The sequence below is a fragment of the Nicotiana tabacum genome, chromosome 12, assembly GCF_000715075.1.
Source record: "Nicotiana tabacum cultivar K326 chromosome 12, ASM71507v2, whole genome shotgun sequence".
Taxonomy (NCBI): Eukaryota; Viridiplantae; Streptophyta; class Magnoliopsida; order Solanales; family Solanaceae; genus Nicotiana; species Nicotiana tabacum.
The window spans coordinates 16,834,117-16,906,205 of NC_134091.1; the positions used below are offsets into that span (position 1 = coordinate 16,834,117).

The window sequence follows — 72,089 nt, forward strand, 5'->3', positions numbered from 1 at the left end:
TGGCCCTTTGCCGTTTGTAAAAACATTGACTGTAATGACACTTTTTTTCATACAGTAGTATTATTTTCGTATTTTCTTATTTTAGATTTTTGTTACTATATGTTATTTCTTTTGCTTCGGTCATCTTATTATTTTATTTTACTATTGTTACTGTTTATTTTTCTTCTGTCTTTGAGTTGAATGTCTATCGAAAATAACATCTATATCTTTACAAATATAGGCAGAGGCGAATCCAGGATTTCAAAAGAACAAGTGCACTATTGTGAAAAGGTGAATCTAGAATTTACATTTGACGGGCTTAACTTTAGTCTCTTACCCCGAACCCACTACATTTTTAAAATTGTAGGTTTAAAATTATATTCTTTTTTAAAATTTTACTTATTTTCACACACACACACACACACACACACACACACACACACACACACACACACACATATATATACACACGCACACATATACTACAGTAGACATTAAAATTTTAACGGATCAAGCCAAATCCTAAATTCAAGACGACTCTTGAAATATTAAGAGTCTATTAGGGTTACTTGGTGGCTACTCCACCCAAACCCTAATTCATGCTTATAAATAAGGCTACATATGTCCTTCAAAGATGATCTCAGCAATCCCATAATGCACAAAGAGATCAAATATACGATCTTGAAATTACATAAAAAATCATAGAATATTCATTAGAGATCAAAAACATGTCAAATATGTCTTGTTCAAAGTTCTAGCAACATTCAAGATCCAAATGGAGTGTTGTTATATGCTTCTTGATCATCAAATACACCAAGGAGATGCATATCATCCTACGTTCGAGAAATACGTCGCTAAGCCCCTCGAATTACGGATAACAAATCGAAGGGAAGAATCAAGGGATAAATAGAGTTGTAACCTGCAATGTTTATCAATAAAATCATTTTTTTTCTTTATAGTTATTTGTGATTGCAGTTTTATTTTGAACAATCAATTTCACTTGTACAGGTGCACCCAGTAATTATTGCACCATAGGAGTCCTTGAGAATGGGTGCACACACATATATTTAAGTAAATTTGAAGAAATATAACATTATTATACGTGGTTTAGGAAGAGGAGTATGAGTTCACGTGAACCCATGGTCTAAGACCTAGATACGCCTCTGAATATAGTAACAAGATTTGCGTATACACCACTTTTTTCTAACCCTATTTATGAGATTATAATGAGTTTGTTGTTGTTATTGTTGTTATACTTTTGTAAAAATCAATTGATTCTCACCTCTTTTTTAAAAGGTGTTTCTGGGGCGAGCCCCGGGGTGAGGCGTACCAAAAATGCCCCGGGGCGCTGGTGTGGGGCGAAAGTTTCAAGAGGCGTACGCCTCGCAATTTGGGGCGTACGCTCGGGCGTTCGGGGCGCATTTTTTTAGTAAGGAGCAAGCGTGAGAGACTTTTTCAAATTAAAACAAAAATTGTTGAATTAGTCCTTCATATAATACCCAAATTCTCAAAAGTTAGTTTGGTAATTACTCAAAAGGTTTAAAAAAGAACTCAAAAGTATTAAATTTAAAAGTAAAAACTTTTTTTTATTGATTTAAGCCCTAATTCATGGTTTTCCCAATTTTTTATCTTGTCCACTAGTCTGTTAATATCTCTCAAAAGTAACGAATATTTAATTTTTTTTTACAAATAGAAAGAGAACTACTTTTTTCTTCATAACAGCAAATTCAAAGTTCAAATTGAAGGTTAATCATCCTTTTTGTTTCTCCATATAGAAAACTTTATTCTTTTAGACTCAAATTACTTGTGCTTGTAAGTAATGTATAATAGATTGTTTTGATTAGTTTTGTGTGGGGATGAAGCACACATATATATAGTTTTCTTCATTTTTATGCAATTTTACCTGTTTATAAATATTAACTGTCATTATATTATTTTATAAAATATTAAAAATTAAATACTTTAGGGGACTTACTCCCCACGCCTCGGAGCTTACATCCCGCTAAGGCATATATAAAATGCCCCGTCTTATGCCCACGTCTTTTAAAATACTCATTCTCACGTATAGCTAGCTACCCGAGGAATCATGCTAAAAGCGTACTTGGTAAAAATGGTGTGCACCTTTCTCAAGAAGAATCTTTGATTTGATCAAACAGATGATTTGCATCTTCCACTTAGATTTTGCAACTTTAGTGTCTGCATGTCCTCTTTCTGCTCGCAAATGGCTTTGGAATAAGCTATTTTAATATAATACCCCCTTTTAGACTAGGTACCAAATCTTCTCTCGTGTCACTAGCATCAGTTAGGTTACTTTATTTTAATGCATGTTAATATTTTTTATGTATAGAATATAATAAAATTATTTTCGTGTGACCTACTGTTTATAGATTCAAACCGTAAAATTAATCATTAATACTTGTATTAAAATAAATTATCTATATTACGTTTTTCGAGATGCGACCCTTTTCCGAACTCTACTTGAACACAAAATACTTTGTGCCCGGCTGATTTAATATCTTGTACAATATGGAAGTTAATTTGCAGGACAAACCTAAAGTAATTCTCGTGAGCATGTGGCTGCGTGATTAAATGTACAATTTTCTTGTTCCAACTTATATGGCAGTTCTTTTTTATCTTTTACAAATTTTTAGACTTTTGGAAAAATTGACACCATATTATTATTACACACAACTTTCGCAAGTTTCAAAAATTCAAACCCAAATAGTGATACAGTCTACCATTACTACTCATATTAATATACTGTGCAAGTCAAGTCAACATTTTTAGTTTGTTTAACAAAATGGCGTCACATAAGGTGAGAAAGATGGAACACTAATCAACTGAATTGACAGAATAGAGAGTGTCACTCTTTTATGATCTATTTTTAGCTAAAACAAGCATTTGCCTCTATTTTCTCAAATTAGCGATTTACAATACACTATAGTCGCTTTATAACATTTAACAAGAATGGCAAACTTACATAGATAGTTAAAGTCCAAGTATCATTCTATAAACGAAAAAGGTTCAAATATGCCCTTATACTACGCAAAATTGAGCGAATTTGTCCGTTGTTGATACTTTGACACAAACATGCCTCGATCGTCCAAGCTTAAAGACTTTAATGGGCCAAATATGTCGTCAAAGTATGTGCGTGAGATCAAATATGCCCTTTATATGGGGCTGATTAAAATAAAGGCATATATATAGTTGGAGCAAGTATTAAATGACAGAAGCATGTTTGTACCAAAGTATTAACGACGACGGGCAAATTCAGTCAATTCAATGCATATTTGGACCTTTTCAATTATTTAAAAGAATTGAGTGAAGATACTACTACTAAGTTCTAATACGTATTTCACAACACTGTTACGTTTTCTTTCTATTTGTTATCCTATTGTTTACAAGATTAATGTTGACCGAGAAAAATATTGATAACAACCCGTGAAAGGATTCAATCTTATGATACACGAGTTAGGTAACAATAAATAATGAGTCCTTAGTAGAGTACTAGTACTATAGTCTATACATACAAAAGATACGAGTGGATATTTTGTCTCAGTAATGCCAATCAATATAAATGCAAATGATTCATTCGTTTAAAATGTCCCCACCCAAAATGTCATGATCTGTTTTCAAAGACAACTAGAATGACATTAAATTTAATTTGTGACTTTAGGACTCTTCTCTTGGCTTCTTGATTCACCGTCAGTTGAAATTTGCCTAACAAACAAAAAAAAACGTAAGAAGCAAAATGTGTTGCCAATTGATGGTACGTACTAAATTGGATGGATTGCACCACTTCAAAAGGTTCAATCTATCTAGACAACTTAAACAAATCTCATCTAGTTAATGCACGTAAGGCTTGCATGTTATGCCTCATCATACATGCCCCATATGTATCTATATTTTTTTTTTCCGAGATCAACTTGTGCACCTCGATCTCGCTATTTTCTATTAGTACATGTATCGGGTAAGTTTACCCATCAAGACTAAGGCTAATGAGAAATCACTTAGTATTTTTTGTTTGTACTGGAAGTTGAATCCCGATCTCAAATAATTTTTACTTACTTCATTAACTGATAGGCCACACTCGTGAGTGCAACAACATATGTATATACAGAGGCGATATCATGATTTGAAGTTTATGGGTTCAGAATTCTAGTCCATTTAAATTACTAGGTTGTAAGTTAATATTTTATACATATTCAATGAATTTCTTAAGACAAATACAAGACTTGAACTAAAGATACTAGGTTCGACCGAACCCGCATTCTGCATTCTATCACCGCTCCTCGTATCTATCTATATTGTGTCCAACATATTTTACCTAAGACCAAGGAATTAATCAGATCATATAACACTTTTGACTGTCCGACATGATTTAACGCCCAGATAATTTTATCTAGGATCAAACCTAGTACGATTGATATACACCTCAAACATTCTGTCTAAACAGGGTAAATGCTTTATATGAAAGAGATATGGAACATGGTATAGTACGAAGTGTTTAAAGAAAAGAAAGTAAAAAAAAGCAAGTGCATTGAAGACCAAAAAGAACATAGAAAAGTAGTACAGTACAGAGTTAATAGTTAGGTAAAGGGTTTCGGGGGGGGGGGGGGGGGTAGTATGACCCACACACACGTGTACTAAGGGGTCCATTTTACAGACCATGTTATGCCACAGAAGAAGAATTTTGGCTGCTTAGTTAAGGTCAACATCTCAATCATAGAGCCATTATTTTGAGTGGACAGACTCGTCTTCTCCACTAAATTAAACACCACTCAATTTTTTTTATATCTTAAGCTAAAGATAAGAGATGTTTGCTTGTTTCTTGTCTTGCCATCCTACAATTCCTACTGTCTTTTGAGAGAGATAGAAGAAAAAGGCACATAGGTTTCAAGTGGCTATAGTGGGCAAAGCAGAAAAAAGAGTTTTTTGCACCAAAAGATCTTTGTTCTTTGACTGTAAAGTCTTTGTTCTATACAATGTTTGTTTCTCTCTGTCCTCTTTCTTGTACCCAAATGGACCTTAGAGTCTAACAACAACCACAATAACAGATTCGGTGTAAACCCATACGTGGGGTCTAGGAAGGATAGTGTGTACGCAGTCTTACTCTTACCTTGTGAAGGTAGAAAGGTTGTTTTCGATAAACCTTCCGCTCAGAAAAGCGAAATCACAACATTGTCGCGACCACGTAGTTAAAAGTAGTGTGCTCTACCGCTGAGCTAAGACGACTTGCTACCTTGCTTCTAATGCAATTCAAAAATTAGCTCATAATGTAATATTAGCTCAAGATCATATAACGAGACAATAATTTATTCCATCAACGAATGCCGGACACTTAACATCTCCTTCCTCTGCACGCTAGTGGCTAGACATGTAGAGTGCAGACGACATCATAATGTGACCTCATCTAAAAATTTAAGATATTAAAAAACGTACACTTTTATAACTTAATTATTTTTTTAGTAGTGGTGAGTCGCACATAACTTATGTTTTAATTGGTAGTTTTATACAGTTATTATATCTTTCTAAATGACAGGAGAGGTACACAATTGCAATGTTAATGCTTCTCTCATGAGGCTCACAAAAAAAAAAAAAAAAAAAAAAGAATAATTTTTCTGATTTTTTTCAGATGAAAGAATGTGATTTGACAAAGGAAAGAGCAATTCCAGACCAAGAATATCAATGATTATGTTGTTTTCGAGCAGTCCAACTATTTGGTACATTGTCACATCATTGCAAGTCCAGAATTTACATTTATGTACCTAGATTTTGTGTCAATTCTCAGAGCCTAAGCTAGCTTTAAAAAATAGTTAGCCAAAGAAATCAAAGATTTGCCAGAATCCAATCAGACAGTGAGACAAAAAGAAGACTGTACATTGATACTTTCAACATTATAGGATAAATCAATCAGACAGAAATATAGAGAGAATACATATGAAATAAGTGCCAGAATCCAGTGCTTACGCTTCTTGCGACTAATTAATGTATAATACAAGAATTAATTTAATAAGAGGGTGATCAGCAAGTTTCTCATTGTAGGGAGAACAAGGAGAAAAAATTGGAAAAAGAAAAACAAAACTCTTAAGGATCCTATAATCAAACTTACTAACTACTGATGTTACAACGAAAAATGGCTTTCCCTCACTACGATTCGCTACTAAGGAAGATACGAGTATACATTTGATTAAAATCAGAGAATTTACCTCTGATTATAGGCATATATTCCAAATTTTAATCATTCTCAGAAAGTGGACTATGTACTATGAATTTCAGAGCTCCATCTTCTGAGGTAGAGGAGGCAAACTAGAAATATTAATGCATGTATCCCACCAGTCAAAGAATCCAGTTCACATTCTTTGTTTACTGAAACAGAAAGAACCATTGGGACAACGATGCCATACCTCCCAATTGTAATCGTCTATGAAGCAGTCGTTAGTATTGCACCTCTGCTTAACTCGTCACTCACTATTATATCTTGCATCTGTGAATAGTAAAGTAAGGATGATCAAATATGTTTATTTCAAGGCAAACGAGTTCAGCTTGTCTACAGAAAGTGAGGCATCTGACCTCCAAAAGGTCTCTTTCCTTCCATGGCGTCTTTCTTCTCTTGGCAGCTTGAGCATAGGAAAGGGCCATCCCATGGCCGCGAATATCTTGTCTTCGAGGAGCCAGCATGTATTGAAACACCTTGACCTGGCTTTATCTCCACTTGACAGATGGCACATATGAATAACTTAAACATGTTGCACACTGGATATTTCGCGTCTAACCTGCAATCGTGGGAAGAAAGCAAATATAAACACTAGATCTGAGCCCACCGCTATATCTGAAATGGGAGTTCCAATTTGCGCATCAGATGCAAAGAAACACTTAGCATGTGACAAACCTGTCTGAAAGAGATGCAGATCCTTCCTCAAATAGTTCTTCCACTACATCCGGTTCACAAAAATCTTTCTGAATATCAGAAGACGACGCCGAAGTTCTTTTGCGAAACATAGACTTGAATACTCCTTTTCCTGACTTTTTGGGTGGCGGTGGAGGAATTGGTTTTTCTGGGGGATGTACATCGAGCACAATACAGGTCGTATCATCTCGAATCCCTTTTGGCTGTACAGCTTCCTGCATATTGGAGTAAGAGTTAAGACTAGATAGAAGCAAATCCAAGTAAAGACATCACATATCAAGTACATAATCATACTTTTACAATTTGGGAGGCGGAAGCATCCGCAGGCATTCCGTGACAGCATTCAACAGCCATTTCTGCAGATAAAGCATCCCAGACACCATCACTTGCTATTACAAGCCTTCCACCTGCTGCTGATAGCTGTTGACATAATGCTTATTGTTTAGAACAGATATGAGATATGACTTCCAATTAGGAAAGAAAAAAAAGTGCTTGTGCAACTAGAAGACCAAAACGTTCAGGCCAATCTAGAAGTTGTTATTCTAACGGGAACATACAAATGAAGAATAAAATCCCTTCTTCAGAAAATGAAAAGAATAAAATCTAGTGTTCCGATGTTTCTAGGCTGAGGGAAGCCAGGAACTACTATGATTTCTATTAAATATTACATAGCTCGCTATATTGACTTAAACTTCTATATGCTGAGTAACATCCAGCAACTCCAAGTACTATCAACTCTATCTCTCCCTCCATCACACACACACATACATTGAGTTCTTGAAAAGGGATGGTATCATTGATGTCAAGCTAATGATGGTAATATACTATGCCTTTGCACTTAAATGCAAAGATACAAAAACGATTCGGGACAAACTAAAATCAGGAAACAGTACACTTTCTCCCCCAATAATTGCACCAATCAAGACTGGATTAAAGGCTTATAGTCATTGTGTATCATCAAACAAGCATCCAAAGCCAAAAAAAAATGCAAAACCACCAGGCCGTGGAAAATCGTTTCCAGGAAAACCAAAGAAAGAAATTTTGACTAGAGTCCACCCTCACTGTCAAACACAGGGTTTACTGACATTTCAACCAAGAAATCTTAAAAGCTTTAGTATAGAGCCTAAAATCAAACTGTACTATTCATACCCCAAATTTGACAAAATATAGAATAGTGGGCAAGAGGTAGAGCTGTTTATTTATTTATTGTGCCAAGAAGTAGAGTCTTTCCAGGTGAACTCAAGCTGCAAATCTATTGTTGCAGATACACAAAGGAAATGAAGAGCAATGGGATAAGCACATAAAAAACAGAGCAGAAAACATCATAGACCAACCTTCACTTGCTTCACATAGGGTACAGGAACTATATATTCGCCAACATCCATATCTCCAATGGATCTCGAGAGGCAGAGCCCACCAGGCCAACATCTCAAAGGACCAATCTGAAATGAATTTCAATCACTGGTAAGACAAATCACAAAGCTAACCCACTTCCCGAAACTTCTTCCGGGAGAAGAAAGTCTGAGAAAATGAAAAGTAAAAAGTGAACCATAAAATAGGACATGCCAATACATAGTAAATGAGTCGTGGCCTATAGCTACTAACTTCAAGGAGACAAGGGGGAAGAGGTATTTTTTGTATGTTCAAGTGGGGCCCGGGGGGTTGTTGTCGTGATGTTTTAAAACCAGAGACCATATAGCACAAAAGATAAGGCAACCCTCTGTACCACCACCAGCATTAAGCCGGCCAACTTCTCCACCACAGGCTGTTATACGTTCCCTCCTATTCAATTAAAAACATATATAATCAATACCTTAATGCAAGAGGTGAAAGTATATTAATCAATTGGTGAAAGGCATTAATCTTACTCCTCTTCATTGCAGTCAAGCCTATGATCGGCTGATAGATAATAAATTCCTCCTTCAGCTGATTCTAGTATGCACCGAGAATCGCCAACTGATGCAACTGTTACAACCCATCCTTCAATTATGACAAACGTGACTGTTGTCCCTGAGGTTTTTGCTACATAGTATAGTAGGAGGCAATTAGATCGTTTCGACAATATTGGAAATAAGGTAATTGGAGATAGTAACAATAGAAGCCAAAATCCAGAAAGAAAAAAGCATATAGCAAGAGCTGAAGAAAACATGTAGAATATCATCCGAAGCAAATATGAAGGCTAGAATTCAAAAGCCTCAAAGTAATAACAAGTCTTGCATCAACATGTGGAACATCGCAAGTTTTGTGCTATGTTTGATCAAGCAGGCATAATACCAACACAAAACTAAACCCTTTTTATGCATACCAAATTGCAATATCATGTTTCCAGAAATGAATAAAGAAATTACTCATACCTCTTTCTTGGAAATCTTTATCTGTTTTGACAAATCCTGCAACCAAAGCTCTAGGAAGTGCTGCAACCCATTCATCTCTGCTAAGATCTGGAGGAATAGCACTCAACACATTCTGCAAGAGATTTTCTTTAGCATATATAGCGGCTGCTGACCCATTGTGCCCATCAAATAACTGCAAAGGTGGGAGATTACAAATTATAAGACGGACATTATTTAAGAAAGGAAAAGGGAGTGCAAATAATTGAAATTTAACATCTTAAAAAGAATTTCAAGGTCAACAGCAAAGATTTTCGCTAGAAGTTAACGCAGAAATTCCATACTTGAAACACGCATTAAAATTGAGAAGAACTGAAATGGCATCTCTCCTGATATGTCAGGAAGTTGGGGAAAAATAAAAGTAAATCACGGTGACAAAAGCCATTATAAAGATAAGGCCCATAAATAGAAAATAAGAAAAAGGAAAAAGACCACCAACTTATAAAAGCAGAGATGGAAACTATCTTATAAGATTTACAAGTCAAAAACATAACTTACGACACAGAGTTGTACAACTAGAGATATCATTAGAATATTTCAAGAAACCAACCAAATTCACAAGGCACCGAATCCTAGATAACAAACAGCAGGCTAGTCGGTATCAAAGTTGCATCACAGCCACATGTCGCATTAGCCAGTTTCTGCGAATGCTTATCTGAACAATAAGTTAAGTTCACTTTATTTTTTGATAAGGAAACTTATTTATTAATTGATGGGGTAATTTTTTGGCATACAAGCCGAATACCGAAAAGTAGAGAATCTACAAGAGACACTCAATCATCTATACAAGCAGGGACTTCATGGTGCACTAAAAGGAAACTAAAGATAAAAAGACTATTCCTTAGATTTAAAAAGCATTTTCTATCCTTCAAGCGATCTCCTATTCTCTCCTTACATACAACCAACACAAGAGCTAATGAGGCAACATCCCATGCCTTAAGTTCTACTTGTTTAATGAATACAACTTTCTTTATCTCCATGGATTGTTATATAGCATAACTAAATGGTGGCCATCAAACTTTTAAAAGCGAATCAACCTCAATATACGCCTCTACTTCCTAGATGCTGTACAATGATAATAGGAACAAACAAAGATTATCCTTCTTGAGCTGACTACTTGCATTATGCACAATCCATCTTAGACAACAAAGTCAAAGAAGCAAAAGCAGCACCTTTAAAAGACTATCCTCTCTCAGTACCAACAAGCAATTGTTTTTCTCAACCATATACACAAAATAAAGCACTGACTGGATTCAACAAGAAATCTATCTGATAATCCAACAATAACAAATATTAACACAAAGACATATATAACAAGGAATCTACAGCATTAGCATATAAATGGGACATTTTCCTCAAGAAGCATAAGAAACTTACTCCAAATACAGAATAAGTGGCAACTCCATCACCCAAAACTCGCTGACATTCGGTCTTAACAAACGTAAAGTCTTCGCCTTTTTTGCTCTGACTAGCTTGACCATGAGAAATCTCAGGTCTTTCAATCTTCTCATTAGCCAATTCACGCTTTAACAACACAGACAATGGGACCGTTTGATGTTCACCCTTAGACAACATTATTAGGTCCCTCTCTCAAATCAGATAAAGACTGTATCGTTTTTTCCAATCAAAACAAATGTAACTTCCCAAAATTACTCCTTCATTGACTGTCAATGTATTTGGTCAACGCAAATCCAACGATGACCTATACGCACAAAAGATTAAACATCCACATCAATACATCTTAAATCACAAAATCTAGCCTAAATATCTAATCAAATACACGATCACAAGGAATGAAGGAATGAAACTAATCTCACTATTTTAATATAATCAAAGATCTCCTCATAATGAACATTAAAAATCAAGAATAAAAAACCCCAGATTCCAAACTCATGTATTTTTATCAGGGAAAATGTAAAAGAACATAAAATTAGAAAATGCGAGAAAAAAATGCAATTACAAAAACGTAAAAAGAAAAACGCACGGTGTGAAGATAAAAGTTCCATAGTGGTGCGTATACAATACTGTTTTTTTCTTCTGTTTTTTTCCTTGGGGACAGAGAAAAGAGTTGTCAATGTTTAAAGGCGCATAAAATGGAGTTTTTGGCCTTAATTTTTGTTTCTCTTTTTTTCTTGTTGCTATGTGTAGTTTGTTTCTTTTTTCTGGGTATTTTGGTTTCTGAAAAAAGATAGAAGAAGAAAGAGGAGGTGTTGTATAGATTTGCAGAAATGGTGGTTTAATTTGTTGCATAACATAATGTTAGATGTAATGTAATAACATGTGTGCTGACAATGTCCGAGAAACGCACCGTTTGTTTGATTCGGCGTTAACTAAATTAAAACTAAAATAAAAGTTGGAATATATGAGCTGTTATTTACCTTATCCTGCGCATTTCTTACTCTATCCTGCTAGCTTGCGCTCCTTGGCGCGTTTTCTTCTTTTCTTTTCCCCTTTTGGGAAAAGAATACCATTTCTGTTAGGATAACCGAAAACAATTTCTGAACGTTTTCAGAAAAAGAAAAAGGTAAGTTACTACTTGTAATTATTCAATAAAAAGTTTTTATTGCAACTGGTTCAAGGTACTTTCTTCTACAGTATTTTTCATAGAAAAAATACCTTTAAAATATTTTGTAAAAAGGTTTACATACAATTGCCAAACAACCAACTTTTTTCGAATAATAATATGAAAAACTGCATGATTATCGTACCATTCATGTTTCTTCTCATAAATATTCTACCTTCTTATAAAAGTCTAAAAGACTAAAGTTTGTGCTCCACGAAAGTGTTTGGGCTAAATTGTCATAATTATGTGTGAGCTTAATCAATATTAATTAAGAAAGTTTTCGAAGGCCGGCACGTATCAGCAATTTGTCGTCAACAAAGGATGAAGGCGAGGTCGAAGACTCAATAGAGGTCGAGAACGAGGACGAGGACGAGTACTCTCTTTAGCAGAGTAGTAACGACTAGTTTTAGAAATAAGACTTTAAAGAAAATATTTCAGTGAATATTCCTCCGATATGATACTATTAGGGTTTTTATGGCTCATATGCCCTTATAAATAGAAAGATATGTAGCTATATGAAGAATTGGACACTCGTTGTAAAAAACTACACATTGACATTCTCTGAAAATTCTTGTTTTATCATTGACATACAAAATATACCTTTTCTTGAGATCTTTGTCTATCGTTTCTCCCACGATCCAAGGAGGATGTGAAAATTGTAAGGCTTGTCATCATCTATCGTTGCGAGAGGGGATATCAAAGAAGCTCACCCTTTTCGGGTGACTCCTATGCATTTATTTATATAAATGTCATTCATTGTTATTTATTGCTATTTAATGCTACCATCTTTGTTCTTCGGTATCGAATATTACTTTATTGTCACCATTTACTGCTACTCAAATAGTACTCGTAACATCTTGCTATAAAATCGGTTGATTAATCTTTTGGATATTAATATTGGCTAATATTAACCCCATTCTATTAGAAAATCTAATTGTTTAAACCTGGATCTAAATTTTGGGTCAAACAGAAAGCTTAATGAAATTACAGTTTATATTCTAAGCTATATTACATAAAGGGTAGTTTGATGCATGAAGCATTTTATATTTACGCATGGTTTGGAGAAGGACCGCACCCTAAGAGGTGTGATATAGGTTTATCCTGATGCAAGTATCAATGGCCGACCGATTTCACGGCTGACACTCGTGACATATAAATCGTAGGAAAACAACTTTAATTTGTCGTTGCTCTAATGGTAAGCTATATTATGTAACATATATTTAAAAGAAAACGAGAAAAAAATTGAAGGGAATTGCATATTAAAACTTTGGACTGACTTTCTTGTCAACAACTTCTGTTATGCACTTACTCTGAATAGGCCCTCATTTACATGTGAGTTGTAACAAATAAAATTAAAAAAAGAAAAGAAAAGAAAAGAAAGAGAATGGAGCACTTTTTGTGATCCATTTTATTAAATAGGAAAAGCCGACTTATCACTTGAAAGTTGAGTCGGCCAATGAGTAACTGATTGGCACGTAGAGTTAAATTTGAAGCGGTTCACACTAATAAATACACTACTCGAAAAACTTTTTTTTGCGGGTGAAAAAAAAAAATATTTTTGCGCACTTAGTGTTTAGACTAAATTGCCAAATTTAATTTTAAAGATTAATTTGATAATACGTACTACTTTATGAATAGCAAAATTTATATACAAGATATTTGTCTTATATTTATTGATTTGTTAAAGTTCAACTTGAGTATGTTTTCTCCGGAAATATTCCCTCTATGTATGTTCAGAAAGGATGGAGTCAAAATACAAACATCAAATTATTTAATCTCTATTTAAATCTAGATATTATTTAAAAATTTAAAAATTTAAAAATAATTTTCAAAAGGGATCATAAATAATTACTATAAATCACAAACATTGTGATATATAAAGAATCGTAGTTAAATTATTTGACTTTTAAGTGGTGATAATATTATATAAAACGAGATTAAGACTTAAGAGATATTATTATTTGTTAATTGTCGAGACGTTGATGATAATAGAGGCCTAATTAATCTAATTAAAAGACATGCATCCCAATTAAATGGAGAATATAGTTGTTTTTATCTTAGATTAAAATTATTCTTTTTAAGCAATTTATTATCATCTTGGTTGTAAAATAGACTTTCATTTTACATAAAATTGTTACTACAGTCTAGCTTTGAAAATAAAAGGAAAAATAAGATAGTGGAGAAATATGGGATTATGATTTAATGTGGGGGTAACATTTTTTTCTCTGCTGTCTGTGTTTCAACCAAATGCTTTGACCTCCAAATGGCCCCCGAAATCCACGGCGTCAATCACATGTTGCACTTTTTGATATTTCCCTCTTCTACGCGCACCTACCATGTGTTTCCTTCAACTGTTTTTTTTATTTTTATTTTATGGGATTTGATAATCCGAATTGAGTTGAGAAATCCCAATAATTCGTTAAACTCTCTCTCTAAATATAAAAGAAAAATAAAGCAAAAAAAGAAGAAAAGAATTAGCTAGAAATCAAGTGAGAGAATGAAACTCTAATAATATCTTAGTAACACGCAAAGAAATGTTAAAAAGCAAAGCGCATATCACAAAACGAGACTCTGAAATAAAGACTAAATTGGATTAAACCATCGGCTATCGAATTAGACTCCCTACGTTTCATTAACTTTTTATGCTAATAACTTGCGCTTATCACTTAAAGATATTAGTATGACTTATGGTTAGAGCTGTCAATATGGGTCAGGCCGGGCCGGGTTAGTCTAGTCCAATCCAACCCATGTAGGCTTTAGTAAATAACGAGTTGGGTTGGGCTAGCCCACCATTTTGATGGACCTTATAATAGTCAATCCACCCCAGCCCTATGTGTTCCTTGGGCTCCCATGAGCCGGCCCATCATCTTTTAAAATATAATTTTATATTTTTTCTTTAAGTTCTAACCTAAAAAAAGATAAATATTTAAAAGTTAAAAAATATCTTATTGGAAAATTTTCGTGAATCTTAATAACTTTTTATACTGTTCCAATATATCACAATAAACACTAAAAAAGTAAAAGACAAGACTATATTTCATTCACTAAAAGTCAAAACTCAAAACAAACTATTCAAGAGAACGTCCATGACGCTTATGGGGTATCCAACACATCTTCTTCAAACACATTTGAATCCGCTTGTGATAAGGTTGTCTTAACATCTTCACTTTCATCTACATCTACAATTCATACGCAATATTAATTAGTTAAATCTTAAAATAATAACATTTTAAAACTAATAATATTCAAATTCACATAAAAAAATATTACAAGTTTGAGTTTGGGAAAAGTCGTGCAACCAGTTTCAAGTAGTAACAAGTATTTGGACATTTTCATGATGGATGCAACTTCTGTACTTTGTCAGAACAAGCACACCAATGCTAAATGTTGATTCCGACACTACAGTGGTAATAGGAATACTAAGTACATCACGTGCCATCACTAAAAGATCGGGATATTTTCTAGAATGGTCCTTCCAATACATCTCTTGAAACTTCTCAAGATCAAGCTTTGATTCCTCTAACTAAAGATCCAATTCTGACTTTCCATCGCTAGAGGCAGTATACATTTTATATATTTTAAATAAATATTTTTATTAGGCCCATGAGCCGGCTCACCCCAGCCTCAATTAAGCCTAACAAGTCACATGCTTACTCGGGCCGGGCTTAAAAGCCTCGTTTTTAAATGGGTTTCAAAAAATCTAGCCCAACCCTGCTAAATTACGAGCTGAACTAGGCCGGCCCAATAAATCAAGCCCATATTGACGGCTCTACTTATGGTGCATCATAAATGGACACAGATTTGATGACTTGACTACTGACATGACAAAAATTTTAAAGTTGAGTATGATTGAGAAAACACGCAATTTGAACAAGAAAAGATTTAGGCAAGTATACGTAGATCCATTGACCATCAACTAAATCAACTAAAAGTTTTAAAATACATCTAACATCATTGGATCATCAATATTGAATCATGACAATGCTTCTAAAGGCTACAAAAGTTTGGACATTACTCCATCTAATTCACTTTAATTAATTTGTTTTGGCTGTTTTCACATATATTAAGGTATCCATCTTTTAATATTAATTAACAATAAAATTGATCATATTAATCTTAATTTGTTCATTGGAAATATAACAAATACTCCTAGGCTTTTTAACTCTAAAGACAACTTTAGAAAAAAAGAGTTAATTTTTTCTTGACATCTGAAAATATTAAATATTGTGGACTACAAAAAAAATGCCAAAAAATTAATTAAAGTGGATGGGGAGGAGTAATGTTTGGCTGCTTATTGATTGAATATTCTAATATTAGTGATAGTAATTAACTTGAAGCGGAACAATCCAGGATGTAAACTGGAATAATTGTGCGACATAGCGATTGAATCAAGAATTTAATCTATCTAATCTTATTAATAATACAAAAATTAATAGTCCTTGATTAATTGCTCAATTTAATGAAACTAATTAAATCACCATCTTAGCTTTAACTTGCTAGAGAGGGTCAAATTGGATAACCAGTCAACTTCAGTTATCTTTAGACCAGATCATACGGGAAAAAATGCAGCTGTCACTTGACATTAATCCCCATTTATTACTCTAAAACTTCCCTTTGTAGTATATGATTTTCTTTTCACAAATGGGAAAGAGCAATGACTTTGCTAACTCGTCAATAAAATTAAAATATGCAACTTTCAGCTTATTGCATCAACATTATGCAACTAATATTTTATATGAAAAACCTCCAAATATGGCCGAAAAATTAAGTCTAATTAGCATGCAAGGTTTAGCTGAGTTGGTTGGGTGATTGGTTTATCTGATGAGACCTCAGATCGATTCCCCTCACCAGCAACCTCTTCAGTTAGAGCTTGTCATACCGGGACTTGCCTAGTACAGTATACACCCGAAGGGTATTGGCTCCAGGTTTCCCTGGATTTTTTTTTTTTAAAAAATAAGTCTAATCCGAAATATATGGTATTTATTTTGGCAGTACATATATATACATATAAAATTATCTTGTAATTATATTTATGTCAACCACTCACTTTATGTATATTTTCATGTGTAAAAAACAATACATATAGGGTGATGAAGATAGAGCAGAGCACGTTGTGGTGTATAAAATAGTAAGAGAAGAAAGCTGTAGCAGTGGCACACAGCAAATGTAGCAATCAAACAGGTTGTCCAAATTACATCAAATCATATGTCTAGAGTAAGCTACGCATATTTGCTGCCATGGTCAATTCACACCTAGATTTGGTCAATTATCATACATATTATTTTAATTTATTACTACTTTTCTATTCTATTTTTCTATTGCTGCAAATATTTTTCTTCTTGCCCATTACGTACAGCTAGCTTTTCTGGACCGCGAGGATTTTAGCCAGATATTCAGCTCTACCGTATTACATACAAGAGGGAAAATTACTTTAACCTGCACTTATCACCTAACTTCTCTATTCTATGCATGAAATTAATTTTCTATTTTTATCATCACAATGCATACTAGCTACGGGTTCAACTGAACCCATAACTTTAAAAATATAATGGATTCAATATTAAAAATCTTAAAATTGAACCCATAGGATTTAAATCTTGGATCCGCCTCTGATCATAGTTAATATATATTGGCTCGTATGATTAATTATTTAGTTTGATGCAAAATACTGAGCGTGTATATTGTTTGTTATTACAAAGTTTTCATTTAACATATTTCCGAGTTTTCAGCCAAAATATTATTCAGCGGCACGCTATAGTAATAATATAACTGGGGTATGTTGTTGTAGCCAAAATAATGTTCAAATAATAAATTAAACGTTTAACTTGCAAAGTTAATTAATAAAAGTAAAATATAACAAAGGAACCAACTCTATTTTTCTCCAAAAAGGTTAGTATAAGCTAGAGTTTTCCCTGTGGTTCTTTCTAACTGACGAACGCAAGAGAAGAAAAGATTAGCTGTTCAATTTGCACGTCAAAAGGAGGAACATAACGGAGTTGCAAAAAATATTAGTAGTACTACTAACAACTAAACTACTAGTATCATTTTTCAATGACTTTTTCTGAATCAAGATCAACCCTCCTTGTTGTGCTGCTGACAGATGTACTAAAACTTGTGCGACAACATATTAGACAGAGAAACAAAGTGAACAGCAAATTCTCATCTCCTGCAAAAGTCACCAGTTGTTCATTAGAGAGACAAACAATGACAACCAAGAAAGTGAGCACATATTTAACAGTCTAATAGTTCCTTTTGTAGACATAGATTTAAGAAGGAAAAAGGGAGAGTTAAGGGGTTGGGGTGATAGTGGCCCTCACACCATCTATATGTTGTTCAATAATCTCTAGTAGTAGCATATATGTGAGATCATGTTTCCCATTTCCCACCTACAGAAACATCTACAATTAATGTGCTAAAGTGACATTTAGTTCTATAGTTATTCTTGCACTTTGTCTCCACCAGCTATTTAATCCACAACTAGCTGCTATGTATGATATTTTGTTCAAGCAGCTAGCTGTAATTACAGTTGTCTGCAGACTATAACACAACATGTCAACATTTGCAAGTTGTATCTTTAAAAATTATGCATAAGATGAAAAGTCATACTTCAACATATGAACGTTAATAAATCCGTCCATTAGACTATTGTATAAATGATGTACTTATATATGCCCTTTTCCCTGAAAATCTGGCTTCAGATCAAACAAACCAATTGCAGAAGTTCATTTTTGACTTAGACAAATGACAACTTCCTAAAAATAAGGAGCAAGTTTCAGAATTTTCAAGTCCAGTAGATAAGTGTAAAACATATATGACTTTAATCCGATGGAAAGCTTCTCTCTTTCATTGTCGTTTTGATATAAACTCATGTATTAGAAGCAATATGTCACTGAAGTTTACATATGCAGAGACAAGTATGAATAGTTAGTCTTAAAGAGTCAGCAGCGTGTGAACGATAAAATTATATCGTCATTTGTCATATCAATATTTACCATATAGTATATTCTGAAAATATTACTGCAAAGAAAAAGAAAAAGTCTCAAAGATTCTTTACAAGTCCTTGTACCTGGATATTGAAAGGCTTCACTGCTTGAGCATTGTAGATATGTACCCTAATTTGTAGAGGTTTCAGTACTTTCACTCTCACTGACATTGTTTACCCTTATGATATACGCCTATAGAGAAAGGAAAAGAGATACAGTTCAGAACTTCAAATTGCATAATAATCTGCTTCTTTCATTGTACTCGTGTCAACAAGAAGTTGTAATTAGAAAGAACGTATTATTGGACAATGTTGCATGTCTCAACTTTGTTGAACATAGGGTATGGAACATGAAATTTGAGCTAAAGATGCTCAATGACAAACTTACAAACATCCTTAATATTCAGAAGTGTCACCTTAAATTTTGTAGGGCGTATCAAATGGAAGACAATTGCATCTCCATCAGCCAAGTCATGATCCACAGCAAACTTCTTCCATCCACCACTCAGTCCATTTTTTTGGGCCAAGTATACTGTTGGCCACTCTTCTCCTGTTTCATCTATTAAGGTGATAGTGTCATCTCTTCTTGGAAGATTCTTCCTGCAGAAATTAGATGGTAGACCCTGCATTCATGAGTTGCAAATGAATTAGCATCCTCCTTGTTCATTCTAATTGATTCGATTATCGTAACTGCATAACAGTTTGGTATTAAAAACCTAACCATAACTATAGAAAAGAAAGAAAAACCCTCACAAGATATGCAACTCATTATGTGAGCTATAGCATCCACTTACCTGTAGCAAGTTGACTGCTTTATTTTCTAAGTAGTAGTTCCACTTCTTATGGACAGTTCCTTTAGTTATTTTTTAGGTGAACTTGACAGTGTAAGAATGCTTTTACATTGTAAGTGTATAGAAGTTAAAATCTTTTTGCATTGATTTTATTTAAACCGGGGGCTTTATACTTTCTGAGATAAGTGTGAAAACTTTTGGCCCATAAGTTTTCACTCTTTGGAAATGTAAACTGATCTATTTCTAGAGAGGACTATATAATCTATTAAAAATTTGGGCAAAGACAACACTTCTATGAATCAATATATCTATCAACTACACCGCAATCCCAAAACTAGTTGGGTTGGCTATATGAATCCTTTGTATTTTTTCCACCTTATTTCGAATAGAATAAAAAGCTTGGCGCTCGGAATGCTGGATCATCCTATAAAGTTTGGTGCAGCATTTTTCATTGCATGAGCAGTTAATACAACTGATTTCCAAATCCTTAAGCTGAGCTTTTAGCTACTTACTTGCCTACAGGGTCAACGGTGACAAAATTTAAGTTCTATGCATTGGCTGTGTGAAAAATATTACCAAATAAAAGATAATAGCTGGCAACTCCATTTAGTAAGCACTGATTGATAACTTAGAATAAATGCAGTATGTAAAACCTGCTATAAGAGGTTAAAACTGACCAGCCAAAAACCTCCAGAAACATGGGAGGGAAGCATTGATCTGACTAAGATTGGATAGTCAGGTCCAAGACTTGCTTCAAGTTTCTCTGCTTTCTCTATGGAAGCAGCCCTTTCTTCGTCCGTAGCATATACCATATTCGACGAATCCCTCTTCCTTGGGGTGGACATCCTAAACAAACAAACGTTGAACGCATTACATGACATATAATATAGTATAAGCTTTCTCATTTTCACCTTCAACAACAACAATAACCCAATAAAATCCCACAAGTTGAGTCTGGCTAGGTTAGAGTGTACGCAGACCTTAACCCTACCCAAGTTAGGTTAGAGTATACGCAGACCTTACCCCTACCAAGGGATAGAGAGGCTGTTTCCGATACACCCTAGGCAAATTTCACATGCATCAATGGTAAAAAATGAAAGCCTTTTAATAACAAGAAAAAATTGTGTATACCTTCTAGGTATCATCACCCTTTCATAATAAATCACCTGTACTCCAAAAATGGGTAGATAAACAATGTTGTTAAAATGATTTAAAAGATAAACATAGAGTGAAGCAATTCGGGCCCAAAAAGAAAAAAGAGAAGAGAAAATTAGGAGTAGTATGTACTTCTTTGAATTCAGGAGCAGGTTTGTTAGCAACACGAGGTGATCTTCGAACTGAAACAAGCTCTGTTCTGATAATCCTAGGTTTCACCTTCTTCATCTATTAATTCCCAAAAAAAAAAAAAGAAGAAGAGAAAAGTGGGTTAATCATTCGGGAAAATACAGCGAAAAGGAAGGACAGCAAAAGAGAGAAAAGAAGGAGCATAAAAACGTACAGGAGAAGGTTTGGGGGAAGAGGAAATTTTGAGAGCTTGAGTAAGCAGAGGGAGATTGAGTTCCTCCATTCTTTTCTTGTTTTCTTCCAATCGCTGTTGGCGTAATTCCTCATATTTGACCTTCGACATCACCATTTTTGTTTTTCTGGTTCTGGATCTTTTTGAGTTTTTGACAAAAAACAAAGGTATTCTGAATGTTACAAGAGATTGAAAAAGATAGAGAAGAGGAACATTTAACAAAGAGACATTTCTTATAGATAGTAGAGAGAGCAGAGTCGACCGTTGGAATACCACTTCAGTCTCGCACCCCCCACCCCACCCTCTGCTACCCGCCCCAATATTAGCCTCTGCATTTCTTGAATAGTGTACGGAACTAGCTTCTTATTGGGCAAGGTCTAATCAAACCGCCAATTTAGCCATTTCAAATCTTCTTTTTTATTTTGGAATAAAATATAATTTCCTTTACTCTTGATGGAAAGAATTTTTTTACTTCGGATAACGATAATAATCTCGAGATAGAATTTGAGATTGTATTTATCTCATATTTGGTTATTAGTTAATCTTAGTATAACTTTTTCACTAAAATAGTGAAATTAACTATTCCTTATAAAATGTGGGATAGTTAATCCAATGAGATATCTACCCTATAGAACCGAGTTTGGAACCAACAATGTGAGTAGGTTCACACAAGAGGGCAGCCCGGTGCATTAAACTCCTATTATGCACGGAGTCCGAGGAATAGTCAGACCACAAGGGTCTATTGTACGCAGTCTTACCCTGTATTTTTACAAAAGGTTGTGTCCGGCTAGAACCCGCGACCTCCTGGTCACATGACAACAACTTTACCAGTTACGTCAAGGCTCCCCTTCAAACTCTGTTGTTTAGCGCAAACAACTAGATGATAATTATAAGTTAGAACAGTTCTTTGTCCATGTCTTTTTACTTATAGAGTCAAACCCATGCAACCAAATCCAAATTAACTAACTAGTATATTCATGTCATTTTGTCCAAACTTAACTCGGTATAATCATAACGCATGATATACAGTAAAAAAAGCGCTTTGTTGGAACGAACAAAGATAAAACTAGGATTAGCCTGTCTTATATTCTACATCAGCGAAGTTAAAAATTCTGTACAACCAGAGTAATGCAATAAATGAACACGACAAGCTTAGAAGAAGCAACTCTTGGTAAATTTGTCTTTACACATCAAACTCTAATCAAAATTAGGTCACTGTTTAGCCGATTTTAAGTAATGAACCTCTCAATTCCTGATAAGAGTCATTATCATTTTCTTCCCATTATGTCTGTGTATTCTTCATAATCCCATGTCATATTTCTCTTCATATAGCACCCACTAAGATCACCAGCTGCAAATCCTACAATCTTGAGCGACGAATGCATTTCATAGGATTAAAAGGTGAATGCCTTCGTGACGATGGAAATGATGCTTTCCTGAAAGTTGGCGATGACCTTACGTCCCAGTCCTCAACAACCTTTGGGACACACACATCAAATAAAATTTGACCAAGAACACCATGAGCATTAATTCTTGGTGGGCTTGATAGGGGAATGTATCGTTCTTTCTGTTCGTGCTGGACTGACCCAACATTACTTCCCTCGTGATACTCTACAGAGCTCGGTACAAACAAGTGGTCATTCAACTCGAGAGCAATTCTTTGGAAGCTTTGATTTGCAGTAGCAGCGGCTTGTCTAAGATTGCCTAGAGGCTCGGAGATTTCATCATGTGATCCTTCCAACCCCATCTTCTCCCCTTCAAGTTGACGAATTCGTTGAGAATAGATCATAGCAGCTTTTCCAAGAACCTCAGTCACTGCAGCCTTGTATTCAAGTTGGTGGTACCTATAGTGACCTGGGTTGATGCAAGTCACAGTAGAAGGAATTTCATCATAATCACATGATTGTGAGAAGCTGTAAAACCTATATATGCATTCCATCTGATTCCAACTTGATGAATGCTAATAAAACGTCGACGTCTCTAACAATTCAATAAAACAATATGTTTGATCTCAGAAAAAACATGAGAGAGAGAGAGAGAGAGAGAGAGAGAGAGAGAGAGAGAGAGAGAGAGAGAGAGAGAGAGAGAGAGAGAGAGAGAGATTGGACTGCAATTGAAAATTGACTGGAGATGTAAATGATACTGATTTGGAAATTGGGAAGTACAGAAGGAAAGCCTGACTATCTGATTCCAACTTGATGAATCCTAGTTAAACGTCGATGTCTCTAACAATTCCATAAAACAATATGCTTGATCTCAGAAAATGCCAAGAGAGACATAGATCAGATTGCAATGGAAAATCGACTGGAGATGTCAACAAGACTGCTTTGGAAATACAAGATTCTTGTGAATATATGTGACTCCAGTTCTTGAAACTAGGTCTTTCAGTCTTTCCTAAGCATGTTAGCTCGTTACCATCAACTTCTACAGGCCATTACCATATAATTTCATCTGAAGTTCTATTCTTTCTTCTACTAATGTGTAAAAGATAAAATATCCTGAGGGTCAAGTTCTGGTCCTCTACTGACATAAATTATCAGAATATAAATAGCAAATATAGTAATATCAGAAAAGGGTCAAAACTACCCCTATTGTTTGGTAAATGATTTACATTTACCCTCCATCCATCTATCAGTCCAAAAGTCCAAAATTACACACTGTGTCCATCTATCGGTCCAAAAATACACACTATATTGTTTTTATTAATAAAATACTACGTTTAACGACACACTAGGTGGGCCTTCAAATTAATACGTTAGCATCTTTTTACTGGGCCACGTGGCACTCTCACTCTTGTCACATAAACCAAATCTGGGTTTAATTTCAACCCATTAACCGGATCCGACCCTAGTTTTTGTTACCCGCCAAAAAGACTACCAACATAGTATTTGGTCGGAAAAACTGCTGCCGGCGACCCTTTTGTCTTCGGCCCTCTCTTCTTCTTTTTTTCTTTTTTCTCTTCTATTACTTTCCAGGTGACAAAGTTTTGGTTTTGTGGAGAGAAGGATGGTGTTTCCATTCTCTTTTCTTCTCTCTTTTTATTTTCAGATCTTTTTCCTCTTTAACAATGTAAATCTTTTTTCTGGTTCATAAATAAGCAGAACAAATTAACAAAGAAAATGTTCTTTACCTCCTCTTGTTGGGTTGGGGGTGGAGGGGTGAACTGGTATACTTTTAATTTTTTCAAGATAAAGATGTTGCTCACCAAATTAAACAGAATCCCATTTGAGATTTGTTTTCATAGGGTGATGAGACTAGTTGCAGTCAGTGGTCGCTCAATGCAAGTTATAGGGCACCAAATTAGCGATCTAGCTGTGATTTCAGGACTCGTGATTGTTTCTGTAATTGCTGTTTGGTTCACAGGAATTTTAAATTCTTAGGTCATTGGTGTAGCGGTAGGATTTTTGGTGACAGTAATTCATGGCGTATTGTGGAATCCAGAAGGTTTGTTTGTGGATGAAGATGCTGTTAATTTGACCCGAGTAACTAAAACTAGGGCCGGATCCGGTTAATAGGTCGAAATTAAACACAAATTTGGTTTCTGGGACGAGTGCCACGTGGCCCAGTAAAAAGATCCCAATGCATTAATTTGAAGGCCCACCTGGTCTGCCGTTAAACGTAGGGGTAATTTTATTGATAAAAATAACATATTGTATATTTTTAGACTTATAGATGGACGTCGTGTTTTTTTTGGACTGATGGATGGACGGAGGGTAAATGCAAAACCATTTACCAAACAATAGGGGTAGTTTTGACCCTTTTCCATAGTAATATTAGCCACCCAGGGGTTAGTTCAATTGTCAAAGGTTGAGGGACTTGTGACTAGGTCATAGGTTTGAGCCATTTAAGTGGAGACAGGTAGAGGGGCGGGCCCATCATCCCCGAGTTTCGAAGAATGCGGCTGGCACAAAGGGTCGACTCCAGACCAATTTCTCGATCACAAAAAAAATTAGGATTTTTTTTAAATTTATTGATATCCAATAGATTTAAAATGTCAGATGCCAGATTGCATTTCAGGTACATGAAGCAAGAATGTTTACACAGGATTAACACCATACCTACGTGAGGGGAACTACTCCATTTTAGTAGTTTGACATCAGAACCCAGATCTTTAAGTCGCTGAGCAAAATTGCAAATAGTTTGACAGGGAGCAAGATCATCATCTTCTGAGCACAAAATGAGATACGGAGCTCCCGTGCTCTGTGAAAAAAATATTAAGTCAAGAAGAAATATAGGAGAAAGCGACAAAAATAAGCATAATCAAAGCTGAGAGACACTTACAACAGAAGCATATAGAGTCTGCCAAAACTCTGCGCGGTGTGATTCAAATCTTCTAAGGAAGAGGGCATCCAGACTGGAAGCAATTCCATTTGCTATCCATGAGGCTAGGGGAGGAGGACGTGACATTCCAAGAACTGTTGGATGTATTATAAATCTAGTACCCAGATCACTAGTAAAGTCAACTGGAGAAGAATCGAAAATGTAGCCCGAAAGACAGTCTCTAACAAGTCGAAACTCACCCTTCAAATTAAACAAAATAATCGGATCAGATATCACTGACACTGTCATCATGTTACTTAAAAAAATAAGGCAATGGACTATCTCAATTACAACGGGGGTGGTGGAGGGAACATAAGCTTTTAGAAGATAAGCAACCAAAATGTGACAAAAAAAAGAGAAGAGGATTATGATAGGCTAATGAAGTTCTTGGTGTACAGGAATCTTTTAGATAGAATTGTACAGTAAGCTTGAAAACTTGAAAACATAAATCGTGTCATGGAATGGAACTAAATTGACATTTAAACACTAAGTCGATGCCCAAGCTTGTTTCATTGTGGCAGACTCCATGAATCATATCTTAAGATTGGGAAAGGACATAAACATCATGAGAAAAACATAATGGAGTTTACCAGATTGACATGTTCTTCACATTTGCCCTCTATTATCTGCGATCAAAATAAAGAAGAAGAAATTAGTTGTTCCAAGTAGAATACACTATAATGAAAAAGAAAGAAATACTTTAAACTGTTGTATGTACTGCTGTACATATGGGTAACAATGATCATATTAAATTTTTCAAATAATTTTCAAAAGAAATGTTGCTTACCTGGAGAACCTTATACATGCATGCTTTTGGTCCACCCGAAAAAGATGCAAAGACAACAGGGCATGGTCTAACTTTTAGCTCCTACACATACAACATTATAACAAAGTGGTCACTAGAAAATCATAACATGGACAAAAACATGGCTATCAGAAATATATGGAGTTCAAAACATGTTAGTTTTAAAGTTGGTGATGACTTGCACCAACTTTTGGGAGATTGCTTGTTAGGCCACTCCTCTCTGAGATATGTTCATCCTGAATTATACACTCCCATGAAAGCCAAAGAAGCTTGCGTTTCAGATCATCTGAAATTTGGGCTAATTGGTTTCTCATGAGGTCGTAATTCAGAATGGCGTGCAGTCTATAGAAGTAAGATCCGGTCTAAACCTTTCTACTTCATTTTGGACTCAAAAGAAAGGACTTTGCGGTTAGCCTCTTTGATGAAGCTCTTGTAGAACTTCCTCACCACAGCCTCAATTTTTGATGGAGCAAATGGCAATTATCTTCTTCCGAATGGTTCAAGACTTCTGGAAAAGAAATGTTTTTCCTCTGTGACATCCTTATATGATACTAGTGGAACAGGAGGTCGTTCCCTTGGAAACCAACTTGGAAAACTAGAGAATAGTTTCTACCAGCGAATCCTGATGCAAGATAATTCACCGAGAATGTGAATGAGACTACTCCATAATGTTAAAATGCATCATATGGGATTCATGATGGCATTGACAGCTTGGACAGAATGAATGTTGGAAAACTGAAGACACGGAATCTGGAAAATGGTCCCAAGTTGCGTAATATGCAGACATTGAAGGAGAGAAATAGAGAGCTCTAACTGTCACATGAAATTCAAAGAAGATTATCCATATAATAAAGTTTTCACAGCCCACTAATGATCCTTATCGTGCGCAGAGCATGAATTTACCGACTTAAATGCCTTAGATTCCCAATTTCTTTGGTTGGAGGAAGAGTTGCATAAGGAGTATAAGAGTTAGTGAAGTTCATGGTTCTTTTGGTCCTTTAGATTTTGCTATATGTAAACTAGATCCTTGCACACCCTTGCATTTTACTCCTTTTGTTGTTTTGCTTTTAAAACCTCCATTTTTTGCTTTTACATTATCAATAAAAATACCCGCTTCTACCAGTAGAAGAAAAAAGATTGTAACTTCACATAGGGCTAACCTCAACAAGCTCATTCACAATATTCGTTGCCAATGCTGCAGCTTTATCAGGAAAAAACCTGCAGGATTAATAAGTAACAATCTGATAAGTCTGCATTGCAAGTTCTCTTCCTTTAAAAGTTGGACCACATAAGAAAGAAGAAGCTAACATATTGAGAACACCACCAAATATATAAGTAGAAGTCCAGAATAAGGGTCAGCTTGAGATTATCCTAGAATCAGCCACCTTTTATTTTTTATCAGTACAACAACAACAATTCAGTAAAATCCCACAAGTGGGATCTGGAGAGGGTAGAGTGTATGCAGATCTTACCCCTATCCCGGAGGGATAGAGAGGCTGTTTCCGAGAGATCCTCAGCTCAAAAGACAAAAATAGACAATAGAATCCGTGACAACAGCAAAAATCAGAAAAATAATATAAGCATCGTAGGAAACAGAAAATAGATGGAAAAACAATAACAACAACCAATAATAATGCCACAGTACTATTAAAAAAAAGGAAAAATAGTGTGGACACAACATACACCACTCGCAGTCCAAGACAATACCCTAACAGACTAGCCCCAACCCCGGTACGAAGGAGAAAAATGCTCGACTCCCTCCTAACCTTCAACCCTAATGCGCGACCTCCATACCTTCCTATCAAGAGCCATGTAATTTGATTTATGTAATTTACATCCGCCACTATTCTATATTCCTATCCGACAAAACAAGACAGAAATCTCCGACAAAATTTTTGGAAAGCTCCAATAAAGATGGTACTAGAAAACCAGACCAAGTTACGTTCGGGTTATAGAAACATAAGATTACCTCACTTCCACAACCCAGAGTTCAGTTCTCTATATTAACCGAGATCTACTAAACATTGATAAGTTCATCTCACATTAAGTCAATTTTTGCACCGCCATTCTCACTATTAAAGTTCATCGAAAACCATATAAGTCCAGCTCCAGCCAAGATATGTTAGTACACTGCTGGAAAGCTGTCTCCAGCCTAAATTGACTGACAGTCTATCTTTATGATGTATTTCTAATGATCAGAAAGTCATACAAGAACCTAACTTTTAACTAATTCAGGCAAATTCCAGAATACTTATAAGAAAGACAAAAAAGGCACTTTTCACAAAAATTCAGCAACACCCCAAAAAAAGATTGTTTGAATTAGGTAAAGTTCAAACTGAACAAAATCAAAGAAATGAAGGCAGGCAAACATGGAACTCATATTTCATTATGATTATTTGATCCTTAATTGGGATTAAGACTTAAAAATTAAGCTAAAACACAGAAAAGGGAGCATACATGTTAAGGAATTGAGAGTGACAAATAAGGGAATTCCATCCAAGAGAAGAGTAGAGGTCAACATAGTTTTTGAGGTGTCGATCTTGACTTGACATCCATGCGAAAACCACAACTATTCCTTCCACTTTCCCTCTCTCTTTTCTCCCCCAATAATACCTTCCCCCAAATCCCCACATCCTCAATTTCCCACAAAAACTTGAAAGAAATCAAACCCCACAATCTAAAACCTCTGTTAAAACTCAGAAAAACAAGATTCAAGAAAGTTGAAAAATTGGTGTGATGAGCTTAAAGATTGAATTTTTATTATCTGGGTGTTTTGTTTTTTCTTGATATGTGTAGTGATAAACTTATTTGCAGCTTGTTTATATATGTGATTTTGATGGTTCAAGCTATGGCCATACTTGTTGATGCTACTTTTTGGACTTTTGTGTAATCATTGAGAGGCTTCTAATAGCTGTACTCTGCTCATTCAAAGTACTATTCTGCCCTTGATTTTGTCTACGTGGCAGATTTTAGTAGGTAGTTGATGGAGCTAGCATCACGGCTGGTGCAACTGAGGATTGGTAAATTGTCAATTTTATACAGAGAATGGGAAGTGAAAAGTCGTATTGGATAATTCCTGTTGTTGTTGTGAGAGTATTGGCAACTGCAAGCCGTATACGAAAAATCTTTTAGCCAATTCAATTGCATTTATTTTCAGTTCAAAGATTGGAAGTGTAGCCTCACAACAACAGTAAAGTTGTCTTTCACGTACGGTCACGAATTCGAGCAGTGAAAGTAATTAATAATGCTTGTATTATTAGAATAAGTTATCGATATCACATTTTTTAGGATGCGACCCTTTCCTACCGACTTGTTTGGATGGTTGTTACATGTCGTTTTATAATATATAGTATTATATTGTTTGATAAATATAATATTTGGATAGATTGTATTGGTTGTCGTCGTTTCATTGATGTCATGCACCAAAACATGAAGAATAAACTTGCAACATTATTAGGAAAAAATAGGATACAAAGTAGAATTATTATATAAAAAGATATGGTAAAGAATAAGTATGTTTATTTAATAATAAAGAAGGGCAAAATAAGAATTTTTTTTAAGGTAACGACGCCACCACACCAAATCCGTTGTTATATAAAGTGACATTTTTCGTCATCACGTAATGACTGATTTAATGATACGATAAGTAATAAAATTTAAATAACAATCAAAACAACATTGTATTTAAAGTAACAATACGATACAATACAAAAAAAGAAATATGATACAATACAATAGGTTTTTAAAAACCATCCAAACAAACTGTAAACCCTGCGACATGCTTTGTGTATCAAGCTATACTTTTATTTGCCTTATTTCCTATTGACGACAATAATCTGTCCATATTATATTCTTGGGGTACGACCCTGCAGTATGACTTGTGCATCAAACTATCCTTTTATTTGCGTTATTTCCTATTAACAACATCAAGTTGTCGATATCACATTTTTTGGGATACGATCGTTTTCTAGACCCTGTGGCATAATTTGTGTACCGAGTTGTTTTTTTGTGTTCAAAGATTTCATAAATTATTTTTGACGTTCCATATTTCCCTAAGATAATATTTCCTATTGACTACTATTAGTACTATCTTTTTTTTATCAACATTACATCGTAACTGATAAGGAAATACAGAAGATCCTCCTGATCAAGGACACTTGAATTCAAAGTTTCAAACTCGCCCAACTAGACATTATTGAAAATACAAAGTCATTAAATAGCTAATTGCGTATTTGTGTTTGATGATAGGCTATAATTACGTATTTTAGTCGCTTATTACACTCTAATTTACTGCACTTTAATTGAGTTTGAGCTTTAATCGCTGGTGTTTTGCATTAATTGTGTGTTTTATGCCTTGTAGGAGTGATTCCGAGCTATGTAGATGTTAGATAATGAATTCAAGTGATTTGGAGCTTTGAAGTCTGAGTAAAAACCCAAGGAATTAAGCCGGGATCGTGTTCGGGGATCAAATTTGATAGTTAAGAACGAACGAAAAATCGAGTAGGCATATTATGCACTGTATAGTAAAATACACATAATTTTTCTCTCATAACTCCATTTGGGCTCCACAATATATGGTTGGAAAGCTAATGAAAAGAGATATAATTTTTATGTTTTATGTTTTTCCAAATTCCAAACAGAACAGGGTAAAAATCGCGGTCGAATCCGCGGCCGCGGATGTGAGGCAGAACACTGGGTAAAATCCGTGGCCAAATCCGTGGTTGAATCTGCGGCCGCGGACGTCCTGACTTGAAAAAGTATCCTTTTTCGCGTAGGAGAAGGTATAAGTATTTGGGCCCGACCCTACTTGATATATATACATGGAAAAATAGTATTTTGAGGACTTTTGACATAATTTAGACCTAATGAGGCTAAGGAGACTGGGGATTCGACCTAAGGAGTCAAGAATATGCGAGAAGCAAGGAGGAAGATTCAACCACGAGTTTTTCCCTTCTTCTTCCTACTTTTCATTATTGATTATGACTTTTAGTATTGTAGTTTTTACATGCTATTATGAGTAGCTAATTTGTTATCTAGGGTTTTGATGGAACCTTTTGTAGGATGAGTTATTGTTATGTTTTAATATAATTTAGCCTTTGAATTTATCTATTTGTTCAACTACGTGTTTATTTCAGTTGATTGAATGACCATCGATTGACCGTGCCTATTTATTATGTGTTTCTTGAGAAAGGATACATATTTAGGTGGTTGTTGAACAACGTCACTCATAACGTATGCGAGAGATCAATATAACGGGTTTAAAGGTAGGTTTAGAAATAACAAAGCCTTGACGTGGTCATAGTGAGCGGTTCGATAAAGCCAACTAGCATAGTTCGAGAGAATATGTCTAGTAAATTATTGTAGTTGCTCGAGAGAGAATTACGGCACCTAAAGTGCTCACGATTAGTAGAGAATACATTGGCAAAATTGTTGGGAACATAGCTGGAAGGATTCTGACAATTAGGGAAATCATAACTCTAGACCTCTTTAATTTAATCTCCAACCATTTGTCTCGTTAGTTGATAATTTTACCACTTTCTAGTATTTGCTAGTTAATTAGTTAGAAATATAAATCTCAATCTTTATAATTTAGAAAATTGTTCAAACTTGTCTTCTTAGTGATATTAAACAGCTATAGCTAAGCCTTAGTTCTTTGTGGGATTCGACTTCGGACTTTTAGACCGGATTATATTTGCAGCGACCGCTTATCCTTTTCAGAACTAGAGTTGGACGTGATCAAGTGAAGTAATTAGAAGTTAACTAAATACAAACTCGCCTAATTAGTATTGGTCATTAGTAGTAAGGAGGCTACTAAAATTCAATTATTCACGACACAATTTCAATTGCAACTTTTTTTAGATGTTCAATGGTTATATGACCAATTACAAATATCCTTTTAATTGCATTGATTCGTTTCACATGAGATTTTATATCAAGACGTAAGAAATGATATATAAAACATATAGTAAGATTTCTGTAGGGCCATTTACTTTATTCAAATTGAAACGGGCTACTAGAATGTTCAGCTTGTTACAACTTACATTAATTAACTCTGATTATGCCATTTTCAATATCTAATATGGACCAAGTTTTCTAAGTACACCTCCCTAATGCTAGCTAATTAATTATGTTATGACCATATATTTCGGGTCAATTGATTTCGTGACTCTTTACAAACTTGTTTTTAGTTTTATAACCCTACCTTTTTTTTTAATACACATGGAGATTTACTTTTACACGCAAGAGATCTGTCTTTTACACATAAGAGATTTTTCTTAATTTTAAAATTACAAAGGGGCATGATTTACAAATAGCCCTCTATCAACTATCACAATAATGTCAAGCATATATCCAAATCATGGTAGACATCGAACTTTTAAGCAAAATTATTTAAATTTCATTTTTCTTTTACGAAAATGTCTCAAATAAGTTCTAACTTACCAATCTTTAGCCACTAATTATATGCTTACCAAAACTAGCCAAGCACATATAAAAATTAAAAATCCAAATAAATAAAAATTCTTTTTCTCCAAGAATCACACGCAAAGATCTCCTTCCATATTTTTAAGTGTGATCAGCAACATTAGATGCAAGATGAAAAAGAAATTTCATGGATGAGGTAGCAAACGAGGTGATGAAATTCCAATGTGATGAGCTTAATTCGTTCCTAGTATCTTGCTTCAAAATCTGTTAATACAAATTGTTAGAAGCCATGTATTAGGATTCTATAAATCCGTTTATTTGAAACAATAATAAATTGAATTGTTGATCTATGTGCACGGCAGATATATCCCAAAAGTAGATTAACGTCCTTCTTACAAAGTTGAATATCAGAGGATTGTCAAGTGAACTATGTAAACAGATCAATTCTTCAACATTTACAGATGATGTAAGATTAACAGACACAAAATTTTGTGCTGTTAACCATGTTTTAATAACTTTTATTATGTTTAACAGAATGAAATGATGCACCTCTTTCTTCTTTCTTTTTAATGTATGAATCTTACTGACCACAACAAAACATTTCTTTGCAACAATAACTTCAAGCCATTTGCCAAGTGATCTGTTAGGTTCAAAGATCAGCATTTCCTCATTAGCTGAATTTCTCAAACCATGAGCGTCAAGGCAGCAAGTTGGATGTCAGCCTCCAATTAGACAACATAAACTATTTTCACTTCCCTCTTAAGCTCATGCTCTTCCGCTTCTGATTGACGGCAAAACGTCGTGCCATAGCAGGGTTGTAGAATGTTCTCATGTGTTCTGACAATTTATGAATGGCTCGTAGATCACCAACTGCTGAAAGCCGCATTAAAAACGAGTCAAATTTTCGGTATGGCAGTTTCATACCCCTGCTAACAACTTCTTCCAAAAGAAAGCATGCTTCTTCAGTAGCATTGCAATCAAAAAGCCCTTCAATCATCACACAGTATGTTTCTGTAACACGCGCACAACCTCTCTTACTCATCTCATGCCAGGTCTCAAAGGCTCCATCTACATCGCCCATTTTAAAGAACATAACAATTAGCATATTATAAGTCTGCACACTGGGAACACAGCGCACTTCGATCATCTTCTGATAAAGCCTACGTGCTTCATCTCTCTCTTTATTGTCACAAAGGACCTTAAGAAAACAGTTGTATGTAACTATATCAGCGGGGTAGCCCTTGTTTCCCATCTCTTCCAAAAGCTTATAAGCTGCCTCAGTCTTTCCACCCAAACACATACCTTCAATCAGTTCCTTGTAAGTTGAAACATCAGGAACACATCCACTGTTTATCATATCCCCGAGAACTTTAAAACATTCCGTCATCATATCATTTTGAGCAAGAGCCAAGATCATAATAGTATAAGTTTTTGCAGTGGGAGAAGACATGGTTGAACCTTTAGTTCTCATGAACTCGAGAAGTTCAGCAGCCTTCATCACCATCCCAGCAGAGCAAAACGTGTCAATGGCAGTATTATAGGTGAAGTTATCCGGCGTATGCCCTATGTCGATCATATGTTCAAGAATGCTCATAGCTCTATCTGGGTTTCTAACACGACACCAACCGAAGAAAAGAATGTTATAAGTATCAGCAGTTGGCTTAACCTTACTCTTGACCCGCTTAAACATAGCCTCGGCATCCTCCACAAGGCAGCACTTACACAAAGCATCCAACAACAAACTAAAGGCATAAACTTCGGGTTGTGTCTTCACTCTTATCTTCTTCTTCTTTGCAAACTTATGAAGATGTGTCAAATGCTTTTCAGTATACTGTCTAAGAATTGTCAACAAGACTTCTATAGGAACCAAACGCTTATCATTCCTCTTCATGTAGTCTAGAAGATCACAAACAATACGAAACTGCTTCACCTTGTATTTCGTACTAGACAATATATCAATCATCTCATTATATGCCTGGGGCTCGTGACTATAATTTTCTCGATGTCCTGCCCACGTAAAGAACCTAAACGCTAACTTCTCTTCATAGTGAAGCTTTTGCAAGACCCCCACCACCAATGGCGTCGTTAACTCTATTTCAAGCTTATCAAGAGCTCTCTCCATCTTATGCTCTGGCTTAGAGTGATCCATCACAACCTTGTAAACCTTATCATCAATGGAATCGTCGCTACATTTTTCTGTTTTTTTCTCCAATGCAGAATTTTCTGCACAATAAAACCGCTGAAAGGACCCACTGATGAATGATGGTACCCCAAATCTTGAACTTTTATTCAAGATAAATGATACCCTTGTAGCAAAAAGATGTTGTAATTCGTGTTTGCTGGCATGCCCATGAATATGTTTAGATACTAATGTATTTGGCCTTAGATTTTGATGAAGCTTGTGATTTTGGGAATGCAATTTTCTTGTCAAAGTTTTACAGATAAATGAGACAACTTGGAGCTGAGACATCGCACAGCGAGCAAAACAAATTATCTTTTATCAATCATGTGTGCTTTCCGCTGAGGCATTTCATCGAACAGGCGGAAGCTATAAACACAGTGAAGCACGACTGAGCTCTCTCACAACTTGGCTATTGCTTCTCAGTCTTTTACCCAAAAATATATGGAGGCATACGTATGGGTGGAAGCAGAGAGCAAAATAATGGACTCATACGACGCTGTTTTGTTCTCCGTTCAATCTGCTCCCGGCGCCGGAAGTTACAAAGTAAGTTTTGCTACCTTTGCCCAAACTGTCACCGATATTTTAATTTCGGAAAAGGCCTAAAAATGACCCTCAACTAAACTAAATGGCCTATCTATGTCATCCGTTAAAAGGTCGGTCTATCCATGCCACTAACGTTATACTTTTGGCCTATTCATGTCACTAACCGGCTATTTATGCCATTGTTCACTAACAGTTCAATTATTTGATTTTTAAATAATAAAAATTAATTTTTCAACCTCACATTTGTCACGTATCTTTATATTACTGGTTCTTCTTTATTTGACCATATATTTCTTTTAACTCTGATTATGTATAATTAACCATATCCAACGTGATAAAATCCAATCATCTTTTAACCCAACCCATAATTCCTTGTCACAACTCAAAATCCAACTAGTCGTGATAACACCTAACCCAACCCGCTAGGTAAGCCAATTAATAACTATCCAATTTAATGAAATTTTTTTCAGACAATTAATGATAAAATAACTGAACCTTAATACATTTTCCAAGAACTGATAGTACAAATCATGAGCTTCTAAGATTTTGATTTTTACAAATTGGATTGAAATAAACACAACATCGATTTCAAATAAATACAAATCATTGTAAAAATCACTGTTACAGTTTGTAAAAATCACTGTTCAGGTTGAAACCGAATCAGTGATTTTTACAAATCAAACTGTAACAGTGATTTTTACAATGATTTGTATTTATTTGAAACTGATGTTGTGTTTATTTCAATTCAGTTTGTAAAAATCTAAATCTTAAAAGCTTATGATTTGTATTACTATTCCTTGGAAAATGTATTAAAGTTCAGTTATTTTATCATTTATTTGTCTAAAAAAAATCTCATTAAATTGGATAGTTGTTAATTGACTTACCTAGCGAGTTGGGTGCCATTACGACTAGTTGAATTTTGAGCCGTGACAAGGAATTATGGGTTGGGTTAAAAGATGGTTGGATTTTATCGGGTTGGGCATGATTAATTATACATAATCAATGCTAAAAGAAATGTAGGGTCAAGTAAAGAAGAACCAATAATATAAAGACACGTGACAAATGTGGGGTTGAAAAAATAATTTTTATTATTTAAAAGCAAAAAATTGAACCGTTAGTGAATAATGGCATAAATAGGCCAAAACTATAAGGTTAGTGGCATGAATAAGCTAAAAGTATAACGTTAGTGACATGGATAAGCTGACCTTTTAACGAATGGCATAGATAGGCCATTTTCGTTAGTTGAATGACATTTTTAGACCTTTTCCGTTTTAATTTTCATCAGACAACTGTAGATAAATTCTTCACCGTTGTGAATTTTTTTGTTTATTTGCAATAAGATGTAACGAGATATGCTCAATAAAATTAAAGAGCAATAGACCAGGTTTGTACATAAACCCCAAGGTGTTTGATAGAACTACGTTTATAAACCACAATGAATATTCAAGTATTCAACAAAACCAAAGAAATTATGATAGATTAGAATGAAAAAAAAGAGGGTAAAGGGCCAAATATATCCCTCTATTTTAGAATATTGTCTACATTTAACTTTCGTTATATTATCCGGCCAAATTTAACCCCACCGTTATACTATCCGGCTAAATTTACCCCTACAATCAACAAGCTTTTAAAAATTACCCCTTGATCTGTTAGGTTATCCAAAATCTCCCAATTTCCTTTTATTTAAATCACTTGTTGTTCTTCTTGCTCCACTATTTTCAAAAATTATTATTGATGTACTAGACTATGCAAATTATTCATGGATATTTTTAATTACCAATGCACTCACTTCTCTCCCTGTGATAATGTGTTTGGAATTGATTTAAAATTTATTTACTTTTTAACCACATACACACCGTAGAATATAGTGAGTCTAAATATTATGTATTATATGCAGTTGCTCATCATGTATGTATATGTATATTTGAATATATTTTGTTATTGTCTGGTTAGTGTAAAGTTCGATTAACTAACTTAAAAGTGCACAATGCGTAGGCATTTGATTAAAACAAAGTTGAATTCGAAAATGTAAAGTTTTCAAGGAACTTCAATTTTTCACTAATACTTGCAAAGTCTCCATACCTTTGGGCAACGAATTCATTAAAGTTGGGGTGTTATAAATACTTTTAAAATTTAGACAAGCTACCTAATTAAGATTTTTCAATTTACTATACTTTATTTACAAACTGTTGTATTATTTTAATATTTCTTTCTCTTACTTTTCCCCCATTAAGAAAACAGGTAAATGCCAATTATTTCGAAAATAGTGGATCAAGAAGAAGAATAACTGACTTAATTAAAATGACTTGGGAGATTCTGGATCACCTGACGGACTAAGGGGTAATTTTTAAAAATTTGCTGATGGTAGGGGTAAATTTGGCCAGATAGTATAACGGTAGGGGTAAATTTGGCCAGATAATATAACGGAGGTTAAATGTAGACAATATCCTAAAGTAGAGGGATATATTTGGCCCTTCTCCCATGAAAAAATGTGGACTTTAAGCTCCCGCTTGGCCAAAGAATTTTTCAAGTAAAATGCATATCCAAACATAATTTCATCTTTCAAAAATCATTATTCATCTCATTTTCAAAAACTCATTTGTTCAAGTTTCAACCAAATTTATATTAAAACGATAGATAAATATGAGAAAGGGTGTGACCTAGCTATGAAGGTAACTAGTGCAAGATAAACAAGGAGGGTGATTTCTTTCCATAAGTCTAAATTGTAAAAAATGATTTGTGTGCTAATGAAAATTAATAGGTATTTTGTTAGTCTGTACTATTATAAGTAAAAAAAACAATATGAGAGAGGTTATTATTCATTTACAAGATAAAGTAATGATAGTATTAATTTCTATTAGAGTTGCATCTAATTCCATAATAACAATTGGGTCATATTCTCTCAAAAAATGAGAACTAACTTCAACGGAGATCCATAAACAACTCTTCCGAAAGTAGTTTATTATACACAAACCCCACACTTAAAGTGGTAAATCATTTCGGTTCAGAAGTGTTGTATTCGGGTAAAATCGAGCCCGCCGATTGCATGACTCGACTTTCCGGTGGGCCAAGCGGAGTAGGAAGGTGACCGTGATATATCGGAGTCAGAACGAAAAATCCCTCGTATCAGGGCTCGAGCAAATCGAAGTCAGGCACTTCGTGAAGGCGTTACTGAGTCCGGGATCACTCTCCTTATTGGTTTGGCAATTTATTACATCTTTTATCTGTTTAATCTAACGTCATTTATCATTTGTATTGAATTAATTCGCATATCCTTAAAACCACATATAAATTCAATTGTTATCCGTTTTAGAGGGTAAATAGTTTGGCTCCCAACATGGGGCTAGGGATAATAATGGTAATTTGATACAAATTTCCATAACATACTCTATTTTACACTTGTTCTTTGAGATTTTAATTTCAGGTCAAATTAAAAATGTCGAACTCTCAATCTGCTCCTTTGAACGTTGGTGCTGAGTCTAGCCACCAGGGAGAGAACAAAAATGTAGTACCCAGCAATGAGGTGCCCCCTATTGACCCCAACGGAGTTCCAGTCACGGACCCGATCGATACCAACTCACATGTAGCCATCGACGTAAAATTACCTACCGACCCCGAAAATAACGTTCGCAGGGGAGCCCGATCGATGGCCCGGAGTACACACGACGACGAAGGTGATAGGATCAATTTACGGGTGATCTTCAAAATTTTACAGGCTCAACAGGCAGCGATAGCCCAGCTATAAAACCAAAGCCGTACCAGCAGCAGAGTAGAGCCCGAACCATCCCGGAAAAACACTCACAGAAATGAACCGGCCACAGAAAGGCTGGGTGAAGTTGAACCCGGAACCAACCCCGAGATAAAAAAGATGCTTGAGGAACGAACAAAATGGGTGGAATCAGGATAAAAAAAAACTAAAGCCAACGACAAAAAAGTGGAGACCTATTAACTCCAGGGTTGATCAAATCCCAGGAGCACCCCTGATATTGAAAGGCTTGGATTCCAAGAAGTTGGTCCAAAAACCTTTCCCTCCGAGCGAAGTTCAGAAACCGATCCCGAAGAAGTTTCATATGCCCGAAATTTCAAAGTATAACGGGACCACGGATCCGAATGAACACGTGTGCCATCAAGGGAAATGACTTGGAAGGTGACGAAATTGAATCGGTTCTCTTGAAAAAGTTTGGGGAAGCCCTGTCTAAAGGAGCAATGATATGGTATCATAACCTGCCCCCTAATTCTATTGATTCGTTTGCCATTCTTGCGGATGCCTTCGTAAAATCTCATGTCGGGCCCATCAAAGCCGAGACCAGAAAATCAGACCTCTTTAAAGTCAAGCAAAGAGATAACGAAATGCTCAGAGATTTCGTGTAGAGGTTTCAAATGGAAAGGATGGATTTTCCCCCGGTTGCGGACGATTGGGTTGTTCAAGCATTCACTCAAGGACTCCACCCCCAAATCTCTTTGGCCTCACAGCAACTGAAACATAATTTGGTAGAGTAGCCGACGGTAACTTGGGCTGGCGTCCATAACAGGTACCATTCGAAAATCAAAGTAGAAGACGATTAGCTCGGGGCCTCTTCCAGATCTGTTTATCCCGTCAGAACTAGTGACAAATCCAAAAGAGCCGTCGATCATGAACCAAGATCGAACAGTGATCGGTATCAACCATACAATGGAGATCGAAGGGGTAATGGGTCCGGATGCAACCTTGCGAGGAGTGAAAGAAAGAACGATCGAGGCCACAATAGTCATGGACTCATGAGTAAGAACGGTTTCGACAGGCCACTTGGGGCCCGGGAGGCATAGAGACTATAAGAATACAACTTCAGTGTCGATGCTGCTAGGATCGTATCCGCCATCGGATGCATCAAAGATACCAAATGGCCTTGACCGTTGCAATCCGATCCTGCCCAAAGGGATCCCAACCTAATGTGTAAGTATCATGGCACGCACGGCCACAAAATCAAAAATTGCCGACAATAAAGAGAAGAAGTAGCCTGGTCATTCGATAATGGACACCTCCGAGAATTTCTGAGTGATCGAGCCAAAAATCACTTCAGGAATAGGGACTCTAACAAGCAGACCGAGCAAGAGGAACCTCAGCACGTCATTAACATGATCATTGGTGGAGTTGACGTCCCCCAAGGGCCGATGCTAAAGCGCACTAAGGTGTCCATTACAAGGGAAAAGCAGACCCGAGATTATGTACCAGAAGGAACCGTATCTTTCAATGATGAGGATGCTGAAGGCATTATGCAACCACATAATGATGCACTGGTAATATCTATACTCATAAATAAATCTCGAGTTAAACATGTGTTAATTAATTCAGGTAACTCAGCCAATATCATCAGATCGAGGGTTGTGGAGTAGTTAGGTCTACAATACCGAATAGTGCTTGTACTTTGAGTTTTATGCACGTCCCGAACCGATGGGCCATGACGAGTGCCCGAGTCCTACTTGTCGAACACCCCTAAGCATGCTTCTAAGATATAAACATGAATTAAGGGTAGGTCATGAATAAAATATGTCAATAAAGTGCTGAATCACATGAATAACATACGTGAGGAAAACATATCCAAAATACATATATACATATACATGCGGAATATGGTAGGGCGAGCCGACAAGGCTACTATAGACAACTATATATCCAAAACTAAAAACCGACAAGGCCACATACTATCTAACTATACATGACTGTCTACAGACCTCTAATAAAGTGTAAAACTGTATGAAGGACGAGACTGGGCCCTGTCATATCCATATCTACATACAAAAATAGCGTACCAAAATCAATAACAACGCCGGATCAAGTGGAGCACACCAACTCTCGCTGATCACGGATCATAAAAAGGGGGACCGTCAGCTAGTCTACATGCACCCGCGGGCATTAAACGCAGGCCCCAATAAATATGGGCGTCAGTACGAATAATGTACCGAGTATGTAAGGCATGAAAATCAGTATAAAAGACATAAAAGAAAATGAAGTGAAAGAATCCGCCTATAAGTCTAAATAACTTTGTGAATACTGAAATATTTATAAAGTCATGCATGTGTATATAAATGTCGTATCATGCATAGGTATATGTGTACATAACATCATCAAGCCTCTGAGGGCATCCCATCATATCATCTCGGCTTCTGTGGGCGAAATCATCAACGTATACCAACTGATCAGGTGGTGGTGCGTATATAACGCCATAACCTTTCCCAATATCCTATATACATATAATATACATGTATATAATGCTATCTGGTCATGGGTCAATGTACGTGTATAAATAAATGCAATACATAATGAAGTAAGTCAATAAGATCTCTCGGATAAACTTTATCAACTTACGTATTTTTCTAAGACCCGTGAACAGATGATATAATAATAGGACACATGGGGAATCAAGAACATATGCACTCCTAGTACTTCTATGAATAGAGAAATTTATGAAAGTTGTGCGTTTGCTCATTTCGTTTGTATCATATGGATCATGCCAAATGTAAAGAAGGGATATCCTTAACATACCTGAGCCGATTCTCTTGATAATCCCTCTAACACATGTCAATCGCGACAACACACGTAACGGCAAGATTGAAGTAGGAAAATATCTGTATGATATTCTTGAGAAAGGTTATACCGGGCTTCCTTATAATTGTAAGTCACGTTGCTATTACATAAGGTAGTTTCGTATGTATTTTTTTGAAGCTTTCATGCGTTAATTTGTAGATATATCCATCTCCCTTTAATGAACTAGGGATGTGTCTTATCATATCATAAGGATCCTTATCATATGATAAGGATCATATGATAAGGATTACTTTGCAAACATCCCCTAAATATTCCACCTAGCAATCTAGCCAAAGAGACATTGTTTGGTCTTAGCATATAAACCCCTTGTTGCCACGTTCGAGTGATGTCTCCATTAAGCTTATCCACAAATTTTAATTACCTTGTTAATCTCACTAAAAATTAACAATTAACCAATTATTCACATAATTAGGTAATATCCTAATTTATTTAAAATACTAATCACTTTTAACACACTTTATATACCTTACTATCATAATCATGTGATACCTTGTATGACACTAGTCCATAAATATCGGGTATTATAGCTTGGATCATATTTTATCCCAAATTGAAAACCTTCAACTAAACTCATCTTCTTTGATTTGTTTACCTTCTAACCTTCACGACACTTACTTATCACCTGTTATAAATAACATAAATACTTATAACCTCAAAAATAATCTCATTCCCGAGCCTACGTCGATTAACTTACGATGAAACTTTAACGCATGAAAATGCGAAATGTAACATCCTTCCCCCCTTAGAAACATTCATCCTCAAATGTTTAACTCCTCGGGATCTATATAAATTTTGGCAGAGTCGTCGTTGTAACAGTACTACTACCAACCCTTCCTGTAGAAAACTCAATAATTCAATGCTACATAGGGCCACAATCATCAATAACGACAATGGCCTCACACGACCAATGACAATAACTAACACAAGAATCCATACATGCACCTTAAGGCTGTGATGTCTCAGTCGGATACCTAGACTTCATATCTTCTTCAGCTTCTCAAGTCATTTCTTCCATATTATTGTTTCTCCAAAGTATTTTCACTGAAGTTACATCTTTAGTCCTCAATCTCCGAACCTGTCTATCTAGTATAACAATGAGAGTTTTCTCATATGATAGCTGCTCTGTGACCTGAACATCGTCAACTGACACGACTCTAGAAGGATCTCCGATACATTTCATAGACACATAAAAGACTGGATGTATAGACTCCAAGTCAGAAGGCAAGTCTAACTCATATGCTACATGGCCTACCTTGCATATGATATTATATGGTCCAATGTACCGAGGGATAAGTTTTCCTTTCTTACCGAACCTCATAACACCTTTCATCGGTGATACCTTTAGGAATACCCAGTCGTCAACTTGAAACTCCAAGTCTCGTCGTCGATTATCCACCTACTACTTCTGACGATTTTGAGCTGCTAATAACCTCTGTATAAGCTTAATCTTCTCGATTTCCTTTTGTACTAACTCTGGTCCTACTAACTTAGTTTCCCCAACAGCGAACCATCCTATAGGCGACCTACACTTCCGTCCGTAAAGAGATTCGTATGGAGCCATCTGAATACTTGCAATGACCCGACTTGCCATTTTAATAATTTATGCCCCATTCAGTGACTTAAAGTCTCAATCAGCTTTGCAATATGTATTATGACCCGCAGGTGTGGTCGAGTTTGATTTACTGAATATTCAGAATTAAAGTAAAAGAACAATCCTTATTTAGAAACTTAAATGGAAAGATTTGACTGGAGAGTTGGCTTTTGATTAAACGAATTCGGAATAGAATTTTGATGATGTCAATAGCTCCGTATGGTGATTTTGGACTTAGGAGTGTGTCCGAAAAATTATTTGGAGGTCCGTAGTGGAAGTAAGCTTGAAATGGCGAAAAATTAAATTTTGGGAAGTTTGACCGGGGTGTTAATTTTTTGATATCGGGGTCGAAATCTTATTCTGGAAATTTGAATAGATTCATTTTATCATTTATGACTTGTGTGCAAAATTTAAAGTCATTCCGGATTGATTTGATATGTTTCGTCACAAGATATAGAATTTGAAAATTCAAAGTTCATAGATTTTTCTTTGAGGTGTGATTCGTCGTTTTGGTGTTGTTTGATATGATTTGAGGCCTCGAGTAGGTCCGCGTTATATTATAGAACTTGTTGGTATATTCGGACGGGGTCCCGAGGGCCTCGGGTGAGTTTCGAATGCTTAACAGATCGAATTTCGATTTGGAGGAGGAGCTGAAGCAGCTAGGCTGCTGGTGTGATCGCACTTATGCGAACAAGGGCCGCATGTGCGAGCTCGTGAATGCGAGGAATGATTCGCAGAGGCAAAAATGCATGGGCTGTCTAGGAACCAAGGGTGCAGAAAAATCATCACGGGTGCGAAGACCGTGGGTGCGAAAAAAATCATCGGGGGTTGCGAAGACCGCGGGTGCGAAGAAATCATCGCGGGTGCGAAGACCGCAGGCGCGAAAATATCATCACGTGTGCGAAGACCGCAAGCGCAAAAAAATTATCGTGGGTGCGAAGACCGCATATGCGAAGAAATCACCGCGGGTGCGAAGACAGCAGGTGCGAAGAAATTACCGCGGGTGCAAAAATATTGGACAGAATGTTAAAAACAGAGGGGTTCCGAGTTTTGCCATTTTTGGGCCTTCAAGAACGGTTTTTGGGGCGATTTTGAGAGAGAATTCAAGGAAAACTTGAGGTATGTCACTTGTGATCATTTCTACTCCATAATATTAAATTATCATCGACTAATCCGACTAGATTACATATTTTTGAGGTGTAAATCGGGGGTTTGAACTTAGGGATTTGAAAATAAGATTTGAAGATTTGGAGGTCGAGTTGAAGCCGGATTTTGGTAAAATTGGTATAGTTAGACTCGTGGTTGAATGGGCTTTCGAATTTTGTAACTTTTATTGGATTCTGAGATGTGGGCCCCACAGACGATTCTTGAGCTAATTTCGGATTGTTTTTGTTGGAAAATTAGTATTTTCTTATGGAATTAATTCCAATAAAATTTATTGACTGAATCGAATTATTTGTGGCTAGATTCGAGATATTTGGAGGTCAAATTCAAGCAAGAAGGCGATTATGGAATATTGGAATCACTTTAAAAAGGTAAATATCTTGCCTAACCTCTAGTGGGAGAATTATCCCTTAGGCATTGAGTCTTATGTGGAAATTGTGTAATTGAAAACCATGTACGCGAGGTGACGAGTACGTACTTGGTTTATATGTGCAAATTATATCGGTTGAAATTCGTAGACGCCCTTAAGTATTAAGTTGGAAAATTGTTGTAACTTATTAAATCCCTTATTTGTCATGCCTCATTCTTTGTTTGCCGAGGTTGTTTTTATAGGATAAATTGGTGTGATTCTCACTTGACTTTTATGTGAACTCTGTGTTTGTTTGATTTGCCATTTTTTTTTTATAGAAAATATTTTCATTATTGATTTTACCTACAAATAATTAAAATGAAAAATTTAGTTAATAACATGAATTACTTTTCAGTTCACGTTGTGGAAAATTTGGTATTGAATTATAAAGGCCGTTCATCATATTGAGGCAAAGTGCCAAATTGTGAAATATTATTCGGTTGAGTTGTTCACTCCCGAACATTTTGTTAAGATGTTGTGCACATTATGATCGAGTCATGGCTCCTTATTGTGGAAAAATAATGTGTTATTGATTTATGTGGCAAGTTGTATTATTTGAGCGCTCGATGTGTAATTTGTGATATGTTATAATATTTGAGCGCTCGATGTGCAATTTGTGATATGTTATAATATTTGAGCACTTGATGTGCAATTTGTGATATGTTGTAATATTTGAGCACTTGATGTGCAGTTTGTGATATGTTGTAATATTTGAGCACTTGATGTGCAATTTGTGATATGTTGTAGGATTTGAGCACTTGATGTGCAATTTGTGATATGTTGTAATATTTGGGCACTTGAGGTGTAAGTTGTATTATGTTGTGATATTTGCGCACTTGAGGTGCGATTTGTGAAATATTATGATATTGATACGCATGCGGTGAGATAAGGGTGGCTTGAAACGCATGGCTAGTAGGGGAACTACTAGAAGTCATGCGGTGATATAAGGTCAGGGTGTTGAAACGCATGCAGTGAGATAAGGGTGGCTTGAAATGCGTGGCTAGTAGGGGAACTAATAGAAGTCATGCGGTGTGATAAGGATATCTAAAACGTGGGATGCCATTTCGGAAAAAATATTTCTTTAAAAATTAAATGTGAAGGCTCCTGCGGTGATATAAGAAAATGAGATATTGTAAATTTATTTATGATTTGGGACTACGAGGCGGTATCTCGGGAGTGCCCTGTTGATATTTCTTTATTTATGTTCATGTCTTGGTGATGTTGTTTCATTGAATATGTAAATTCTTATCTTCTTCCGTGATGTACTAGTTGACTTTATTATCATGTGTTTTGTGTTCCTAGTTATATTGTGTTGGCTTTGGCTTTTTAGCACGTGACTCTAAAGAAGTATATTTCTGGGTTTTCTTACTGATTTTCGATGATTGAGTTGATTTAAATAAAAAAAATTATTATTTATTTTAAATTAAATAGTTTTACAACCAAACCAGTAGTTTATCTGATGCCTTAATTTAAGTGAAGTGTTACTTTCTTCACCCAATTGAATTCTAAAAATAAATTCAATTCTTTGTTGATTTCTTACTTGATTTAAAAATTCTAAACTCACTTTAGTGGAAATAGATTGATCATGTGGATCTTATATACATTGAGGATATTTGGCACGTGAGTTGTTCGTGCAGTTGAGATATGAATTGAGGGCACCAGGTGTCGTACCTAGTGCCGGGGAAACATGCTGATTTAATTATGGGGCACGAGGTGCCGTGAAAATATGAAAATGGGTTGAGACCCGTATTTACGATAAATATGAAAATGGGCTGAGACCCGTATTTTTATGATTATGAAATGAGGTGTCACATGGTGACTTTTTAATTGAAAGAATTATATTCAAAATATTTATTTGGAAGGATTTTTATTCAAAAAGAATTATATGAAGGAATTATATGTGAAAGACATTTATTTGAAGGACTCGATTTAATTGGGTGTAATTGTATTTATTAATTGTTGAGGGATATTAATGGTATTCTTGTTGTCTGTTGTGCATATCACTTGTTGTTTTATCCTGCCCTTATTGTTATTGTTTCCTAGTATTTTGTATATTATATTGCACAAGTTATTAGGCTAGTGAGTGTCTTGACTGTTCCTCGTCTCTACTCCATTGAGGTTAGTCTTGATACTTACTGGGCACCGCTGTGGTGTGCTCATTCTACACTTCTGCACATTTTTGTGCAGAGCCAGGCATTGGAGGTATCGAACTTGAGTAGAGTTAAAGTGCAATCGTAAAGATTCAAGGTAGAGCTGCTTGGCCGTCGCAGTCCCTTGTAGTCTTTTCATTTCATTGTACTGTTAATTTGTAATCAAACAGTATTGTATATTCGATCTTCGTGATCATTCCATGTATTCAGTTAGAGTTCGTGACTCAGCACTACCAGTCTTGGGAGGTTGTATATTGTAATTATTTCCGCTGTTGGTTTTTTTAAAAAAATGGCTTCAAAAGGTAATTGTAATCGGCTTACCTAGTCTTAGAGACTATGTGTCATCACGACGCCTGTGGTGGGATTTTGGATTGTGACAAGTTGGTATCAGAGCTCTAGGTTCATAGGTTCTACGAGTCACGAACGAGTTTAGTAGAGTCTTGCAGATCGGTACAGAGACGTCTGTACTTATCTTCGAGAAGATATAGAGCTAGTAGAAAAATTTCCACTTCTTTCATTCCTTATCATGCGATATTTATTCAGCTTGAAGCATATATCTTATGTTCTTTTGCATCAACTCGTGTATGGAATTGTGCACTGGGTATCAACTATGCGTTAACGGTTCGTGATACTATAGAGGGGTTATAAGAGAGCCAGGGTTGCTCAACCATTATTACAACGTTTCATCCAGATAGATAATGCGGAAATAGCTGGTGGGGTTGGGGTGCAGCATGTTCTGATATCTAGTTGATAAGTATGATATTAAAAAGGTTTAATTAATTGCCTAATCATCATAAATTATGGTAGGGTCACGAGGTGGATGTAGATCTGAAATAGCTGGCGGTATTAAAGACTATGTAGTTTGTATGGGATTTCTATTTAGCGAAGGGTACGTACGCAACCAAGGCACTAGAGGAAGCGAGTTTAACTGTCACGAGGATGACATGTGCCAAATAAATAGTTTGAGATGTCTTATGACCGGAGTCGTACGAGCGATGGAGGTTAGTATTGTGGATCATCAGAATGTGCCCTATGGCTTCACGCCAAGTGAGGGGAGTCCACTATCAACGATCATATTGTGGGGGTCATGTGTTATACCAGTTTTGGCCTGAGATGTATTTATGTGGTATTGAAAGGTTCTCCGAAATTTGTATATGATTAAGAGCTGAGATTGGTATGGGATGATGTCGGGACTTGCGGTATTCCCGCTTCCTTAATAATTCTACATTTCAGTATCAACGAGGTCACAAAAATAATTTTAGAATACTCACGGTGCTACAATAGTTCTTTTAATGCACCACCGGCACGAGGTTCCTATAATGGTTATTCTAGTCATCCGGCAGAGACTCAGTATGAGCAGCCGAACCCGTAGAAGGGTTGTTATCGGTATGATTGTACTAGACACATTAAGAGGAATGTCCGAGACTTGGAAGAGACGGATTTCATCAGAATAGTTAGGCTACGAGATTTATTCCAGTTAACACTCCACGTGCACAATCATCTAGAGGTAGAGGAAATGCGGGTAGTGGGCACCTAAGAGGTGGAGACCCGACCCGTTGATATAATCGCTATGATTTGGCTGAGGCCAATACACTAGATGGTGACGTTACAGGTATGATCCTGATTTTTGTTATAAAAGGATATTTTTTCCTTAACTTGATTCGGTTTTGAATAGTGAGGTGAGTCCTCCTATTATGCTCCACTTATGGGTGAGCTTCGTAATTCATGATCCACTTATATGTTTATCCCTGTTGAGAGATTTGAAGATGTGAGCATGTGTCTATCATTTTTATTTTTGGGCACCATTGAGGGCTATAAGTCCAAAAGTAATTTTTATTATTCATTACAGTGGGTTTAATGTGTCTCGGAATAATTGATTCCAATTTTATGAATTATATGCCCTATCGGTATGAGGGTTCGTTATGTGTTATGAAAAAAAAAATTACGAAAATTTATTAAAAGGAAGAAAGAAAGGAAATTGAAATTTCAGTTGGCACAATGTGCAAAATACTTGTGATTCGGAGTTAAGGATGAGGTCCTTGTGGTGAAATATTTATGAGTTTAAAATTCTCCCTTTGTGAAATTTAATTTGTACAATAATATTAATAGGGAGTCATGCCTGTTAGGCTTATGTGATAATTCTTATATATTTTCTGTTCATATTCAGCCATTTTCGTGTTGTAAACATTGAGTTTTAGCCTATGAGGTGAGTGCCCAGGTGGTGTTAAATGTGACTCATTAATCCGAGTAAGTAATCATGAGGTCTTCATGCCTCGCATTCTATTGTCAGTGTTGTAAAAAATTCAAAACGAGGTGGTGGTTAATATGAGATTAATTGATGATGTAGTAACTAATTATGAATAACTTTTAAGACCAGAGATGTGGTGATGAGCATACATATGATGTGCTTCATGTCTTGATATCATTATGATAGTGCAATGCTGAGATTATTGATATATACCTTGTGGTGTTTTGTTGGGTTGCGGATGTGTTGTAGGAGTTATTTTGGTGTTACTCTGGCAGGTGGTTAGGCCCAATTACAGGGGAGACTCTTCCGAAATTTTCTAAAATATTTGGGAGTTAGTAAAATTTGGGGGATTGAGATGTGCGAAATGAGAGATAAGTTATGTTGTGTGTTTAAGGGCGAATGATCCTAAGCGGGGAAGAATGAAATACCCCATAATTTTTTTTAAAAGTATTTCAACACTATCAAGAAAGTTGATGTGTGCATATGCATGAGTTGCTATAGCTAGTTGAGACTAATACCGTGCGTCGAAGTGAAAATCAGGCATTTTGGAAATGAATGGAGAGTTAGGGATTTTTGCTCTAAAGCTTATAAGAATGGAGAAAAGAAATAATCTCAATTGAGATGGTGTTGTCGGACCCGTATTAAATTACGAGAACGTAGAATCACCCACAAATATGTGTGCAAGAATATACTCAGTAATTTAAAGTCCTCAAAAAGATTCTTAGCACGTTCGAGGACGAACGTTTGTTTGAGAGATGGAGAATGTAACGACCCGACTTGTCGTTTTAAGAATTTACGCCCCATTCAATGACTTAAGGTCTCGAGCAGCTTCGCAATATATATTATGACCCGCGGGTGTGGTCGAGTTTGATTTACTGAATATTCGGAATTAAATTAAAAGAACAATCCTTATTTAGAAGTTTAAATGGAAAGAGTTGACTGGAGAGTTGACTTTTGAGTAAACGACTCAGGAATAGAATTTTGATGATGTCAATAGCTCCGTATGGTATTTTGGACTTAGGAGCGTGTCCGGAAAATTATTTGGAGGTCCATAGTGGAAGTAAGCTTGAAATGGCGAAAAATTAAATTTTGGGAAGTTTGACCGGGGGGTTGACTTTTTGATATCGGGGTCGAAATCTTATTCTGAAAATTTGAATAGCTTCGTTATATCATTTATGACTTGTGTGCAATATTTAAAGTCATTCCGGATTGATTTGATATATTTCGGCACAAGCTATAGAATTTGGAAATTCAAAGTTCATAGATTTTGATTTGAGGTGCGATTCGTCGTTTTGGTGTTGTTTGATATGATTTGAGGCCTCGAGTAGGTCCACATTATGTTATAGAACTTGTTGATATATTCGGACGGGGTCCCTAGGGCCTCGGGTGAGTTTCGAATGCTTAATAGATCGAATTTGGATTTGGATTTGGAGGAGGAGCTGGAGCAGATGGGCTGCTGGTGTGATCGCACCTACGCGAACAAGGGCCGCAGGTGCGAGCTCGTGAATGCGAGGAATGATTCACAGAAGCAAAAATGCATGGGCTGTCCAGGCACCGCGGGTGTGAAAATATCATCGCGAGTGCGAAGACCACAGATGCAAAGAAATCACCGCGGGTGCGAATACCGCAGGTGCGATGAAATCAGCGCGGGTGCAAGAATCCTGGACATAATGTTAAAAACACACGGGTTCCGAGTTTTGCCATTTTTGGGCCTTCAAGCACGGTTTTTGGGGCGATTTTGAGAGAGAATTCAAGGGAATATTGGCATAACTTCAAAAAGGTAAGTATCTTGCCTAACCTCGAGTGGGAGAATTATCCCTTAAGCATTGAGTCTTATGTGAAAATTGTGTAATTGAAAACCATGTATGCGAGGTGACGAGTACGTACTTGGTTTATATGAGCAAATTATATCGGTTGAAATTCGTAGACGCCCTTAAGTATTAAGTTGGAAAATTGTTGTAACTTATTAAATCCCTTATTTGTCATGCCTCATTCTTTGTTTGCCGAGGTTGTTTTTATAGGATAAATTGGTGTGATTCTCACTTGACTTTTATGTGAACTCTGTGTTTGTTTGATTTGCCATTTTTTTTTTATAGAAAACATTTTCATTATTGATTTTACCTACAAATAATTAAAATGGAAAATTTAGTTAATAACATGAATTACTTTTCAGTTCACGTTGTGGAAAATTTGGTATTGAATTATAAAGGCCGTTCATCATATTGAGGCAAAGTGCCAAATTGTGAAATATTATTCGGTTGAGTTGTTCACTCCCGAACATTTTGTTAAGATGTTGTGCACATTATGATCGAGTCATGGCTCCTTATTGTGGAAAAATAATGTGCTATTGATTTCTGTGGCAAGTTGTAATATTTGAGCGCTCGATGTGCAATTTGTGATATGTTATAATATTTGAGCACTTGATGTGCAATTTGTGATATGTTGTAATATTTGAGCACTTGATGTGCAGTTTGTGATATGTTGTAATATTTGAGCACTTGATGTGCAATTTGTGATATGTTGTAAGATTTGAGCACTTGATGTGCAATTTGTGATATGTTGTAATATTTGGACACTTGAGGTGCAAGTTGTATTATGCTGTGATATTTGCGCACGTGAGGTGCGATTTGTGAAATATTATGATATTGATACGCATGCGGTGAGATAAGAGTGGCTTGAAACGTATAGTTAGTAGGGGAACTACTAGAAGTCATGCAGTGATATAAGGTCAGGGTGTTGAAACGCATGCGGTGAGATAAGTATGGCTTGAAACGCGTGGCTAGTAGGGGAACTACTAGAAGCCATGCGGTGTGATAAGGATGGCTAAAACGCGGAATGCCATTTCGGGAAAAAATATTTCTTTAAAAATTAAATGTGAAGGCTCCTGAGGTGATATAAGAAAATGAGATATTGTGAATTTATTTATGAATTGAGACTACGAGGCGGTATCTCGGGAGTGCCCTGCTGATATTTCTTTATTTATGTTCCTGTCTTGGTGATGTTATTTCATTGAATATGTAAATTCTTGTCTTCTTCCGTTATGTACTAGTTGACTTTATTATCATGTATTTTGTGTTCCTAGTTATATTGTGTTGGCTTTGGCTTTTTAGCACGTGACTCTAAAGAAGTATATTTCTGGGTTTTCTTACTGATTTTCGATGATTGAGTTGATTTAAATAAAAAAAATTATTATTTATTTTAAATTAAATAGTTTTACAACCAAACCAGTAGTTTATCTGATGCCTTAATTTAAGTGAAGTGTTACTTTCTTCACCCAATTGAATTCTAAAAATAAATTCAATTCTTTGTTAATTTCTTACTTGATTTAAAAATTCTAAACTCACTTTAGTGAAAATAGATTGATCATGTGGATCTTATATACATTGAGGATATTTGGCACGTGAGTTGTTCGTGCAGTTGAGATATGAATTGAGGGCACGAGGTGCCGGAAAAACATGATGATTTAATTATGGGGCATGAGGTGCCGTGGAAATATAAAAATGGGTTGAGACCCATGTTTAGGAAAGTTATGAAAATGGTCTGAGACCCGTATTTTTATGATTATGTGTCACATGGTGACTTTTTAATTGAAATAATAATATTCAAAATATTTATTTGGAAGGATTTTTATTCAAAAAAAAATATATGAAGGAATTATATGTGAAAGACATTTATTTGAAGGACTTGATTTAATTGGGTGTAATTGGATTTATTAATTGTTGAGTGATATTAATGGTATTCTTGTTGTCTGTTGTGCATATCACTGGTTGTTTTATCCTGCCCTTATTGTTATTGTTTCCTAGTATTTTGTATATTATATTGCACAGGTTATTAGACTAGTGAGTGACTTGACTGTACCTCGTCTCTACTCCATTGAGGTTAGTCTTGATACTTACTAGGCACCGCTGTGGTGTGCTCACTCTACACTTCTACATATTTTTGTGTAGATCCAGGCATTGGAGGTATCAGACTTGAGCAGAGTTAAAGCGCGATCGTAAAGATTCAAGGTAGAGCTGCTTGGCCGTCGCAGTCCCTTGGAGTCTTTTTATTTCATTGTACTGTTAATTTGTAATCAAACAGTATTGTATATTCGGTCTTCGTGATCATTCCATGTATTCAGTTAGAGTTCGTGACTTAGTACTACCAGTCTTGGGAGGTTGTATATTGTAATTATTTCCGTTGTTGGTTTTTGAAAAAAATGGCTTCAAAAGGTAATTGTAATCGGCTTACCTAGTCTTAGAGACTAGGTGCCATCAAGACACATGTGGTGGGATTTTGGGTCGTGACAATACTGGAATGATAACTATTATTATACGCGAACTCAATAAGTGGCAGTTGATCATTCCAACTACCCTTGAAGTCTATCACACAAGCCCGTAACATATCCTCGAGTATCTGAATAGTACGCTCAGCCTGCCCGTGTGATTGGGGATGAAATGTTATACTAAGACTTACCTGAGTCCCTAATCCTTTTTGGAAGGACGTCCAAAAATTATCCATAAACTGAGCACCTCCATCCGAATAAGAGATAAAGGGACACCATGAAGTTGTAATATCCCCTTAATGTAAAGCCTTGCATAAACTTCTGCGGAATATGTAGTCCTAAGAGATAGAAAATGGGCTAATTTTGTAAGTCTATCAACAATCACCCATATAAAATCGAACTTACACTGGGTACGAGGTAAGACTATGATGAAATCCATATTAATTACTTCCCACTTCCAAGTCGGAATCTCTATAGCCTGCAATAGTCCACCGGATTTTGATGCTCAATCTTAACCTACTGACAGTTAGGGCACTGAGCAACAAACTCCACTATATCCTTTTTCATTCCGTCCTACCAATATATTTCCCTGATATCGTGATACATCTTTGTTCCTCCTGGATGGATAGAATAATGAGAATAGTGAGTCTCTCCCATAACCTGCCGGCACAACCCAGCAACATTAGGGACAGATAATCGTCCTCGATATCTGAGGACCCCATCTCTTGTAATCTTAAGTAGTGTCTTCTTCTTCTGAGGGGTTGTATCTCTATAATGAGTTAACACATGAACCTCGTACTGGCGAACCTTCACTTCAGTTACTAAAGAGGATGTTGACATGTCATGAATTGTAACTCTGGTATCACATGAGTCGAGTAATCGAACTCCAAGACTGGCTAGCTGATGAATCTTATGGGCTATTCCACTCTTCTTTGGATGTAAATATGACAGGCTACCCATAGATCTACGGCTGAGGGCATCAGCTACTACATTCGCCAACCCCGGATGGTATAAAATATCAACGTCATAGTCATTCAGTAGCTCCAACCATCTCTTTTGGCGTAAATTCAATTCCTTTTGCTTGAAGATATACTGAAGGCTCTTATGATCCGTATATATATCAACATGAATGCCATACAAGTAATGCCTCAATATCTTTAGTGCATGAATCACTACAGCTAACTCTAAATCGTGGGTCGGGTAATTCTTTTCGTGCTTTCTTAGTTGTCTAGAAGCATAAGCTACAACCCTACCATGCTGCATCAGTACACAACCCAATCCAACGCCCTAAGCATCGCAATAGATAGCATAACTATCGCTTCCCTCTAGGAGTGTTAGAACCCGTACTGAAGTTAATCTGTCCTTCAATGCATGGAACATCCGTTCGCAAGCATCAGTCCACTGAAACTTAGCTCCCTTCTGAGTCAACTTTGGCAATGGTGTTGAAAGAGAAGAAAATCCCTCTACAAATCTCCTGTAATAACTTGCCAAATCGAGAAAGCTACGAATCTCTGCCGGGGTCGTGGGTCTAGGCCAAGTCTTTATTGAACCAAGTTCTAACTTGCACTTTCCAAGCCTTCTCTTCTTCCAAACACATCAACCACAATAGCAATGGTATTCTTAAGTTATTTCTACTGATTTCCAGCCATAAAACATCAAGATTTCAACTCCAAATAATCCAGTAACTACAACACTTCAACATGAAGTTCAACTTACTTCACAAGTTTCCTTTATCAAATCAACTAGATATACATAGATGATCTTAAATACACATAGGAGAAGTTAAACCTTAAATTGGAAGCAAGAATACTTATCCAACTAAGCTTTACTTCAAGCTCAAATAAGCTCTTTACCCCAAACCACAAACTAGAGAGATAACTAGGTGATCTTGATCTTAAGAGAGAAATCACCTTACCAACTTGTAGATTTGGTCTTGAACCCTAGGATAACTTTAAGAGAGATCTTGGGCTGATATTTTGAAGCTTCTTCACGTTGCAATAGAGAGAGATGGATTATGAATTATTTTCTAAGTGCAATTGAGATATATCTATGTTTATATGGCCCCACTAATAGGCTTGGGCAAATGGGTCTTAGGAAAGCTACATAATTCAACCAGAATTCACTTTTAGAGAATTTTGCATACAACTTCCCTTTTTTGTAGAACTTTGAGCACAGTACGCAAATGATCTGCATGCTCAGTCTCTGAACGATATTAAACCAATATATCATCAATAACTACAATCACGAACATATCTAGAAAGGGTCTTAACACACAGTGCATCGAGTCCATGAATACTGCTAGGGCATTGGTCAAACCGAATGACATAACACGAAACTCAAAGTGCCCGTATCTGGTCCTGAATGTTGTCTTCGGAATATATTTCTCCTTAACTCTTACCTGATGGTACCTGGACCTCAAGTCTATCTTCGAGAAACACTTGGCATCTTGCAATTGATCAAATAAATCATCAATCCTCGGGAGCGGGTACTTATTCTTGATCGTCACTTATTCACCCGTCTACTCAACTGAGTGACTCAACCGAGCGCCACATACCTTATCCTTGTTTATTATCAAACCTATCACGGGCCACATCCATATATATAAGTAACAATATTAGGATTTAACTCGCATAACTAATTCAGAAAAAGGTTTATATAGATACATAGGGGCCGACAAGGCCGTAGACATGTCATACCCAAAACTATACATAGGATACTGTTTGCAAAACCTCTAAGAAAGCATGACCATAATATATATAAGTTGGGACAGGGCTCCTGACGTCCTCATAAAATAACATAACATATACATAACCTTGACTTGGTAATACTCCAGGAAGAAGTGGAGCTCACTAACCAAAAGTTGATATCTGGAGGAAGCCTACAGTAGAGGGTCCTCGCCTCGTCCTATATGAGAGCCAGGGGTGTACAAATCGAGCAGGAAATCTGCACCAAACCGATTAAAAAATTCGACTAGGTTTGGTTTGATTTGGTTTGGTATTGAGTAAAAAAACTCGAACCAAACCGACATATAAATATATATAATTTTTTATATATAATTTTAAGACTTTATATAGAATTTTATTTAACAATGTCCTGAAATATTTGAAATTCTCTCATGGAATATACTATTTAATAGAACTATAAAGTGCATTTATTTTTATTTACTTTAAACAATAGATTGTATCACTTTCATCATCTCTTTGTTCTTTCATATATCATATGTCAAGATTTATTATATGATTTTCGAATTTTAAGTGGTATTTCGATAATCTAAAATTACATAGAACATATTATTATTTAGGTATCATATTGATTTTTATGTTTAATTATTAAATTTGGTTAACCCTGAAAGCATACATCAACCAAATATTATTGGTAGACGACTAAGAAAATAAACTATTATGTGTTACTAAAAACAATTCTTCCATAAGATCACTTTAATAGATCATATGTTTTTTTTTAATTTTTAGTAAATATATATTCACTTATCAAAACTTTATCTATATCTTTAATAATGCAAGATTGAAATAATATTCATATAACAAAAAAAGCCGAAAAACCCGAAAAATCCGATAAAACCGAACCAATCCAAACCGATATAATTGGTTTGATTTTGATAAAATCCGAACCACCCCGGTCCATGCACACCCCTAATGAGAGCCTCGATCAGACACACTTCAAAGCAGAATCTTTATATCCTTATCAGCTACCTTCCTCCTCTTGGCCCGACTACTCTCCTCTTCCTCTGCATATCCCATGACATACATAGACGAACCTTGATTGACGGACTCCGAAAACTGTGGACTATCTGGAACCTCAGAAGAGCTGGTGTCTATAAATACCCTAACATAGTTTTGAGCCTGGGGTAAATCTGGTTGTGCCAATCCGTGCACCACTCCCCTTATACCCTGATCAACAGGCCCTGATAATGAAACTAAGGGCCTTGGTGAGGTTGGAACTCCTCTCACCCCATTTGCTACCGACAAAATCGAAACTACTCGAACGGATGACTCATATGGATCCTCGGAAGGATCCTCCTTAATAGAACCTATGATCTTCGATGGGTCTGACTCCATAGTGGAGCTTATATCTCCTTTTAACACTTTCGTAGCTTTCTGACCCATGCTAGCGGCTGGCGCCTGTCGTCTAGTAGTAATAGGCATCACTAAGAACATAAATAAGTTAAAGATTAGGAGTGAAAACTTACGACTCAGTTCTATCGCACAATCTAGATTAGAAAGAAAAGTAACCATCCTAAATATCTTGTAGCCTCCTGTCTATAAGTGTGGTGCACAACACACCCATAAACAAAACTCTACTAGACACGGTCTGTAGACAACCCTAGGACAGAACTGCTCTGATACCACTTTTGTCATGACTCGAACCGATAGGCCATGACGAGTGCCCGAGTCCTACCTGTCGAATACCCCTAAGCTTGCGTCTAAGATATAAACATGAATTAAGGGTAGGTCATGACTAACATATGTCAATAAACTGCTGAATCACGTGAATAACATACGCGAGGAAAATATGTCCAAAAGACATATATATATACACATGCGGAATACGGTAGGGCGAGCCGACAAGGCTACTATAGACAACTATATATCCAAAACTCGAAGCTGACAAGGCCACATACTATCCAACTATACATGACTGTCTATATACCTCTAATAGAGTGTACAACTATATGAAAGATGGGACTGGGCACCCTCATACCCATATATACATACAAAAATAGCGTACCAAAATCAATAACAGCTACGGATAAAGTGGAGCACACCAACTCTCGCTGATCAAGGATCCTACAAAGGGGGATCGTTAGCCTGTCTACATGTACTTGCGGGCATGAAACGCAGGCCCCAGGAATTAGGGGCGTCAGTACGAATAATGTACCGAGTATGTAAGGCATAAAACCAGTATAAAAACATAAAAGAAACATGGAGTAAAGGAATCCGCCTGTAAGTCAAAATAACTTTATGAATCCTGAAATATTTATAAAGTCATTCATGTGTTTATAAATGTCGTATCATGCATAGGCATATGTGTACATAGCATCATCAAGTCTCTTAGGGCATCCCATCATATCATCTCGGCCTCTGTGGATTAAATCATCAACGTATACCAACTAATCAGGTGGTGGTGCGTATATAACGCTGTAACCTTTCCCCATATCCCATATACATATAATATATGCGTATATAACACCATCTGGTCATGGGTCAATGTATATGTATAAATGAATACAATGCATAATGAAGTAAGTCAATAAGATCTCTCGGATAAACTTTATCAACTTACGTATTTTTCTAAAACCCGTGAACAGATGATATAATAATAGGACACATGGAGAATCAAGAACATATGCGCTCCTTGTACTTCTATTAATAGAGCAATTTATGAAAGTTGTGCGTTTTCTCGTTTAGTTTGTATCATATGGATCATGCCAAATGTAAATAAGGGATAGCCTTAACATACCTGAGCCGATTCTCTTGACAATCCCTCTAACACACGTCAATCACGACAAAACACATAACAGTAATATCGGAGTAGGAAAAAATTCGTATGATATTCTTGAGAAAGGTTATACCGGGCTCCCTTAGAATTGTAAGTCACATTGCTATTACATAAGATAATTTCATATGAATTTTGTTGAAGCTTTCATCCGTTACTTTGTAGATATATCCATCTCCCTTTAATGAATTAGGGAGGTCTCTTATCATAGTGATTATGGGGCCCACTTGATAAGGATTACTTTGCCAACATCCCCTAAATATTCCACATAGCCACCTAGCCAAAGAATCACTCTTTGGTCTTAGCAAATAAACCCCTTGCTGCCACGTTGGGGTGATGTCTCTATTAAGCTTATCCACAAATTCTAATTACCTTGTTAATCTCTTACTAAAAATCAAACATTAACCAATTATCTACATAATTAGGTAATATCCTAATTTATTTAAAATATTAATCACTTTTAACATATTTTATATACCTTACTATCATGGCCATGTGGTACCTTGTATAACACTAGTCCATAAATATCGGGTATTATAGCTTGGACCGTATTTTATCCCAAATTGACAACCTTCAACGAAACTCATCTTCTTTGATTTATTTACCCTCTAACCTTCACGAAACTTACTTATCACTTGTTATAAATAGCATAAATACTTATAACCTCAAAAATAATCTCATTCCCGAGCCTATGTCGATTAACTTGCGACGAAACTTTAACATAAGAAAATGCGAAATGTAACATTTTAAACGGATTTAACATGGCATGTGAAACTACTAAAGAGGAGATAACCCTGCCGGTAAACACCATCGGAACCATTCAGGAAACAAAGTTCTATGTGATCGAAGGAGATATGAGATACAATGCTCTATTCAGAAGGCCATGAGTTCACAAACATGAGGGTTGTACCCTCGATAATACACCAGGCTTTAAAATTCCCCACATCGGGAGGGATCAAGATAGTGTACAAAGAACAACCAGCCGCAAAAGAAATGTTCGCGGTCGATGAGGTGACCCCGATATCCGCACTCTCGATATCAAAGGACCCGAGTTTGGTTACAAGGAAAGAAACCAAATAGCAATTATCGCGACCGGCTCCGACTGAACCAGAGAAGTAGGAGACATGCGAGGATGATGATTACGGAGTCCTTAGGTCATTCATAGCCCCTGATAATTTCGATACCACCAAATCAACGGTCGAGGAGCTGGAGCAAGTCATACTGGTCGACCACTTGCCCGATCGGAAGGTATACCTGGGCACAGGGCTAACTCCCTAGCCCAGGAAAAAACTCATTGAATTCTTTATAGCTAACATAGATTGTTTCGCTTGGTCCCATCTTGATATGACAGGGATCCCGTCAGAAATAACTACTCATAAGCTGAGCTTGGATCCGAAGTTCCACCCAGTTAAACAGAAGAGGAGGCCTCAGTCCGAAGTCAAGCATGCATTCATCAAAGACGAGTTATCCAAACTCCTTAAAATAGGTTCCATTCGGGAAGTTAAGTGCCCAGATTGGTTAGCTAACGTAGTGGTAGTGCTTAAAAAGGAAAACAAATTAAGAATGTGTATAAACTACAAAGACTTGAATAAGGCATGCACTAAGGATTCTTTTCCTTTGCCTAACATCGATTGCATGATCGATGCGATGATCGACCACGAGATACTCAGCTTTCGCGATGCCTATTCCGTGTACAACCATATTCGGATGGACCCGAGCGACCAAGAAAAGACTTCCTTCATCACTAAATACGGTGCCTATTGTTGTAACGTAATGCCGTTCGAACTAAAAAATGTTGGTTCCATTTACCAACGCCTAGTAAATCGGATGTTCAAAGAGAAAATAGGAAAATCAATGGAGGTTTACATTGACGACATGTTAGTTAAGTCCCTGCGAGCAAAGGACCATTTGGAACATTTGCAGGAAACCTTCAACATACTGAAGAAATACAATATGAAGCTGAATCCGGAGAAATGCGCATTCGGGATTGGGTTCAGGAAGTTCGTTGGATTTATGGTGTCCAACCGGTGGATCGAAATCAATCCCGACAAATCAAATATATAGAGGACATCACCGTGGTAGACAATGTCAAGGCCGTTCAAAGGCTAACCGAGCGCATAGCCGCCATGGTTCGATTCATTTCAAGGTCCTCCGATAAGAGCCATCAGTTCTTCTTGTTATTGAATAAGAAGAATAACTTCTCGTGGATCCCAAAGTGCCAGCAAGCTTTGGAAGTACTCAAACAGTACCTTTCGAATCCACATTTGCTTCATACTCTGAAGGCAGACGAGCAGTTGTATCTGTACTTAGTGGTATCCGAGATAGCGGTAAGTGGAGTCTTAGTCCGGGAAGAAGAAGGTACACAATTTCCTATATATTATGTTAGCAGGACTCTAGGCGAGGCCGAAACAAAGTATCCTCACCTGGAGAAATTGGCGCTCGCTTTGCTAAGCGCCTCCAAGAAGTTAAGGCCATATTTTCATTGCCATCCCATATGTGTCGTAACTACTTATCCATTGAGAAACATAATGCATAAACTCGAGCTCTCGGGATGATTATACAAATAGACCGTGGAAATTAGCGGGTACCATATTGAATATCGACTCCGAACAACCATCAAATCCCAAATTTTGGCCGATTTCGTGGTCGACTTCACGCCAGCCTTAATACATGAAGTCTAAAAGGATTTGTTTTTAACCTCGGGGACATTCTCGGGAATCAGGACCCTCTTTACGGACGGTGCGTCGAACGCAAAGGGGTCCGGACTCGGCATCGTGTTGAAGCCGCCTACGGGGTAATATAGTTAGGCAATCTATTAGAACAGTGAAATTGACTAACAATGAGGTCGAATATGAGGCTATGATTGTAGGTCTCAAATTGGCTAAAAGCCTGGGGGCCAAAGTGATCAAAGCTAAATATGATTCCCTTCTCGTGGTAAATCAAGTCAATGGGAAATTCAAAGTGAAAGAGGAACGAATGCGAAGATACTTTGATAAACTATAGGTAACGCTATATCGATTCAAAGAATGGACCCTACAACACGTGCCCCAGGATCAAAATAGCGAAGCCGATGCTCTGTCTTACTTGGGGTCGTCGGTTGATGATGATGAGTTCAGCTCGGGAACGGCCGTATAACTCATGAAATTAGTAGTGGAAGAAAGCCATACCTAGATTAACTCAACAAGTTTAACTTGGGACTAGAGAAACAAGTATATAGACTATTCGAAAATACTCTGTTCAGAAGAACGTTCGATGGCCCACTCGCCATATGCTTGGGGTCGAGAGACACCGAATATGTTTGAGGGAAGTTCACCAGGGCACATCCGGAAACCATTCGGGGCATAATCATTGGTTCGTAAGATAATCAGAGTTGGCTATTACCGTATCGATATGGAGAAAAATGTGAAAGACTTTGTGCGAAAATGCGACGGCTGTCAGAGGCACGCACCAATGATCCACCAACTTGGGGAATTACTACACTCGGTCCTGTCGCCTTGGCCGTTCATGAAATAGAGAATGAACATCATCAGTCCCCTACTATGAGCACCCGGTAAGGCTCAATTTATACTATTTACGATTGACTATTTCTCTAAATGGGTCGAAGCTCAAGCGTTTGAAAAGGTCCGGGAAAAAGAAGTCATCGATTTTATTTGGGACCACATAATATGTTGGTTCCGTATACCGACGAGATAGTGTGGGATAACGGGAAGCAGTTCATTGGCAGCAAGGTAAGCAAATTTTTCGACGGCTATAAGATCAGAAAGAGTTTGTCAACATCCTATCACCCTAGTGGGAACGGACATGCGGAGTCGACGAACAAAACAATCCTCCAAAACCTTAAGAAAAGGTTGACCGACGCCAAAGGAAAATGGAAAGAAATCATGCCCGAATTCTTGTGGGCATACCGCATAACCTCAAAATCCAGTACTAAGGCCACTCCGTTTTCGTTGGTCTACGGTGCCGAAGCACTAATACCGATTGAGGTGGGGGTACCGAGCCTCAGGTTCTGATATGCTACCGAAGAATCAAACGGCAAGGCCATGAGCATGAGCCTAGAACTACTGGATGAGAGGCGTGAGGCCGCTCTAATCCGGTTGGCCACCCAAAAGCAGCGGATAGAAAGATATTACAATGAAGAGCCAACCTCCGACACTTCAACATTGGGGACTTGGTGTTAAGAAGAGTAACACAAAACACCTAAAACCTGAACGAAGGGAAGCTAGGACCGAACTGGGAAGGTCCATATAGAGTTGCCGGGATTACTGGTAAAGGTACGTATAAACTCGAATCAGGAAATGGCGCACAACTACCAAACAACTGGAACATGACTCACTTAAAATGATACTATTTCTATGGTACGACCTCTTTCACTTTATTTTTTATATTACGAATTGGGCTAACACTTGCAGGCAATAGCCAAAAGAGAATGTAACGGTTAGGTCTGAAAGCACGCATTGCACTCTTTTTTCCTTTAATCATTTTTGTCCCAAATGGGTTTTCCGGCAAGGTTTTTAACGAGGCAACAATAAATCGTGCTAACTTAAAGTCTAAGACCGGTTTTAAATCGGAGTCAATGGTCACATCAACAGTATCCGAGCCCACTCAAAGATCAACCTCAAATATTGGGTGCTATCACCCTCGGGTCAGGATTTTTAGCAAGGAAGGAAACTCTGTGCTGAAACAGTCTAGGCTCATTGGTTAGGATTTATTGTAAGGGTCAAACGATCAAATGAATCGTGCCCTCATAGGTCACCTCGGCCATAATACGAGCTTCTACACACTTACAATCTTGTACGTTACACACAGAAATGAAAGAGAGTTTCTACCTTGCTAACAAACATTTTTTGCTTCTTAAAAGTATCGAGCCTAAGGTCTATTCCTACCCAGGAACTATAAAGCCCAAGGGCCACCCTTATCCGAGCCCAAAGGGCTACCCCCACTCGGGGACTGCCGTCCGAGATAAGTTCAGGCGACTCGGGTTATCGAAACCCGGAGGCACAGGACCTAATAGGTAGTGCCCAAACCTAAAAGGCTATGGCCGCCCTAAAAATGGTTCAGAAACGTCCGAAGCCTGTAATCAAAACATAAGGCCTTCAACAAAATTCCAAACCTGTTCGAAGGTTACCCTCAGCAAAGATATAAACTAAAAGCATTTAAACAATCATCTTTGGGAAATCTTCCAATCACTCCTAGCCCCCATAAGTTTCAAGTAAAACTTACATCGGGGACAAGTCATGTTCGGACCTCCGAAAAATGACTTATTACTAAGTTTGATTCCATGCTAAGGCATTTGATTACTACATTCCGGAATGTCTTTACAAAGGCCAATGAAAACGGCCACAACAAAATAAATGTACAAGATACAAAAACAAAGACAGTAAATACTAAGGCATCTACGTCTGATCTTCACCAGAACTTGCCTCGTCACTAGAGCCGTCGGGGCCTTCGGGGTTCTTCGGAGCCCTCAGAGCTTCCTTCATCTTCGTGTTTACCAAAGTCTTGGCCTTGACCTCAAGTCTCTTCACCTCCTCGATCTCGGCCGACAGGTCAAAGCCTCGTGCATGGATCTCTACGAGGGTCTCCCTCCGGGATAGCCGCCTCACGTACTCAACAGTAGTCTTCAGGCAAGCCTCGACTGCTTTGACATCAGCCCTATACTGTCCACCATCTCTTCAGTATCGGCGGAGGTTGTGCGTATCTGAGACTTTATAGATTCATATTCTTTACCGAGGGCGTCCCGCTCTACCGGAGCTGAACTCAATTGCGATCAGAGTTCATCATTCAACTGGGACCGCTTGTTGGCTTTTCCTTTCGCCACCTAGTTTTGAACCTCTACCGATACCAGTTATGCCTGGGCGGTTTCGTTCTTCGAAGCCAGCCGGTCTATTTTGCTCTTCCAACCATCGGCCATGGCTTGGACCTCATTCATTTTAGCTCGGAGTTGGTCGATCTGGTCAATCTTCTGCGGAACCTGTGAGGGTTGGTCATTAGTCGTCATGGCTAAGTCTTCATTGCTAACTTCAAAAATCTTTACCTTTTCGACCAAATCGACTTGTTCCCGCCTCAGGTTCGAAGCTTCCCTCTGAGCCTCATCCAGCCTGGCCTAAAGGTCCTTGATGGCCCCTTCGTGTTGCTCATTGAGAAGCTTATATATATATATATCTTTTATCCGCAAGCTCCTTGACCTCAAGATCAAGCTGGTTAACCTCAGCCTGGTACCAAAGAAAGCTTTCATGATGAAGTACCGAGGCCTACAAAAGAGTAAAAGAAGAAAATATGAGAAATATCAAAAACTAAGTCAAAGTTTGAAAAAGCATAATAATGCATTTCCTGATTCAGCGCCTACTGTGCTTCGTTGAAAAGGCACAGAACGTCCACCTCATTCATTTTCTCTTGGTCTTCTTCGGTTACCAGGCATCGGAGGTAGCTCGCTACTCCCACTGGAGCAGAAAGAACCTAGGCATCCTCCGGGACAATGATGATTATCGACCTCTTTCGGCCAGGATCAACACTCGGTGCGGGGAAATGGTTGATTAACTTTGGACTCGAGTTCAGTCCGCCGACCTCTGAAGACGGATCCTTTCTCGGCACTTCCAGGTCGCCCAACCCAAAAAAGGCTTCCAAGGCGGACGAGTCCACAACATCGAAAAAGGAACGAAATGGATCATCCACTCTATGAGCCCATTCGCTAAATTTCTCCTTCCTCCTTGGGCCTTCTCGAGCATAGACTCGGTGTAGGAGGGTATCCCCGAGATCTCAATTACACCGGGGACTTACTTTGGTGCAGAGCCGACATCCTAGGAAGTATTATCCCGGGGATCTGCGTCGGCTTTCTGAGTTGGAGGGGGATCGACCTCATGAGTCTCCTCCTTAGGTGCATCCCAATCCCCAGGATAGGTCGTCCCATGAATTACAAAGACAGATTCATCCCCTGGATTGTCCCTAAGCTTAAGGCGGGAGTCGGAGATAGGCACACGAGAGCTGGATCCCCTCCTAGGCTTGCAGAGCACCCGCTTCTTCGATTTCTTCACCTTGGAGATCGGGGAGCCTGAGGGTTTTCTTTTCCTCTTCTTCTTTCCCTCTGTGGCAGCAACAAAGGGATCAACAGACGGGGGTATATTTTTGTCCCCTTCCGAAGGCCTAAGTTTGGTGGTCTTAGGCAAACCTGCAATGATAAAGAAAATGGGTTAGTATAATATAAGGTGGGGACGTAATGTTGGCTATTCGGAAAGAAACCTTACCATGAAAACATGTTTCACATTGGCCTTTTAAGAGTCCGCGCCATGTGCGCTGGAAGTAGGACATCTAAGTACAAATGTCCTCGATCCACTCCTTTAACCGGAGATTCGGAACCCACGCAACAGCTGCACAGCCACAAACAAGAATGAGAAGATCGAAAAAAAAAAAATGAAAATTTGATGTCGAAAGAAGGAGTTACACTTACGAGATGCATTCCATTTCTCAGGGAATTACATGTATTCTAAGGGGATCAAATCCTCGGTCTTCACTCGGACGAAGCGTCCCTGCCAGCCCCGATCACGATCTTTGTCGATGATGGAAAAGGGGGCCTTGGTGGCCCGGCTAAGCTTGATTATCCCCCCTCAGAATATCCGGGGACTATATAATCGAAGTAGGTGGTCAATCGTGAACCGACGAGATTTGGTCTTGTTCACGAAGTAACGGAGGTGAGTCTCGATCCTCCACAATAATGGATGAATTTGCCCGAAGCACACTTTGTACCTCTTGCAAAAATCCAGTCCATCGGGCCCAACGTGAAGGGATAAGTGTAAATACTTAAGTACCCTTCCACATGGGTAGTAACAGCGTCCTCGGACCTAGGGACTGCTACGTCATGCCTTCTCAATCGCAGTCCTTACGAACTATGGGAAGAACATCCTCTGTCACGAAACATATATATCTCGAGACTCATTCGCCCCGGTCATGTTTGCGTGAAGGCTTCTCGGCCTTAAAATCGTCTGCAATTGAGCAACCCCCGGAGTGTTAAACGCCGACAAAAGAGGCTCGGGGAGCGGTTCGTTAGAAGCCACAATAGGGGAAGCCGTTTCGCGGGGCACCACCTCGGGGCGGCTGCTTCAGTACCAACGGTCGGTTGAGAAGATGAAGAGGCAACTTGTTGAGGAACGATTTTCGATATTTTTGCCATTGTCATCTGGGAGAGAGTTTGAAAATTTGAGAAATAAACATGAAGTTTTGGAAAAATAAGTTTTGAGGAAGAAGAACATGGTATGAAGATTTGAAGAAATTTTGGGTAGAAATCTGGAGATTGCTATGGAGGTTGAAGAACATGGCTGAAGATATGATGATTTGAAGAAGGTTTTGGTAATGGTTGGAAGACTTGAAGATAGTAGTTTGATCGTAAAGTAGAAAAATGACAAATGAAGGAGGCTTTTATAGGGAAACATCCGATGCTTCAGATTTGGAGGCAACTTACCGGTGAGCGACACATGTCCGAAGTCAGAATGACAAGATTTATGGGACGTTTCAGCTCCCCATCGTAACTTACGAAGGAAGGAACCTGATTCATCTGCCGCTTCCCATTGTTTCGGCTAGCCTACTCTCTAAGAAACGAGGGGACTATCTGTATACGGGTAAAACCAAGCCCGCTGCATGACTCGACTTTCCTATGGTCCAAGCGGAGCAGGAAGGTGACCGTAATATATCAGAGTCAGAACGAAAAATCCCTCGTATCAGGGCTCAGGCAAAGATCTGCCCTCGGGGATATCGGGGCCATATCCTTGAGGTCCGATTTAAGGATTGAGACTTCGGAGACCATTATCAAGCAGTTGCACACGACTAACAATGGGCAGTGATGTCCGCGCCTAATCGGATATCACGGCGTAAATCTTGACTCGTATCAGCGGTGAATCAATGATTAGCATAAAGAAATTTTTTTTATCCTTTTTAAGAATTGTACTTAGGGTGAAACTCTTCTACTATATAAAGGGGAAACTAACTATTCATTAAATACATTATTATACTCATATCAAGGCAATATACTCTTATTCTCTCTGTTATTAAAAGCTCTTACTTTTGTTCATTAGTTTTTCATTAGTGTAACCCCATTGATCGAAGTCAGGCACTTCGTTAAGACGTTACTCAGTTTGGGATCACTCTCCTTATTAGTTTGGCAATTTATTACGTCTTTTATCTGCTTAATCTAACGCCATTTATCATTTGTATTGAATTAATTCGCATATTCTTAAAACCACATATAAATTTAATTATTATCCGTTTTAGAGGGTAAACAAGTGTGCCTTTTCATCTTTATAGCATTTTATAGAAAATTTCAAAATTATATTACACTTTCCATCTTTGCAATCTCTCTCTCTATATATATATATATAATTGAGGGACCTTGGCCTGGTGATGTGGCAAGCTTTATATACCGAGGATTGCCTATATCTTTTTTTTCATTTTTGGGGGATTTTCTCCTATTTTTTTCTATTTACCTCATTAACTAACAATATTATAAAATAATTGTTGTGCCTTTTACTTGAGAGTCTAAACGTCACTTCATATCCTAGGAGTGAAAGGAGCATTCCTTCCTCAATATCTCTCTTTTGTTCGCCTTGTGCGATATAACTCTACTCTTCCCCAACTAGAAGGCGAATTCTACTAGTTGCAGAATTTTTGTTTCGAATTCGCAGCCATAAATCAGCGATGGTTACCACTGGAAAACCCCTGTCATCTCGGTCACCAAGCCAAGGACAACATGATGTCTGGTCCCGAGAAAATCAGCGGAAAAGTCATGACTTTACAGGTCCCTTTAATTTCTTCCTAATTTTTTAACTCAATTTTAGTGTTGTTTATTTTCGGAACAATTTGAGAGGATGTCATGAATGCTATAAATAATGAAATTCGATCGATCTAACATGTACCCAAATAGATCATAGTTGATTGAAGTGTTGGTCAATCTTTTGAGGTTTAGCTGGAAATTCAGTCATTTTTTAAAACGAGGTCTTTTTTTGTAGAATGATTTGCCGCTATTATTGGATTTCTTATAGTTGATTTAGTCTATTTTATTGGGAATTTTAAGTTTAACATATGTGGTCTCAAATTTGCTTGGAGTAGGTTGCGAACTATTGTCATCTTTCTAGCAGATGCATCACGTCCCATCCTTGAAAATATTCTTTGATCTTAATCCCAACAAGCAAATTCATGAAACAGTCTATGTGCGGATCACTGATTTAACAAATTATGACAGATTCGTAATATAATTAGGTAAAACTATTTTTTCCCTTATTTTGGTTGGCAGCTTCTAACGTAAACAGAATTACAGTTAATTTTTTATTCTATGCAGGCAGACCCACTTAAATACCATAATACAATGGGCTCTTTCATTCTTGATGAGAATGTCTATGATGGAAGCTTGTGGTCCACATATGTAGTTGCTTTTAATTATTTATTTTATACTTCTGCTTAAAATAATTTCTAAGTGCATAGACAAGCATTTTTCACCACTTAGATGGCATAACAATTGGGAGTCCAGAACTAAAATGTGGTCCTTTTGGATTCAAAGAACCAAAATATGTGAAAAAAAACTCGGTGACCATAATATATATATATATATATATATATATATATATATATATATATATTAACGCCCTTTTATAAGGCGTTATACCTTAACGGCCATTTTTCCAATTAAATATTGCGCCCTTATTTAAGGCTTTGTATTTGAACTCAAACGGGGGAAGGTATAGCGTCCTAACTTAAGGCGCTATAGTATAACGCCCTTACCTAAGGCGCTATACTTATATAAATAATCGTCCCTTCCCCTTCCCCAGGTCTCCCCCCATTGTTAACCAAAAAAAGCTCGAGTAGAGCCCACCGCTCCCACAAAAAGTGTAGATTCTCGGTCCTACATCATATCTAAGGCGTTATCTCATCGTGGGTTGCTTGTTTCGGCTCCAAATTACCAAATCTTCAACTTTTCAAAAACTTTAAATCAAGGTATTCCGACTTATTTTGTGTTAAAATTCATGTATAAAAATGCCTATTAGTTATTTTTACTGTGTTCTATGTTATTTCATGATTGTTTTGAGATATAATTAATTTGTTAGTTTTTATCCGGATTATATTATTAGTATGCTAAAAAAAATTAGTAAAATAGAGAAATTGTTATTATTTGTTAAAAAAAATATTAATTAGTTACTTTTTAATGTGGTATATATTTTTTCGTGATTAAATTAATTTATTATTTTTATCTGGTTTAGATTATTTATCTGGTATATATTTTTTAGGAATAATTAATCTTGTTTAGATGTTATTGTTGTACATATATGAATATGTGACTTTAGTTCCCTGTAGTGGTATCTTGTGCCCTAATGTAGTGCTCGTATTTGTAATGTAGTACCCTTTTAGCGTAGTAAAATGTAGTGCCCTTTAGCGTAGTATCTTTGTAGTTATTGAAATTAATCATTTAAGTACCTGTTAAACCCAAAAATATCTCAAAAAAGCTGATAGTTCAAACACAATCTCTCACCAATTCTAGTCAACAAACGTAAGAAAATAACATGAGAAAACAACAATATTTGTCAAACTAAGTATTGTTATATGAATATTTAATAATTAAAGCAATAATTAATTATTTAATTTTATTATAGTAAAAAATAGGTGAGTAACAAACAAACATATAAAATAATAAACTAACATATAAAATAATAGATCTTTTGAGTGATAAATTGGGAAAATTTTCTCATCATGAACACAAGAACATTGGATTCCTTGGTGCTACTGGGCCTCAAATATCGAGTCCGAAACCAAAATGTGATTTATTTGGACTCAAACTAAGTATTGTTATATGAATATTTAATAATTAAATCTTGTATAGTTATGAAACTTAATTATTTAATTTTATTATAGTCAAAAATAGGTGAGTAACAAACAAACATATAAAATAATAAAGTAACATATAAAATATAAAATTATAATATAGAAAATATATCAACCTAATTAACAATAAAGTAAAAATATCGAATAAATTTTAATATTAAAGATGTTACAATATATTTAAAGATGTTAAGAAATAAAAAAGAAAAATACTTTAATTAATATTGTTCAATTTACAGTAGTCGTTATGGAGGTTCCGCCTGTGCATCCCGGACCTGCCTCGTTAGAGCTACTGTTGCTACAGGCTGAACATAGGTCTTCGTACATATGGGAGGGGTAGTTATTGGCCCAGACGTTCCGTGCTAGAAGAGTAGACGATGTGTGGGGCTTTCTTAGGGCCCATCATCTCCATCCCCGTATAGTCAGACGCCTTCAGGATACGAGTTTCTATAGGATTATTGAGATCGGCTGGCTACAACTAGATTGGTCGTGATCACCACTTTGATAGAGCGGTGGAGACCGGAGACGCACACATTTTATTTACCCATTGGCGAGGCTACTATCACGCTTCAGGACGTGGAGGTTCTGTATGGGCTGACGTTTGATGGACATCTTGTAGCTTTACCGCATGCTATCAGAGATTATACAGGATTGCAGTACCTGGAGATGTTGCAGCAACTCACCGGTTTCTAGCCAGCGAATGAGGCTGCATTGGTTGGGGCTAGTCGTCTGCAGTTGACGTCTGTCCGGCTGCATCTGGAGGCGATGCATGCAGACATTACAGATGATACACTGGATCTTCATATTAACCGGTACATGAGGTTGTTGATGCTGCTTATGTTTGGAGGGGTATTGTTCCCGAACACTTCGAAAAACCTAGTCAGCTTGAGATTTCTTCATCATCTT

The 72,089-nt window shown here is 36.9% G+C and overlaps 4 protein-coding genes across 5 annotated transcripts; all 4 read right to left on the bottom strand.

Annotated features, from left to right (window-relative positions):
• Window positions 1-5,859: 5,859 nt before the first annotated feature.
• On the bottom strand, window positions 5,860-11,675 carry LOC107808341 (putative protein phosphatase 2C 12). 2 transcript variants are annotated; one of them, XM_075226197.1, is made up of 10 exons: window positions 11,658-11,675; window positions 10,657-10,981; window positions 9,244-9,415; window positions 8,758-8,911; window positions 8,608-8,671; window positions 8,224-8,331; window positions 7,184-7,309; window positions 6,872-7,104; window positions 6,553-6,755; window positions 5,860-6,466 (listed from the first exon to the last, which is right to left on the bottom strand). In XM_075226197.1, the coding sequence occupies exons 2-10, from the start codon at window positions 10,852-10,854 to the stop codon at window positions 6,444-6,446; spliced, it is 1,281 nt and encodes a 426-aa protein (XP_075082298.1). In that variant the 5' UTR covers window positions 10,855-10,981; window positions 11,658-11,675; the 3' UTR covers window positions 5,860-6,443. The 2 variants fall into 2 exon arrangements, with proteins under 2 accessions (XP_075082298.1, XP_016488338.1); XM_016632852.2 differs by lacking the exon at window positions 11,658-11,675 and adding an exon at window positions 11,264-11,552.
• Window positions 11,676-17,784: 6,109 nt separating this feature from the next.
• LOC107808340 (B3 domain-containing protein At5g42700-like) lies at window positions 17,785-21,349 on the bottom strand. The gene is made up of 7 exons (XM_016632851.2): window positions 21,114-21,349; window positions 20,903-20,998; window positions 20,747-20,781; window positions 20,293-20,461; window positions 19,241-19,447; window positions 18,909-19,017; window positions 17,785-18,008 (listed from the first exon to the last, which is right to left on the bottom strand). The coding sequence occupies exons 1-6, from the start codon at window positions 21,246-21,248 to the stop codon at window positions 18,955-18,957; spliced, it is 705 nt and encodes a 234-aa protein (XP_016488337.1). The 5' UTR covers window positions 21,249-21,349; the 3' UTR covers window positions 17,785-18,008; window positions 18,909-18,954.
• Window positions 21,350-22,172: 823 nt separating this feature from the next.
• LOC107808339 (uncharacterized) lies at window positions 22,173-29,085 on the bottom strand. The gene is made up of 7 exons (XM_016632850.2): window positions 28,714-29,085; window positions 27,417-27,474; window positions 26,239-26,319; window positions 26,042-26,077; window positions 25,413-25,652; window positions 25,190-25,331; window positions 22,173-22,985 (listed from the first exon to the last, which is right to left on the bottom strand). Exons 1-7 carry the CDS (start codon window positions 28,887-28,889, stop codon window positions 22,492-22,494), a joined length of 1,227 nt encoding a protein of 408 aa, XP_016488336.1. The 5' UTR covers window positions 28,890-29,085; the 3' UTR covers window positions 22,173-22,491.
• A 4,153-nt stretch (window positions 29,086-33,238) lies between these two features.
• On the bottom strand, window positions 33,239-35,471 carry LOC107808334 (pentatricopeptide repeat-containing protein At1g73400, mitochondrial-like). The gene has a single exon (XM_016632842.2). It carries the CDS (start codon window positions 35,147-35,149, stop codon window positions 33,428-33,430), a length of 1,722 nt encoding a protein of 573 aa, XP_016488328.2. The 5' UTR covers window positions 35,150-35,471; the 3' UTR covers window positions 33,239-33,427.
• Window positions 35,472-72,089: the final 36,618 nt, after the last annotated feature.

Excerpts from the sequence above, each read along its gene's own strand:
- LOC107808339 (XM_016632850.2), bottom strand. The coding sequence starts at position 28,889 with ATGTGGGGATTTGGGGGAAGGTATTATTGGGGGAGAAAAGAGAGAGGG. Across the intron at positions 26,320-27,416 it reads TTGTGAATGAGCTTGTTGAG|GAGCTAAAAGTTAGACCATG; the intron begins GTTAGCCCTATG and ends TTGTATGTGTAG. Across the intron at positions 26,078-26,238 it reads GCATGTATAAGGTTCTCCAG|ATAATAGAGGGCAAATGTGA; the intron begins GTAAGCAACATT and ends TTTTGATCGCAG.
- LOC107808341 (XM_075226197.1), bottom strand. The coding sequence starts at position 10,854 with ATGTTGTCTAAGGGTGAACATCAAACGGTCCCATTGTCTGTGTTGTTA. Across the intron at positions 8,672-8,757 it reads CTTGACTGCAATGAAGAGGA|GAGGGAACGTATAACAGCCT; the intron begins GTAAGATTAATG and ends TTAATTGAATAG. Across the intron at positions 6,756-6,871 it reads TCTGCATCTCTTTCAGACAG|GTTAGACGCGAAATATCCAG; the intron begins GTTTGTCACATG and ends CCACGATTGCAG.
- LOC107808340 (XM_016632851.2), bottom strand. The coding sequence starts at position 21,248 with ATGGTGATGTCGAAGGTCAAATATGAGGAATTACGCCAACAGCGATTG. Across the intron at positions 20,999-21,113 it reads CTTCCCCCAAACCTTCTCCT|ATGAAGAAGGTGAAACCTAG; the intron begins GTACGTTTTTAT and ends GGGAATTAATAG. Across the intron at positions 19,448-20,292 it reads TTTCTGGAGGTTTTTGGCTG|GGTCTACCATCTAATTTCTG; the intron begins GTCAGTTTTAAC and ends TCATGAATGCAG.
- LOC107808334 (XM_016632842.2), bottom strand. The coding sequence starts at position 35,149 with ATGTCTCAGCTCCAAGTTGTCTCATTTATCTGTAAAACTTTGACAAGA.